We start from the raw sequence: 69,365 nt of genomic DNA on the forward strand, positions 1-69,365 counted from the left end.
TCAGGTTCCATGGTGCTGCAGGGTGTCAGTGGCCCTAGGTGGTCTTAATCAGGTTCCATGGTGCTGCAGGGTGTCAGCGGCCCTAGATGGTCTTAATCAGGTTCCATGGTGCTGCAAGGTTTTAGCGGCTCTAGATGGTCTTAATCAGGTTCCATGGTACTGCAGGGTGTCAGCGGCCCTAGATGTCTTAATCAGGTTCCATGGTGCTGCAGGGTGTCAGTGGCCCAAGATGGTCCTTATCAGGTTCCATGCTGTTGCAGGGTGTCAGCGGCCCTAGATATCTTAATCAGGTTCCATGGTGCTGCAGGGTGTCAGCGGCCCTAGAGGGTCTTAATCAGGTTCTATGGTGCTGCAGGGTGTCAGCGGTCCTAGATGGTCTTAATCAGGTTCCATGGTGCAGCAGGGTGTCAGTGGCCCTAGATGGTCTTAATCAGGTTCCAGGGTGTTGCAGGGTGTCAGCGGCCCTGGATGGTCTTAATCAGGTTCCATGGTGCTGCACGGTGTCAGCGGCCCTAGAGGGTCTTAATTAGGTTCCATGGTGTTGCAGGGTGTCAGCGGCCCTGGATGGTCTTAATCAGGTTCCATGGTGCTGCAGGGTGTCAGCGGCCCTAGATGGTCTTAATCAGGTTCCATGGTGTTGCAGGGTGTCAGCGGCCTGAGATGGTCTTAATCAGGTTCCATGGTTCTGCAGGGTGTCAGTGGCCCTAGATGGTCTTAATCAGGTTCCATGGTGCTGCAGGGTGTCAGCGGCCCTAGATGGTCTTAATCAGGTTCCAGGGTGTTGCAGGGTGTCAGCGGCCCTGGATGGTCTTAATCAGGTTCCATGGTGCTGCAGGGTGTCAGCGGCCCTAGAGGGTCTTAATCAGGCTCCATGGTGTTGCAGGGTGTCAGCGGCCCTATATGGTCTTAATCAGGTTCCATGGTGCTGCAGGGTGTCAGCGGCCCTGGATGGTCTTAATCAGGTTCCATGGTGTTGCAGGGTGTCAGCGGCCTGAGATGGTCTTAATCAGGTTCCATGGTTCTGCAGGGTGTCAGTGGCCCTAGATGGTCTTAATCAGGTTCCATGGTGCTGCAGGGTGTCAGCGGCCCTAGATGGTCTTAATCAGGTTCCATGGTGCTGCAGGGTGTCAGCGTCCCTAGATGGTCTTAATAAGGTTCCATGGTGCTGCAGGGTGTCAGTGGCCCCAGATGGTCTTAATAAGGTTCCATGGTGCTGCAGGGTGTCAGCGATCAGGTTCCATGATGCTGCAGGGTTTCAGCGGCCCTAGATGGTCTTGATCAGGTTCCATGCTACTGCAGGGTTTTAGCGGTCCCAGATGGTCTTAAGCAGGTTCCATGGTGCTGCAGGGTGTCAGCGGCCCTAGATGGTCTTAATCAGGTTCCATGGTGCTGCAGGGTGTCAGCGGCCCTAGATGGTCTTAATCAGGTTCCATGGTGCTGCAGGGTTTCAGCGGCCCTAGATGGTCTTAATCAGGTTCCATGGTGCTGCAGGGTGTCAGCGGCTCTCGATGGTCTTAATCAGGTTCCATGGTGCTGCAGAGTGTCAGCGGTCCTGGATGGTCTTAATCAGGTTCCATGGTGCTGTAGGGTGTCAGCGGCCCTAGATGGTCTTAATCAGGTTCCATGGTGCTGCAGGGTGTCAGCGGCCCTAGATGGTCTTAATCAGGTTCCATGGTGCTGCAGGGTGTCAGCGTCCCTAGATGGTCTTAATAAGGTTCCATGGTGCTGCAGGGTGTCAGTGGCCCCAGATGGTCTTAATAAGGTTCCATGGTGCTGCAGGGTGTCAGCGGCCCTAGATGGTCTTAATCAGGTTCCATGGTGCTGCAGGGTTTCAGCGGCCCTAGATGGTCTTAATCAGGTTCCATGGTGCTGCAGGGTGTCAGCGGCTCTCGATTTTCTTAATCAGGTTCCATGGTGTTGCAGGATTTTAGCGGCCCCTGATGGTCTTAATCAGGTTCCATGGTGCTGCAGGGTGTCAGCGACCCTAGATGGTCTTAATCAGGTTCCATGGTGCTGCAGAGTGTCAGCGGCCCTAGATGGTCTTAATCAGGTTCCAGGGTGTTGCAGGGTGTCAGCGGCCCTGGATGGTCTTAATCAGGTTCCATGGTGCTGCAGGGTGTCAGCGGCCCTAGAGGGTCTTAATCAGGCTCCATGGTGTTTCAGGGTGTCAGCGGCCCTATATGGTCTTAATCAGGTTCCATGGTGCTGCAGGGTGTCAGCGGCCCTGGATGGTCTTAATCAGGTTCCATGGTGTTGCAGGGTGTCAGCGGCCTGAGATGGTCTTAATCAGGTTCCATGGTACTGCAGGGTGTCAGTGGCCCTAGATGGTCTTAATCAGGTTCCATGGTGCTGCAGGGTGTCAGCGGCCCTAGATGGTCTTAATCAGGTTCCATGGTGCTGCAGGGTGTCAGCGTCCCTAGATGGTCTTAATAAGGTTCCATGGTGCTGCAGGGTGTCAGTGGCCCCAGATGGTCTTAATAAGGTTCCATGGTGCTGCAGGGTGTCAGCGATCAGGTTCCATGATGCTGCAGGGTTTCAGCGGCCCTAGATGGTCCTGATCAGGTTCCATGCTACTGCAGGGTTTTAGCGGTCCCTGATGGTCTTAAGCAGGTTCCATGGTGCTGCAGGGTGTCAGCGGCCCTAGATGGTCTTAATCAGGTTCCATGGTGCTGCAGGGTTTCAGCGGCCCTAGATGGTCTTAATCAGGTTCCATGGTGCTGCAGGGTGTCAGCGGCTCTCGATGGTCTTAATCAGGTTCCATGGTGCTGCAGAGTGTCAGCGGTCCTGGATGGTCTTAATCAGGTTCTATGGTGCTGCAGGGTGTCAGCAATCAGGTTCCATGATGCTGCAGGGTTTCAGCGGCCCTAGATGGTCTTGATCAGGTTCCATGCTACTGCAGGGTTTTAGCGGTCCCAGATGGTCTTAAGCAGGTTCCATGGTGCTGCAGGGTGTCAGCGGCCCTAGATGGTCTTAATCAGTTCCATGGTGCTGCAGGGTGTCAGCGGCCCTAGATGGTCTTAATCAGGTTCCATGGTGCTGCAGGGTTTCAGCGGCCCTAGATGGTCTTAATCAGGTTCCATGGTGCTGCAGGGTGTCAGCGGCTCTCGATTTTCTTAATCAGGTTCCATGGTGTTGCAGGATTTTAGCGGCCCCTGATGGTCTTAATCAGGTTCCATGGTGCTGCAGGGTGTCAGCGACCCTAGATGGTCTTAATCAGGTTCCATGGTGCTGCAGAGTGTCAGCGGTCCTGGATGGTCTTAATCAGGTTCCATGGTGCTGCAGGGTGTCAGCGGCCCTAGATGGTCTTAATCAGGTTCCATGGTTCTGCAGGGTGTCAGTGGCCCTTGATGGTCTTAATCAGGTTCCATGGTGCTGCAGGGTGTCAGTGGCCCTAGGTGGTCTTAATCAGGTTCCATGGTGCTGCAGGGTGTCAGCGGCCCTAGATGGTCTTAATCAAGTTCCATGGTGCTGCAAGGTTTTAGCGGCTCTAGATGGTCTTAATCAGGTTCCATGGTGCTGCAGGGTGTCAGCGGCCCTAGATGTCTTAATCAGGTTCCATGGTGCTGCAGGGTGTCAGTGGCCCAAGATGGTCCTTATCAGGTTCCATGCTGTTGCAGGGTGTCAGCGTGTCATGTTCTGTTTGGCAGATCCGTTTCCCGGGAGGCACTTCAACATGGCCGCCGTATCTAGCGATTATAGCACACGCAACAGTCTAGATGTTCTTTCCCAGAACACATTGCAGCGCTCTGATGTCACATCCTCCCAAGCAGCTTATCAACCGGATCCTCCAGGAGTCCAGTGCGTTGCTACTCTCTTAGGAGTATACAAGCGCTTTGTGAGTCAGTTTGTTAGTTTACCTCTGTGTTTCCTTATTTCTTATTCCTGACTTCAGCTGACACTCTCTCATCTCGTTACTTTTCCCTTTTTACTCTTGACCAGCAGACCGCTACAAAAGCACGGGAAAATACTTGTCAGACTTTGGACGACTTAAACCACGCCCCTTTGGAGCGCGGTTCCAGCTCAGTTTCTTTTCTGTTCAGGAATACAGATCCTCGCCCTCCACGAGGTATTCCATACATCTTATATTCTTTCTTATTTCATTAGCAGTCTAAGGAATTTAGTAATCGGTTTTTCCCTCTTCACGTTGTCATTTAAGCACGGATACCTACCTCAACATCCCAGGTCCACTGCCGAACCTCTTTGAGCAGTCTTCAGGAGACTACCTTTGTTTACAAACTGGTAGGCTTTATATTTGGTGGTTGTTTCTACTATTGGTAGTGATCATTAGCTATTTCTCTCTCTCTACCCGTCCTTTTCTATTCTGCTATTTTCCTTAGCCCAGCAATTCAGTACTTCTGGGAACTCCAGGCTACCTCGCCCTTCCTCCACATTGATTTCTCCCTTTCTACTAATTGGGGGTAAGAATTAGAACTAAAAGTTACTAAGGGGGTCTGACCTCTGATAGACAAAGCAAATTATATTCTAATCTACTTTGTATTCCTCATTAGAACTTAATATCAATCGCTAAGGAGCTCCCAAACTCTGAATGTGAATTTTCAGCCCGCGTTGGAACATCTCGGGGATACAACGCCCTCAAGCAGCTCTCCACAGGGTTTTTTCCCCCGTGAGGGTTTCCCTGGGAACCTCCCGGGGATCAAGCCTTTGAGCCGGACTCCGGAGGGGTTTTCAGGGGAATTCCTAATATCTTCAGGGAGAGTCAGCGAGATCCATTCCAGGTACCCACCGGGCCATAGGACATTTCTCTTCGTCCATTCAGCCCAGGTAGGTGATTTTCTGTTTTCCTTCTCTATTTACCTGGAGCAATTGATATGTATATATAACATTGTATATTTGCTGACAGTTAGCAACGCCAGAAAAGAAAGTAGTCAGAATCACTGACTAGCTCCAAGTGATTAGAGTCGGTTTCAGAGAACCCCCTTAAAATGGATCCTCAACAGCAGCAGATCCAGCAGCTTATTGCTGCGGTACAGTCTTTAACGACTGAGGTGCAACAACTTAAGCAGGAGAATAATACCCTCCGACAGCACCAACAACAGGCAGCTCAGCAGGTAGCTCAACAGGCTTTAGCCTCTCGTGTACCTCATTGTTCAGAGGTTCCGCCTGGACCTTTACCAGGCGGTCAGTTCGATGGGAACCCTCATAAGGTCAAAGAATTCCTAGATTCTTGTTCCGTACAATTTACGTTCAAGGGGGCATTTTTTCATACCGATCGAGACCGTGTGGGTTACATGGTCTCACAAATGACAGGACCAGCCTTAGCCTGGGCAACCCCTTTGATTACTAGTAATAATCCCATTCTGGACTCTCATACTGCCTTTTGTAACAGTATTCGCACCATGTTCGGCCGACAAGAAATCCGGGTGGCCTCCCAAGAACATCTCCTTGATTTCAAACAAGGAAATCTTGATATACTAACCTATATTACTAAATTTAAGCAGATGGCAAGTGAGACCACCTGGTCAGACGATGCCCAGGTTACGATCTTTAGGAGAGGGTTATCGGAAGAACTTAAGGACGAAGTGTCCAGAGTACCACGGCCCACCAATCTAACAGAATTCATCGCTCTAGTTCTACAGCTAGATTACCGTATGAAGGAGAGACTGTTAGAAAGGAGAAAAGGCCGGATTCCTCAATTCACATCTAACTTTCCCCATTCGCCCCGGACTCAGGTTACAGAAGAACCTATGCAGTTAGGATCAACAGCAAGAGGGCCTCTAACGCCAGAAGAACGGAATCGCAGAAAGACCTTAGGCTTGTGTATGTATTGTGGCGCCAATACTCATACTGTACAAGACTGCCCGATTACACCACCTAGGCGCTCGGGAAACGCCAGCGCCCGGTCGTAAGAGGAACCACGATCCGGGATCCCACTCTTCAGCCAGGTTCCTCACAGTCTTTTCATTCTTCTATGTGTACTAGCCATCCTGATACCAACATGGTAGTGTTAAGGATTTCATTTTCCTTTGGAGATAGTATTTTACGGGATATCCCAGCACTCATCGATAGCGGAGCTGCAGGGAACTTCATTGATGACCACTGGGCTGCTTCACATGGCATTCCACGCTCCTCAAAGGCAGAATCAATACCAGTGGAAAGCGTTGACGGAAGTCCACTGATTTCAGGACCTATCAAAGACCAGACCAGCCCTCTGTTGATGTCCATTGCATCTCATCGGGAGAACCTTACCTTGGATATCATCCGAGCAGCTCATCATCCCATCATCTTGGGTATACCCTGGCTCAAAAAGCATAATCCATTCATAAACTGGACCGCAGGCTCTTTTTTCTTAGGGTCTGAATATTGTCTGGCACACTGCATAGAGGATCAACAAAAGGTACTGGTAGACTCAATGTCCACTCTCCAGGATTCACCAAGGGTTACGACTCTAAACCAGATCGCCGGTCTTCCAGAAGCATACCAACAATACCGAGAGGTATTTGCTGCTACTGAATACAATCAATTACCTCCTCACAGAAGAGATGATTGTACTATTGAGCTGATTCCAAATCAACCTTTACCTTTTGGTCGGATGTACATCCTCTCTAATAATGAAAAAGAGGTTTTACGAGACTACCTTAGAACCAATTTAATGAATGGATTGATCACAGAGTCAACCTCACCAGCAGCCGCTTCCCTGTTCTTTGTTGCAAAGAAAAACACTACTGAACTCCGTCCTTGCATAGACTTTCGGGGACTGAATAAGATCACAGTTCCCGATAAGTACCCTATGCCCTTAATTCCTGACATCTTAGAGGCTGTTAAAGGGGCCACCATCTATTCTAAATTAGACTTAAAGGGAGCTTACCACCTTATCCGAATAAAATCAGGGGACGAATGGAAAACGGCTTTTCGAACCCCTTTTGGCCACTTCCAATATAGAGTGATGCCTTTTGGCCTTTCTAATGCTCCTGCTATCTTCCAACGATTTATGGACCATCTGTTCGCCGATCTCCTCCTTCACAATGTCATTGTTTATTTAGATGACATTCTAGTCTACTCCAACACAGTACAGGAACATGAGAAACATGTAGAAGAGGTTCTACGGCGACTCCAGCTGAATCATTTATACTGTAAGCTGGAAAAGTGCTCCTTCCATCAGCCCCAGGTTTCTTATTTGGGGTATGTTCTATCCGCCAAAGGAATAGCTATGGACCCAGAGAAGGTGTCTGCTGTTCAGGACTGGCCTACACCTGCCTCCTGCAAAGACATTCAACGTTTTGTGGGGTTTTCGAATTTCTACCGACGATTTATACCTGAATTCTCCAGACTTACACAGCCTTTGACAAATCTTCTGAAGAAAGGGGTCCCTTTTCTTTGGACAGAAACAACAGATAAAGCCTTTAAGAGGCTTAAGGAACTTTTTACCTCAGCTCCAGTGTTGCTAACCCCTGATCAGAACCGTCGGTTCATTGTGGAAACCGACGCCTCTCAATACGCTCTAGGGGCGGTCTTGCTTCAAATAGATAACTCAGATCTTGAACGACCTGTAGCGTATCTGTCTAAAACCCTTGCTCCGGCGGAGCTAAACTATACGGTACTGGAGAAAGAGTTATTGGCTATCAAACGAGCATTCGAAGAATGGCGTCATCTACTATTGGGAGCCAAATTTCCAGTAGAAGTCCGGACAGATCATCATAACCTCCGGATCCTACAATATGCCCAAACATGTAACAGCCGTCAAGCCAGATGGGCTCATTTCTTTTCTCCATTTCGAATCATGTTCACATTTATCCCAGGAAAGGAAAATCTAAAGGCCGATGCTCTATCCCGTAAGGAACAGCTCCCGAACAACCCTTTTAGGTCTGAACCCATCTTCCCTTGTATGGCTCTGGAACTGCATACTGTGCCTGATTTCCTCTCACGTCTGAAATCACAATCCTGTCCTATTGCCAAAAAAGAACTACCACGGTCTACACAACTGGCGTTAACTTTGGAAGACGGTTGCTATTTCTTTGGGCACAGGGCGTATATTCCGACACGAACACTTCAGGAAGAAGTTCTCAATATGTGCCACAGTTCTAAATCAGCTGGTCATAGGGGCTTTATCTCCACCCAAGAATTGGTTTCTCGTTTCTTTTGGTGGCCATCATTAAGAAAGGACATAAAAGAATATGTTAAATCATGTCCCATATGTCTCCAAACTAAAACGTCTCGACAAGCTCCTCTAGGACTCTTGGTCAAGATGCCCTTGCCTTCACGACCGTGGCAAATAATTTCCACAGATTTCATAGTGGATCTACCACCATCACGAGGATGCTCAGCCATAATGGTTACTATAGATACTTTTACTAAGTTGGCACATTTCATTCCACTTGCCGGAGTGCCGTCTGCTGCCTTGATGGCTCGCCTCTTCATCAACCATATTTTACTCTTACATGGCTTGCCAGAGACAATCATTTCGGACAGAGGTTCACAATATACCTCCCAGTATTGGAAACTTGTCTGCCGTCATCTTGGAATCTCACGGGCTCTCAGTTCAGGCTATCACCCCCAATCCAACGGCCAGACAGAAAGACTCAACCAAACCTTGGAAGGATACCTCAGGAGCTATGTCTCCGCGGCTCAGGATGATTGGAAGGATCTACTACCTTTAGCGGAGTTCGCTTATAACAATTCTTTTCACTCTGCAATCGGTACTTCTCCTTTCCATTGTTCCTATGGGTTCAACCCATCATCATTTCCTACCTTGAAGAAGTCTGAGTCCAAATTTCCTGATGTAGATTTCCTGATGGATCAAATCCGGCAGGGTCATCGCACAGCTATCACTGCGCTTTGACAGTCCCAGGAAAGAACAAAGCATTTTGCGGACCGTCACCGGTCCCCAGCCCCGATAATCAAACCAGGAGACTGGGTTTGGCTGTCATCACGGTTTCTCCCTCGGCATCTAGTCCCGTCCAAACTTTCTCCCCGATATTTTGGACCATTCCAGGTGATCGCCACAATAGGATCAGTTTCCTTCAAACTCTGTCTACCGAGCACATGGGCTCGCATCCATCCGGTGTTTCATGTTTCACAATTAAAACCAGACAATCGGAGTTCCTTTCACCCTAAAACCTCTACCCGTCCTCCACCAGTTATGGCCGCTTCCAGACCTGAATTCGAGGTCAAAGAGATATGTGATTCACGGTATCACCGGGGCCACTTACAATATCTAATTGACTGGAAAGGCTACACACCTGCGGATAGGAGTTGGGAACCTAAATCAGCTGTACACGCGCCCAAACTAGTAAAAAAGTTTCATCTATTGCATCCTGACAAACCAGGAGGGAGCGGTCCTAAGAAGGGGCATACTGTCATGTTCTGTTTGGCAGATCCGTTTCCCGGGAGGCACTTCAACATGGCCGCCGTATCTGGCGATTATAGCACACGCAACAGTCTAGATGTTCTTTCCCAGAACACATTGCAGCGCTCTGATGTCACATCCTCCCAAGCAGCTTATCAACCGGATCCTCCAGGAGTCCAGTGCGTTGCTACTCTCTTAGGAGTATACAAGCGCTTTGTGAGTCAGTTTGTTAGTTTACCTCTGTGTTTCCTTATTTCTTATTCCTGACTTCAGCTGACACTCTCTCATCTCGTTACTTTTCCCTTTTTACTCTTGACCAGCAGACCGCTACAAAAGCACGGGAAAATACTTGTCAGACTTTGGACGACTTAAACCACGCCCCTTTGGAGCGCGGTTCCAGCTCAGTTTCTTTTCTGTTCAGGAATACAGATCCTCGCCCTCCACGAGGTATTCCATACATCTTATATTCTTTCTTATTTCATTAGCAGTCTAAGGAATTTAGTAATCGGTTTTTCCCTCTTCACGTTGTCATTTAAGCACGGATACCTACCTCAACATCCCAGGTCCACTGCCGAACCTCTTTGAGCAGTCTTCAGGAGACTACCTTTGTTTACAAACTGGTAGGCTTTATATTTGGTGGTTGTTTCTACTATTGGTAGTGATCATTAGCTATTTCTCTCTCTCTACCCGTCCTTTTCTATTCTGCTATTTTCCTTAGCCCAGCAATTCAGTACTTCTGGGAACTCCAGGCTACCTCGCCCTTCCTCCACATTGATTTCTCCCTTTCTACTAATTGGGGGTAAGAATTAGAACTAAAAGTTACTAAGGGGGTCTGACCTCTGATAGACAAAGCAAATTATATTCTAATCTACTTTGTATTCCTCATTAGAACTTAATATCAATCGCTAAGGAGCTCCCAAACTCTGAAGGTGAATTTTCAGCCCGCGTTGGAACATCTCGGGGATACAACGCCCTCAAGCAGCTCTCCACAGGGTTTTTTCCCCCGTGAGGGTTTCCCTGGGAACCTCCCGGGGATCAAGCCTTTGAGCCGGACTCCGGAGGGGTTTTCAGGGGAATTCCTAATATATTCAGGGAGAGTCAGCGAGATCCATTCCAGGTACCCACCGGGCCATAGGACATTTCTCTTCGTCCATTCAGCCCAGGTAGGTGATTTTCTGTTTTCCTTCTCTATTTACCTGGAGCAATTGATATGTATATATAACATTGTATATTTGCTGACACAGCGGCCCTAGATGGTCTTAATCAGGTTCCATGGTGCTGCAGGGTGTCAGCGGCCCTAGAGGGTCTTAATCAGGTTCTATGGTGCTGCAGGGTGTCAGCGGTCCTAGATGGTCTTAATCAGGTTCCATGGTGCAGCAGGGTGTCAGTGGCCCTAGATGGTCTTAATCAGGTTCCAGGGTGTTGCAGGGTGTCAGCGGCCCTGGATGGTCTTAATCAGGTTCCATGGTGCTGCAGGGTGTCAGCGGCCCTAGAGGGTCTTAATTAGGTTCCATGGTGTTGCAGGGTGTCAGCGGCCCTGGATGGTCTTAATCAGGTTCCATGGTGCTGCAGGGTGTCAGCGGCCCTAGATGGTCTTAATCAGGTTCCATGGTGCTGCAGGGTGTCAGCAGCCCTAGATGGTCTTAATCAGGTTCCATGGTGTTGCAGGGTGTCAGCGGCTCTAGATGGTCTTAATCAGGTTCCATGGTGTTGCAGGGTGCCAGCGGCTCTAGATGGTCTTAATCAGGTTCCATGGTGCTGCAGGGTGTCAATGGCCCTAGATGGTCTTAATCAGGTTCCATGGTGCCGCAGGGTTTCAGCGGCCCTAGATGGTCTTAATCAGGTTCCACAGTGCTGCAGGGTGTCAGTGGCCCGAGATGGTCTTAATCGGGTTTCATGGTGCTGCAGGGTGTCAGCGGCCCTCGATGGTCTTAATCGGGTTCCATCGTGCTGCAGGGTGTCTGCGGCTCTCAATGGTCTTAATCAGGTTCCATGGTGCTGCAGGGTGTCAGCGGCCCTAGATGGTCTTAATCAGGTTCCACTGTGCTGCAGGGTGTCAGCGGACCTGGATGGTCTTAATCAGGTTCCATGGTGCTGCAGGGTGTCAGCGGCCCTAGATGGTCTTAATCAGGTTCCATGGTGCTGCAGGGTGTCAGTGGCCCTTAGATGGTCTTAATCAGGTTCCATGGTGCTGCCGGGTGTCAGCGGCCCAATTGGTCTTAATCTGGTTCCATGGTGCTGCAGGGTGTCTGCAGCCCAAGATGGTCTTAATCAGGTTCCATGGTGCTGCAGGGTGTCAGCGGCTCTCGATGGTCTTAATCAGGTTCCATGGTGCTGCAGGGTGTCAGCGGCCCGAGATGGTCTTAATCAGGTTCCATGGTGCTGCAGGGTGTCAGCGGCCCTATATGGTCTTAATCAGGTTCCATGGTGCTGCAGGGTGTCAGCGGCCCTGGATGGTCTTAATCAGGTTCCATGGTGTTGCAGGGTGTCAGCGGCCTGAGATGGTCTTAATCAGGTTCCATGGTTCTGCAGGGTGTCAGTGGCCCTAGATGGTCTTAATCAGGTTCCATGGTGCTGCAGGGTGTCAGCGGCCCTAGAGGGTCTTAATCAGGTTCTATGGTGCTGCAGGGTGTCAGCGGTCCTAGATGGTCTTAATCAGGTTCCATGGTGCAGCAGGGTGTCAGTGGCCCTAGATGGTCTTAATCAGGTTCCAGGGTGTTGCAGGGTGTCAGCGGCCCTGGATGGTCTTAATCAGGTTCCATGGTGCTGCACGGTGTCAGCGGCCCTAGAGGGTCTTAATTAGGTTCCATGGTGTTGCAGGGTGTCAGCGGCCCTGGATGGTCTTAATCAGGTTCCATGGTGCTGCAGGGTGTCAGCGGCCCTAGATGGTCTTAATCAGGTTCCATGGTGCTGCAGGGTGTCAGCAGCCCTAGATGGTCTTAATCAGGTTCCATGGTGTTGCAGGGTGTCAGCGGCTCTAGATGGTCTTAATCAGGTTCCATGGTGTTGCAGGGTGCCAGCGGCTCTAGATGGTCTTAATCAGGTTCCATGGTGCTGCAGGGTGTCAATGGCCCTAGATGGTCTTAATCAGGTTCCATGGTGCCGCAGGGTTTCAGCGGCCCTAGATGGTCTTAATCAGGTTCCACAGTGCTGCAGGGTGTCAGTGGCCCGAGATGGTCTTAATCGGGTTTCATGGTGCTGCAGGGTGTCAGCGGCCCTCGATGGTCTTAATCGGGTTCCATCGTGCTGCAGGGTGTCTGCGGCTCTCAATGGTCTTAATCAGGTTCCATGGTGCTGCAGGGTGTCAGCGGCCCTAGATGGTCTTAATCAGGTTCCACTGTGCTGCAGGGTGTCAGCGGACCTGGATGGTCTTAATCAGGTTCCATGGTGCTGCAGGGTGTCAGCGGCCCTAGATGGTCTTAATCAGGTTCCATGGTGTTGCAGGGTGTCAGCGGCCTGAGATGGTCTTAATCAGGTTCCATGGTTCTGCAGGGTGTCAGTGGCCCTAGATGGTCTTAATCAGGTTCCATGGTGCTGCAGGGTGTCAGCGGCCCTAGATGGTCTTAATAAGGTTCCATGGTGCTGCAGGGTGTCAGTGGCCCCAGATGGTCTTAATAAGGTTCCATGGTGCTGCAGGGTGTCAGCGATCAGGTTCCATGATGATGCAGGGTTTCAGCGGCCCTAGATGGTCTTGATCAGGTTCCATTCTACTGCAGGGTTTTAGCGGTCCCAGATGGTCTTAAGCAGGTTCCATGGTGCTGCAGGGTGTCAGCGGCCCTAAATGGTCTTAATCAGGTTCCATGGTGCTGCAGGGTGTCAGCGGCCCTAGATGGTCTTAATCAGGTTCCATGGTGCTGCAGGGTGTCAGCGGCTCTCAATTTTCTTAATCAGGTTCCATGGTGTTGCAGGATTTTAGCGGCCCCTGATTGTCTTAATCAGGTTCCATGGTGCTGCAGGGTGTCAGCGACCCTAGATGGTCTTAATCAGGTTCCATGGTGCTGCAGAGTGTCAGCGGTCCTAGATGGTCTTAATCAGGTTCCATGGTGCTGCAGGGTGTCAGCGGCCCTAGATGGTCTTAATCAGGTTCCATGGTGCTGCAGGGTTTCAGCGGCCCTAGATGATCTTAATCAGGTTCCATGGTGCTGCAGGGTGTCAGCGGCTCTCAATTTTCTTAATCAGGTTCCATGGTGTTGCAGGATTTTAGCGGCCCCTGATTGTCTTCATCAGGTTCCATGGTGCTGCAGGGTGTCAGCGACCCTAGATGGTCTTAATCAGGTTCCATGGTGCTGCAGAGTGTCAGCGGTCCTGGATGGTCTTAATCAGGTTCCATGGTGCTGTAGGGTGTCAGCGGCCCTAGATGGTCTTAATCAGGTTCCATGGTGCTGCAGGGTGTCAGCGGCCCTAGATGGTCTTAATCAGGTTCCATGGTGCTGCAGGGTGTCAGTGGCCCCAGATGGTCTTAATAAGGTTCTATGGTGCTGCAGGGTGTCAGCAATCAGGTTCCATGATGCTGCAGGGTTTCAGCGGCCCTAGATGGTCTTGATCAGGTTCCATGCTACTGCAGGGTTTTAGCGGTCCCAGATGGTCTTAAGCAGGTTCCATGGTGCTGCAGGGTGTCAGCGGCCCTAGATGGTCTTAATCAGGTTCCATGGTGCTGCAGGGTGTCAGCGGCCCTAGATGGTCTTAATCAGGTTCCATGGTGCTGCAGGGTGTCAGCGGCTCTCGATTTTCTTAATCAGGTTCCATGGTGTTGCAGGATTTTAGCGGCCCCTGATGGTCTTAATCAGGTTTCATGGTGCTGCAGGGTGTCAGCGACCCTAGATGGTCTTAATCAGGTTCCATGGTGCTGCAGAGTGTCAGCGGTCCTGGATGGTCTTAATCAGGTTCCATGGTGCTGCAGGGTGTCAGCGGCCCTAGATGGTCTTAATCAGGTTCCATGGTTCTGCAGGGTGTCAGTGGCCCTAGATGGTCTTAATCAGGTTCCATGGTGCTGCAGGGTGTCAGTGGCCCTAGGTAGTCTTAATCAGGTTCCATGGTGCTGCAGGGTGTCAGCGGCCCTAGATAGTCTTAATCAGGTTCCATGGTGCTGCAAGGTTTTAGCGGCTCTAGATGGTCTTAAGCAGGTTCCATGGTGCTGCAGGGTGTCAGCGGCCCTAGATGTCTTAATCAGGTTCCATGGTGCTGCAGGGTGTCAGTGGCCCAAGATGGTCCTTATCAGGTTCCATGCTGTTGCAGGGTGTCAGCGGCCCTAGATGGTCTTAATCAGGTTCCATGGTGCTGCAGGGTGTCAGCGGCCCTAGAGGGTCTTAATCAGGTTCTATGGTGCTGCAGGGTGTCAGCGGTCCTAGATGGTCTTAATCAGGTTCCATGGTGCAGCAGGGTGTCAGTGGCCCTAGATGGTCTTAATCAGGTTCCAGGGTGTTGCAGGGTGTCAGCGGCCCTGGATGGTTTTAATCAGGTTCCATGGTGCTGCACGGTGTCAGCGGCCCTAGAGGGTCTTAATTAGGTTCCATGGTGTTGCAGGGTGTCAGCGGCCCTGGATGGTCTTAATCAGGTTCCATGGTGCTGCAGGGTGTCAGCGGCCCTAGATGGTCTTAATCTGGTTCCATGGTGTTGCAGGGTGTCAGCGGCCTGAGATGGTCTTAATCAGGTTCCATGGTTCTGCAGGGTGTCAGTGGCCCTAGATGGTCTTAATCAGGTTCCATGGTGCTGCAGGGTGTCAGCGGCCCTAGATGGTCTTAATCAGGTTCCAGGGTGTTGCAGGGTGTCAGCGGCCCTGGATGGTCTTAATCAGGTTCCATGGTGCTGCAGGGTGTCAGCGGCCCTAGAGGGTCTTAATCAGGCTCCATGGTGTTGCAGGGTGTCAGCGGCCCTATATGGTCTTAATCAGGTTCCATGGTCCTGCAGGGTGTCAGCGGCCCTGGATGGTCTTAATCAGGTTCCATGGTGTTGCAGGGTGTCAGCGGCCTGAGATGGTCTTAATCAGGTTCCATGGTTCTGCAGGGTGTCAGTGGCCCTAGATGGTCTTAATCAGGTTCCATGGTGCTGCAGGGTGTCAGCGGCCCTAGATGGTCTTAATCAGGTTCCATGGTGCTGCAGGGTGTCAGCGTCCCTAGATGGTCTTAATAAGGTTCCATGGTGCTGCAGGGTGTCAGTGGCCCCAGATGGTCTTAATAAGGTTCCATGGTGCTGCAGGGTGTCAGCGATCAGGTTCCATGATGCTGCAGGGTTTCAGCGGCCCTAGATGGTCTTGATCAGGTTCCATGCTACTGCAGGGTTTTAGCGGTCCCAGATGGTCTTAAGCAGGTTCCATGGTGCTGCAGGGTATCAGCGGCCCTAGATGGTCTTAATCAGGTTCCATGGTGCTGCAGGGTGTCAGCGGCCCTAGATGGTCTTAATCAGGTTCCATGGTGCTGCAGGGTTTCAGCGGCCCTAGATGGTCTTAATCAGGTTCCATGGTGCTGCAGGGTGTCAGCGGCTCTCAATGGTCTTAATCAGGTTCCATGGTGCTGCAGAGTGTCAGCGGTCCTGGATGGTCTTAATCAGGTTCCATGGTGCTGTAGGGTGTCAGCGGCCCTAGATGGTCTTAATCAGGTTCCATGGTGCTGCAGGGTGTCAGCGGCCCTAGATGGTCTTAATCAGGTTCCATGGTGCTGCAGGGTGTCAGCGTCCCTAGATGGTCTTAATAAGGTTCCATGGTGCTGCAGGGTGTCAGTGGCCCCAGATGGTCTTAATAAGGTTCCATGGTGCTGCAGGGTGTCAGCGATCAGGTTCCATGATGCTGCAGGTTTTCAGCGGCCCTAGATGGTCTTGATCAGGTTCCATGCTACTGCAGGGTTTTAGCGGTCCCAGATGTTCTTAAGCAGGTTCCATGGTGCTGCAGGGTGTCATCGGCCCTAGATGGTCTTAATCAGGTTCCATGGTGCTGCAGGGTGTCAGCGGCCCTAGATGGTCTTAATCAGGTTCCATGGTGCTGCAGGGTTTCAGCGGCCCTAGATGGTCTTAATCAGGTTCCATGGTGCTGCAGGGTGTCAGCGGCTCTCGATTTTCTTAATCAGGTTTCATGGTGTTGCAGGATTTTGGCGGCCCCTGATGGTCTTAATCAGGTTCCATGGTGCTGCAGGGTGTCAGCGACCCTAGATGGTCTTAATCAGGTTCCATGGTGCTGCAGAGTGTCAGCGGCCCTAGATGGTCTTAATCAGGTTCCAGGGTGTTGCAGGGTGTCAGCGGCCCTGGATGGTCTTAATCAGGTTCCATGGTGCTGCAGGGTGTCAGCGGCCCTGGATGGTCTTAATCAGGTTCCATGGTGTTGCAGGGTGTCAGCGGCCTGAGATGGTCTTAATCAGGTTCCATGGTACTGCAGGGTGTCAGTGGCCCTAGATGGCCTTAATCAGGTTCCATGGTGCTGCAGGGTGTCAGCGGCCCTAGATGGTCTTAATCAGGTTCCATGGTGCTGCAGGGTGTCAGCGTCCCTAGATGGTCTTAATAAGGTTCCATGGTGCTGCAGGGTGTCAGTGGCCCCAGATGGTCTTAATAAGGTTCCATGGTGCTGCAGGGTGTCAGCGATCAGGTTCCATGATGCTGCAGGGTTTCAGCGGCCCTAGATGGTCCTGATCAGGTTCCATGCTACTGCAGGGTTTTAGCGGTCCCAGATGGTCTTAATCAGGTTCCATGGTGCTGCAGGGTTTCAGCGGCCCTAGATGGTCTTTATCAGGTTCCATGGTGCTGCAGGGTGTCAGCGGCTCTCGATGGTCTTAATCAGGTTCCATGGTGCTGCAGAGTGTCAGCGGTCCTGGATGGTCTTAATCAGGTTCCATGGTGCTGTAGGGTGTCAGCGGCCCTAGATGGTCTTAATCAGGTTCCATGGTGCTGCAGGGTGTCAGCGTCCCTAGATGGTCTTAATAAGGTTCCATGGTGCTGCAGGGTGTCAGTGGCCCCAGATGGTCTTAATAAGGTTCCATGGTGCTGCAGGGTGTCAGCGATCAGGTTCCATGATGCTGCAGGGTTTCAGCGGCCCTAGATGGTCTTGATCAGGTTCAATGCTACTGCAGGGTTTTAGCGGTCCCAGATGTTCTTAAGCAGGTTCCATGGTGCTGCAGGGTGTCATCGGCCCTAGATGGTCTTAATCAGGTTCCATGGTGCTGCAGGGTGTCAGCGGCCCCAGATGGTCTTAATCAGGTTCCATGGTGCTGCAGGGTTTCAGCGGCCCTAGATGGTCTTAATCAGGTTCCATGGTGCTGCAGGGTGTCAGCGGCTCTCGATTTTCTTAATCAGGTTCCATGGTGTTGCAGGATTTTAGCGGCCCCTGATGGTCTTAATCAGGTTCCATGGTGCTGCAGGATGTCAGCTACCCTAGATTGTCTTAATCAGGTTCCATGGTGCTGCAGAGTGTCAGTGGCCCTAGAGGGTCTTAATCAGGTTCCATGGTGCTTCAGGGTGTCAGCGGCCCTAGATGGTCTTAATCAGGTTCCACGGTGCTGCAGGGTGTCAGCGGCCTTTGATGGTCTTAATCAGGTTCCACGCTGTTGCAGGGTGTCAGCGGCCCTAGATGGTCTTAATCAGGTTCCACGGTGCTGCAGGGTGTCAGCGGCCCTAGATGGTCTTAATCAGGTTCGATGGTGCTGCAGGGTGTCAGCGGCCCTAGATGGTCTTAATCAGGATCCATGGTGCTGCAGGGTGTCAGCAGCCCTAGATGGTCTTAATCAGGTTCCATGGTGTTGCAGGGTGTCAGCGGCTCTAGATGGTCTTAATCAGGTTCCATGGTGTTGCAGGGTGCCAGCGGCTCTAGATGGTCTTAATCATGTTCCACGGTGCTGCAGGGTGTCAATGGCCCTAGATGGTCTTAATCAGGTTCCATGGTGCCGCAGGGTTTCAGCGGCCCTAGATGGTCTTAATCAGGTTCCACAGTGCTGCAGGGTGTCAGTGGCCCGAGATGGTCTTAATCGGGTTTCATGGTGCTGCAGGGTGTCAGCGGCCCTCGATGGTCTTAATCGGGTTCCATCGTGCTGTGGGGTGTCTGCGGCTCTCAATGGTCTTAATCAGGTTCCATGGTGCTGCAGGGTGTCAGCGGCCCTAGATGGTCTTAATCAGGTTCCACTGTGCTGCAGGGTGTCAGCGGACCTGGATGATCTTAATCAGGTTCCATGGTGCTGCAGGGTGTCAGCGGCCCTAGATGGTCTTAATCAGGTTCCATGGTGCTGCAGGGTGTCAGTGGCCCTTAAATGGTCTTAATCAGGTTCCATGGTGCTGCCGGGTGTCAGCGGCCCAATTGGTCTTAATCTGGTTCCATGGTGCTGCAGGGTGTCTGCAGCCCAAGATGGTCTTAATCAGGTTCCATGGTGCTGCAGGGTGTCAGCGGCTCTCGATGGTCTTAATCAGGTTCCATGGTGCTGCAGGGTGTCAGCGGCCCGAGATGGTCTTAATCAGGTTCCATGGTGCTGCAGGGTGTAGGCGGCCCTATATGGTCTTAATCAGGTTCCATGGTGCTGCAGGGTGTCAGCGGCCCTGGATGGTCTTAATCAGGTTCCATGGTGTTGCAGGGTGTCAGCGGCCTGAGATGGTCTTAATCAGGTTCCATGGTTCTGCAGGGTGTCAGTGGCCCTAGATGGTCTTAATCAGGTTCCATGGTGCTGCAGGGTGTCAGCGGCCCTAGATGGTCTTAATAAGGTTCCATGGTGCTGCAGGGTGTCAGTGGCCCCAGATGGTCTTAATAAGGTTCCATGGTGCTGCAGGGTGTCAGCGATCAGGTTCCATGATGATGCAGGGTTTCAGCGGCCCTAGATGGTCTTGATCAGGTTCCATTCTACTGCAGGGTTTTAGCGGTCCCAGATGGTCTTAAGCAGGTTCCATGGTGCTGCAGGGTGTCAGCGGCCCTAGATGGTCTTAATCAGGTTCCATAGTGCTGCAGGGTGTCAGCGGCCCTAGATGGTCTTAATCAGGTTCCATGGTGCTGCAGGGTTTCAGCGGCCCTAGATGATCTTAATCAGGTTCCATGGTGCTGCAGGGTGTCAGCGGCTCTCAATTTTCTTAATCAGGTTCCATGGTGTTGCAGGATTTTAGCGGCCCCTGATTGTCTTAATCAGGTTCCATGGTGCTGCAGGGTGTCAGCGACCCTAGATGGTCTTAATCAGTTTCCATGGTGCTGCAGAGTGTCAGCGGTCCTGGATGGTCTTAATCAGGTTCCATGGTGCTGTAGGGTGTCAGCGGCCCTAGATGGTCTTAATCAGGTTCCATGGTGCTGCAGGGTGTCAGCGGCCCTAGATGGTCTTAATCAGGTCCCATGGTGCTGCAGGGTGTCAGCGTCCCTAGATGTTCTTAATAAGGTTCCATGGTGCTGCAGGGTGTCAGTGGCCCCAGATGGTCTTAATAAGGTTCTATGGTGCTGCAGGGTGTCAGCAATCAGGTTCCATGATGCTGCAGGGTTTCAGCGGCCCTAGATGGTCTTGATCAGGTTCCATGCTACTGCAGGGTTTTAGCGGTCCCAGATGGTCTTAAGCAGGTTCCATGGTGCTGCAGGGTGTCAGCGGCCCTAGATGGTCTTAATCAGGTTCCATGGTGCTGCAGGGTGTCAGCGGCCCTAGATGGTCTTAATCAGGTTCCATGGTGCTGCAGGGTTTCAGCGGCCCTAGATGGTCTTAATCAGGTTCCATGGTGCTGCAGGGTGTCAGCGGCTCTCGATTTTCTTAATCAGGTTCCATGGTGTTGCAGGATTTTAGTGGCCCCTGATGGTCTTAATCAGGTTCCATGGTGCTGCAGGATGTCAGCTACCCTAGATGGTCTTAATCAGGTTCCATGGTGCTGCAGAGTGTCAGCGGTCCTGGATGGTCTTAATCAGGTTCCATGGTGCTGTAGGGTGTCAGCGGCCCTAGATGGTCTTAATCAGGTTCCATGGTGCTGCAAGGTGTCAGCGGCCCTAGATGGTCTTAATCAGGTTCCATGGTGCTGCAGGGTGTCAGCGGCCCTAGATGGTCTTAATCAGGTTCCATGGTGCTGCTAGGTTTTAGCGGCTCTAGATGGTCTTAATCAGGTTCCATGGTGCTGCAGGGTGTCAGCGGCCCTAGATAGTCTTAATCAGGTTCCATGGTGCTGCAGGGTGTCAGCGGCCCTAGGTGGTCCTAATCAGGTTCCATGGTGCTGCAGAGTGTCAACTGCCCAATATGGTCTTAATCAGGTTCCATAGTGCTGCAGGGTGTCAGCGGCCCTAGATGGTCTTAATAAGGTTCCATGGTGCTACAGGGTGTCAGCGATCAGGTTCCATGATGCTGCAGGGTTTCAGCGGCCCTAGATGGTCTTGATCAGGTTCAATGCTACTGCAGGGTTTTAGCGGTCCCAGATGGTCTTAATCAGGTTCAATGGTGCTGCAGGGTTTCAGCGGCCCTAGATGGTCTTAATCAGGTTCCATGGTGCTGCAGGGTGTCAGCGGCTCTCGATTTTCTTAATCAGGTTCCATGGTGTTGCAGGATTTTAGCGGCCCCTGATGGTCTTAATCAGGTTCCATGGTGCTGCAGGATGTCAGCTACCCTAGATGGTCTTAATCAGGTTCCATGGTGCTGCAGAGTGTCAGCGGTCCTGTATGGTCTTAATCAGGTTCCATGGTGCTGTAGGGTGTCAGCGGCCCTAGATGGTCTTAATCAGGTTCCATGGTGCTGCAAGGTGTCAGCGGCCCTAGATGGTCTTAATCAGGTTCCATGGTGCTGCAGGGTGTCAGCGGCCCTAGATGGTCTTAATCAGGTTCCATGGTGCTGCTAGGTTTTAGCGGCTCTAGATCGTCTTAATCAGGTTCCATGGTGCTGCAGGGTGTCAGCGGCCCTAGATAGTCTTAATCAGGTTCCATGGTGCTGCAGGGTGTCAGCGGCCCTAGGTGGTCCTAATCAGGTTCCATGGTGCTGTAGAGTGTCAACTGCCCAATATGGTCTTAATCAGGTTCCATAGTGCTGCAGGGTGTCAGCGGCCCTAGATGGTCTTAATCAGGTTCCATGGTGCTGCAGGGTGTCAGTGGCCCTAGAGGGTCTTAATCAGGTTCCATGGTGCTTCAGGGTGTCAGCGGCCCTAGATGGTCTTAATCAGGTTCCACGGTGCTGCAGGGTGTCAGCGGCCTTTGATGGTCTTAATCAGGTTCCACGCTGTTGCAGGGTGTCAGCGGCCCTAGATGGTCTTAATCAGGTTCCACGGTGCTGCAGGGTGTCAGCGGCCCTAGATGGTCTTAATCAGGTTCGATGGTGCTGCAGGGTGTCAGCGGCCCTAGATGGTCTTAATCAGGTTCCATGGTGCTGCAGGGTGTCAACAGCCCTAGATGGTCTTAATCAGGTTCCATGGTGTTGCAGGGTGTCAGCGGCTCTAGATGGTCTTAATCAGGTTCCATGGTGTTGCAGGGTGCCAGCGGCTCTAGATGGTCTTAATCAGGTTCCATGGTGCTGCAGGGTGTCAATGGCCCTAGATGGTCTTAATCAGGTTCCATGGTGCCGCAGGGTTTCAGCGGCCCTAGATGGTCTTAATCAGGTTCCACAGTGCTGCAGGGTGTCAGTGGCCCGAGATGGTCTTAATCGGGTTTCATGGTGCTGCAGGGTGTCAGCGGCCCTCGATGGTCTTAATCGGGTTCCATCGTGCTGCAGGGTGTCTGCGGCTCTCGATGGTCTTAATCAGGTTCCATGGTGCTGCAGGGTGTCAGCGGCCCTAGATGGTCTTAATCAGGTTCCACTGTGCTGCAGGGTGTCAGCGGACCTGGATGGTCTTAATCAGGTTCCATGGTGCTGCAGGGTGTCAGCGGCCCTAGATGGTCTTAATCAGGTTCCATGGTGCTGCAGGGTGTCAGTGGCCCTTAGATGGTCTTAATCAGGTTCCATGGTGCTGCCGGGTGTCAGCGGCCCAATTGGTCTTAATCTGGTTCCATGGTGCTGCAGGGTGTCTGCAGCCCAAGATGGTCTTAATCAGGTTCCATGGTGCTGCAGGGTGTCAGCGGCTCTCGATGGTCTTAATCAGGTTCCATGGTGCTGCAGGGTGTCAGCGGCCCGAGATGGTCTTAATCAGGTTCCATGGTGCTGCAGGGTGTAGGCGGCCCTATATGGTCTTAATCAGGTTCCATGGTGCTGCAGGGTGTCAGCGGCCCTGGATGGTCTTAATCAGGTTCCATGGTGTTGCAGGGTGTCAGCGGCCTGAGATGGTCTTAATCAGGTTCCATGGTTCTGCAGGGTGTCAGTGGCCCTAGATGGTCTTAATCAGGTTCCATGGTGCTGCAGGGTGTCAGCGGCCCTAGATGGTCTTAATAAGGTTCCATGGTGCTGCAGGGTGTCAGTGGCCCCAGATGGTCTTAATAAGGTTCCATGGTGCTGCAGGGTGTCAGCGATCAGGTTCCATGATGATGCAGGGTTTCAGCGTCCCTAGATGGTCTTAATAAGGTTCCATTCTACTGCAGGGTTTTAGCGGTCCCAGATGGTCTTAAGCAGGTTCCATGGTGCTGCAGGGTGTCAGCGGCCCTAGATGGTCTTAATCAGGTTCCATGGTGCTGCAGGGTGTCAGCGGCCCTAGATGGTCTTAATCAGGTTCCATGGAGCTGCAGGGTTTCAGCGGCCCTAGATGATCTTAATCAGGTTCCATGTTGCTGCAGGGTGTCAGCGGCTCTCAATTTTCTTAATCAGGTTCCATGGTGTTGCAGGATTTTAGCGGCCCCTGATTGTCTTAATCAGGTTCCATGGTGCTGCAGGGTGTCAGCGACCCTAGATGGTCTTAATCAGGTTCCATGGTGCTGCAGAGTGTCAGCGGTCCTGGATGGTCTTAATCAGGTTCCATGGTGCTGTAGGGTGTCAGCGGCCCTAGATGGTCTTAATCAGGTCCCATGGTGCTGCAGGGTGTCAGCGTCCCTAGATGTTCTTAATTAGGTTCCATGGTGCTGCAGCTTGTCAGCAATCAGGTTCCATGATGCTGCAGGGTTTCAGCGGCCCTAGATGGTCTTGATCAGGTTCCATGCTACTGCAGGGTTTTAGCGGTCCCAGATGGTCTTAAGCAGCTTCCATGGTGCTGCAGGGTGTCAGCGGCCCTAGATGGTCTTAATCAGGTTCCATGATGCTGCAGGGTGTCTGCAGCCCAAGATGGTCTTAATCAGGTTCCATGGTGCTGCAGGGTGTCAGCGGCTCTCGATCGTCTTAATCAGGTTCCATGGTGCTGCAGGGTGTCAGCGGCCCGAGATGGTCTTAATCAGGTTCCATGGTGCTGCAGGGTGTAGGCGGCCCTATATGGTCTTAATCAGGTTCCATGGTGCTGCAGGGTGTCAGCGGCCCTGGATGGTCTTAATCAGGTTCCATGGTGTTGCAGGGTGTCAGCGGCCTGAGATGGTCTTAATCAGGTTCCATGGTTCTGCAGGGTGTCAGTGGCCCTAGATGGTCTTAATCAGGTTCCATGGTGCTGCAGGGTGTCAGCGGCCCTAGATGGTCTTAATAAGGTTCCATGGTGCTGCAGGGTGTCAGTGGCCCCAGATGGTCTTAATAAGGTTCCATGGTGCTGCAGGGTGTCAGCGATCAGGTTCCATGATGATGCAGGGTTTCAGCTGCCCTAGATGGTCTTGATCAGGTTCCATTCTACTGCAGGGTTTTAGCGGTCCCAGATGGTCTTAAGCAGGTTCCATGGTGCTGCAGGGTGTCAGCGGCCCTAGATGGTCTTAATCAGGTTCCATGGTGCTGCAGGGTGTCAGCGGCCCTAGATGGTCTTAATCAGGTTCCATGGTGCTGCAGGGTTTCAGCGGCCCTAGATGATCTTAAACAGGTTCCATGGTGCTGCAGGGTGTCAGCGGCTCTCAATTTTCTTAATCAGGTTCCATGGTGTTGCAGGATTTTAGCGGCCCCTGATTGTCTTAATCAGGTTCCATGGTGCTGCAGGGTGTCAGCGACCCTAGATGGTCTTAATCAGGTTCCATGGTGCTGCAGAGTGTCAGCGGTCCTGGATGGTCTTAATCAGGTTCCATGGTGCTGTAGGGTGTCAGCGGCCCTAGATGGTCTTAATCAGGTTCCATGGTGCTGCAGGGTGTCAGCGGCCCTAGATGGTCTTAATCAGGTCCCATGGTGCTGCAGGGTGTCAGCGTCCCTAGATGTTCTTAATAAGGTTCCATGGTGCTGCAGGGTGTCAGTGGCCCCAGATGGTCTTAATAAGGTTCTATGGTGCTGCAGGGTGTCAGCAATCAGGTTCCATGATGCTGCAGGGTTTCAGCGGCCCTAGATGGTCTTGATCAGGTTCCATGCTACTGCAGGGTTTTAGCGGTCCCAGATGGTCTTAAGCAGGTTCCATGGTGCTGCAGGGTGTCAGCGGCCCTAGATGGTCTTAATCAGGTTCCATGGTGCTGCAGGGTGTCAGCGGCCCTAGATGGTCTTAATCAGGTTCCATGGTGCTGCAGGGTTTCAGCGGCCCTAGATGGTCTTAATCAGGTTCCATGGTGCTGCAGGGTGTCAGCGGCTCTCGATTTTCTTAATCAGGTTCCATGGTGTTGCAGGATTTTAGCGGCCCCTGATGGTCTTAATCAGGTTCCATGGTGCTGCAGGATGTCAGCTACCCTAGATGGTCTTAATCAGGGTCCATGGTGCTGCAGAGTGTCAGCGGTCCTGGATGGTCTTAATCAGGTTCCATGGTGCTGTAGGGTGTCAGCGGCCCTAGATGGTCTTAATCAGGTTCCATGGTGCTGCAAGGTGTCAGCGGCCCTAGATGGTCTTAATCAGGTTCCATGGTGCTGCAGGGTGTCAGCGGCCCTAGATGGTCTTAATCAGGTTCCATGGTGCTGCTAGGTTTTAGCGGCTCTAGATGGTCTTAATCAGGTTCCATGGTGCTGCAGGGTGTCAGCGGCCCTAGATAGTCTTAATCAGGTTCCATGGTGCTGCAGGGTGTCAGCGGCCCTAGGTGGTCCTAATCAGGTTCCATGGTGCTGCAGAGTGTCAACTGCCCAATATGGTCTTAATCAGGTTCCATAGTGCTGCAGGGTGTCAGCGGCCCTAGATGGTCTTAATAAGGTTCCATGGTGCTGCAGGGTGTCAGCGATCAGGTTCCATGATGCTGCAGGGTTTCAGCGGCCCTAGCTGGTCTTGATCAGTTTCAATGCTACTGCAGGGTTTTAGCGGTCCCAGATGTTCTTAAGCAGGTTCCATGGTGCTGCAGGGTGTCATCGGCCCTAGATGGTCTTAATCAGGTTCCATGGTGCTGCAGGGTGTCAGCGGCCCCAGATGGTCTTAATCAGGTTCCATGGTGCTGCAGGGTTTCAGCGGCCCTAGATGCTCTTAATCAGGTTCCATGGTGCTGCAGGGTGTCAGCGGCTCTCGATTTTCTTAATCAGGTTCCATGGTGTTGCAGGATTTTAGCGGCCCCTGATGGTCTTAATCAGGTTCCATGGTGCTGCAGGATGTCAGCTACCCTAGATGGTCTTAATCAGGTTCCATGGTGCTGCAGAGTGTCAGCGGTCCTGGATGGTCTTAATCAGGTTCCATGGTGCTGTAGGGTGTCAGCGGCCCTAGATGGTCTTAATCAGGTTCCATGGTGCTGCAAGGTGTCAGCGGCCCTAGATGGTCTTAATCAGGTTCCATGGTGCTGCAGGGTGTCAGCGGCCCTAGATGGTCTTAATCAGGTTCCATGGTGCTGCTAGGTTTTAGCGGCTCTAGATGGTCTTAATCAGGTTCCATGGTGCTGCAGGGTGTCAGCGGCCCTAGATAGTCTTAATCAGGTTCCATGGTGCTGCAGGGTGTCAGCGGCCCTAGGTGGTCCTAATCAGGTTCCATGGTGCTCCAGAGTGTCAACTGCCCAATATGGTCTTAATCAGGTTCCATAGTGCTGCAGGGTGTCAGCGGCCCTAGATGGTCTTAATCAGGTTCCATGGTGCTGCAGGGTGTCAGTGGCCCTAGAGGGTCTTAATCAGGTTCCATGGTGCTTCAGGGTGTCAGCGGCCCTAGATGGTCTTAATCAGGTTCCACGGTGCTGCAGGGTGTCAGCGGCCTTTGATGGTCTTAATCAGGTTCCACGCTGTTGCAGGGTGTCAGCGGCCCTAGATGGTCTTAATCAGGTTCCACGGTGCTGCAGGGTGTCAGCGGCCCTAGATGGTCTTAATCAGGTTCGATGGTGCTGCAGGGTGTCAGCGGCCCTAGATGGTCTTAATCAGGTTCCATGGTGCTGCAGGGTGTCAGCAGCCCTAGATGGTCTTAATTAGGTTCCATGGTGTTGCAGGGTGTCAGCGGCTCTAGATGCTCTTAATCAGGTTCCATGGTGTTGCAGGGTGCCAGCGGCTCTAGATGGTATTAATCAGGTTCCATGTTGCTGCAGGGTGTCAATGGCCCTAGATGGTCTTAATCAGGTTCCATGGTGCCGCAGGGTTTCAGCGGCCCTAGATGGTCTTAATCAGGTTCCACAGTGCTGCAGGGTGTCAGTGGCCCGAGATGGTCTTAATCGGGTTTCATGGTGCTGCAGGGTGTCAGCGGCCCTCGATGGTCTTAATCGGGTTCCATCGTGCTGCAGGGTGTCTGCAGCTCTCGATGGTCTTAATCAGGTTCCATGGTGCTGCAGGGTGTCAGCGGCCCTAGATGGTCTTAATCAGGTTCCACTGTGCTGCAGGGTGTCAGCGGACCTGGATGGTCTTAATCAGGTTCCATGGTGCTTCAGGGTGTCTGCGGCCCTAGATGGTCTTAATCAGGTTCCATGGTGCTTCAGGGTGTCAGTGGCCCTTAGATGGTCTTAATCAGGTTCCATGGTGCTGCCGGGTGTCAGCAGCCCAATTGGTCTTAATCTGGTTCCATGGTGCTGCAGGGTGTCTGCAGCCCAAGATGGTCTTAATCAGGTTCCATGGTGCTGCAGGGTGTCAGCGGCTCTCGATGGTCTTAATCAGGTTCCATGGTGCTGCAGGGTGTCAGCGGCCCGAGATGGTCTTAATCAGGTTCCATGGTGCTGCAGGGTGTAGGCGGCCCTATATGGTCTTAATCAGGTTCCATGGTGCTGCAGGGTGTCAGCGGCCCTGGATGGTCTTAATCAGGTTCCATGGTGTTGCAGGGTGTCAGCGGCCTGAGATGGTCTTAATCAGGTTCCATGGTTCTGCAGGGTGTCAGTGGCCCTAGATGGTCTTAATCAGGTTCCATGGTGCTGCAGGGTGTCAGCGGCCCTAGATGGTCTTAATAAGGTTCCATGGTGCTGCAGGGTGTCAGTGGCCCCAGATGGTCTTAATAAGGTTCCATGGTGCTGCAGGGTGTCAGCGATCAGGTTCCATGATGATGCAGGGTTTCAGCGTCCCTAGATGGTCTTAATAAGGTTCCATTCTACTGCAGGGTTTTAGCGGTCCCAGATGGTCTTAAGCAGGTTCCATGGTGCTGCAGGGTGTCAGCGGCCCTAGATGGTCTTAATCAGGTTCCATGGTGCTGCAGGGTGTCAGCGGCCCTAGATGGTCTTAATCAGGTTCCATGGTGCTGCAGGGTTTCAGCGGCCCTAGATGATCTTAATCAGGTTCCATGGTGCTGCAGGGTGTCAGCGGCTCTCAATTTTCTTAATCAGGTTCCATGGTGTTGCAGGATTTTAGCGGCCCCTGATTGTCTTAATCAGGTTCCATGGTGCTGCAGGGTGTCAGCGACCCTAGATGGTCTTAATCAGGTTCCATGGTGCTGCAGAGTGTCAGCGGTCCTGGATGGTCTTAATCAGGTTCCATGGTGCTGCAGGGTGTCAGCGGCCCTGGATGGTCTTAATCAGGTCCCATGGTGCTGCAGGGTGTCAGCGGCCCTAGATGGTCTTAATCAGGTTCCATGGTGCTGCTAGGTTTTAGCGGCTCTAGATGGTCTTAATCAGGTTCCATGGTGCTGTAGGGTGTCAGCGGCCCTAGATAGTCTTAATCAGGTTCCATGGTGCTGCAGGGTGTCAGCGGCCCTAGGTGGTCCTAATCAGGTTCCATGGTGCTGCAGAGTGTCAACTGCCCAATATGGTCTTAATCAGGTTCCATAGTGCTGCAGGGTGTCAGCAGCCCTAGATGGTCTTAATAAGGTTCCATGGTGCTGCAGGGTGTCAGCGATCAGGTTCCATGATGCTGCAGGGTTTCAGCGGCCCTAGATGGTCTTGATCAGGTTCAATGCTACTGCAGGGTTTTAGCGGTCCCAGATGTTCTTAAGTAGGTTCCATGGTGCTGCAGGGTGTCATCGGCCCTAGATGGTCTTAATCAGGTTCCATGGTGCTGCAGGGTGTCAGCGTCCCCAGATGGTCTTAATCAGGTTCCATGGTGCTGCAGGGTTTCAGCGGCCCTAGATGGTCTTAATCAGGTTCCATGGTGCTGCAGGGTGTCAGCGGCTCTTGATTTTCTTAATCAGGTTCCATGGTGTTGCAGGATTTTAGCGGCCCCTGATGGTCTTAATCAGGTTCCATGGTGCTGCAGGATGTCAGCTACCCTAGATGGTCTTAATCAGGTTCCATGGTGCTGCAGAGTGTCAGCGGTCCTGGATGGTCTTAATCAGGTTCCATGGTGCTGTAGGGTGTCAGCGGCCCTAGATGGTCTTAATCAGGTTCCATGGTGCTGCAAGGTGTCAGCGGCCCTAGATGGTCTTAATCAGGTTCCATGGTGCTGCAGGGTGTCAGCGGCCCTAGATGGTCTTAATCAGGTTCCATGGTGCTGCTAGGTTTTAGCGGCTCTAGATGGTCTTAATCAGTTTCCATGGTGCTGCAGGGTGTCAGCGGCCCTAGATAGTCTTAATCAGGTTCCATGGTGCTGCAGGGTGTCAGCGGCCCTAGGTGGTCCTAATCAGGTTCCATGGTGCTGCAGAGTGTCAACTGCCCAATATGGTCTTAATCAGGTTCCATAGTACTGCAGGGTGTCAGCGGCCCTAGATGGTCTTAATCAGGTTCCATGGTGCTGCAGGGTGTCAGTGGCCCTAGAGGGTCTTAATCAGGTTCCATGGTGCTTCAGGGTGTCAGCGGCCCTAGATGGTCTTAATCAGGTTCCACGGTGCTGCAGGGTGTCAGCGGCCTTTGATGGTCTTAATCAGGTTCCACGCTGTTGCAGGGTGTCAGCGGCCCTATATGGTCTTAATCAGGTTCCACGGTGCTGCAGGGTGTCAGCGGCCCTAGATGGTCTTAATCAGGTTCGATGGTGCTGCAGGGTGTCAGCAGCCCTAGATGGTCTTAATCAGGTTCCATGGTGCTGCAGGGTGTCAGCAGCCCTAGATGGTCTTAATCAGGTTCCATGGTGTTGCAGGGTGTCAGCGGCTCTAGATGGTCTTAATCAGGTTCCATGGTGTTGCAGGGTGCCAGCGGCTCTAGATGGTCTTAATCAGGTTCCATGGTGCTGCAGGGTGTCAATGGCCCTAGATGGTCTTAATCAGGTTCCATGGTGCCGCAGGGTTTCAGCGGCCCTAGATGGTCTTAATCAGGTTCCACAGTGCTGCAGGGTGTCAGTGGCCCGAGATGGTCTTAATCGGGTTTCATGGTGCTGCAGGGTGTCAGCGGCCCTCGATGGTCTTAATCGGGTTCCATCGTGCTGCAGGGTGTCTGCGGCTCTCGATGGTCTTAATCAGGTTCCATGGTGCTGCAGGGTGTCAGCGGCCCTAGATGGTCTTAATCAGGTTCCACTGTGCTGCAGGGTGTCAGCGGACCTGGATGGTCTTAATCAGGTTCCATGGTGCTGCAGGGTGTCAGCGGCCCTAGATGGTCTTAATCAGGTTCCATGGTGCTGCAGGGTGTCAGTGGCCCTTAGATGTTCTTAATCAGGTTCCATGGTGCTGCCGGGTGTCAGCGGCCCAATTGGTCTTAATCTGGTTCCATGGTGCTGCAGGGTGTCTGCAGCCCAAGATGGTCTTAATCAGGTTCCATGGTGCTGCAGGGTGTCAGCGGCTCTCGATGGTCTTAATCAGGTTCCATGGTGCTGCAGGGTGTCAGCGGCCCGAGATGGTCTTAATCAGGTTCCATGGTGCTGCAGGGTGTAGGCGGCCCTATATGGTCTTAATCAGGTTCCATGGTGCTGCAGGGTGTCAGCGGCCCTGGATGGTCTTAATCAGGTTCCATGGTGTTGCAGGGTGTCAGCGGCCTGAGATGGTCTTAATCAGGTTCCATGGTTCTGCAGGGTGTCAGTGGCCCTAGATGGTCTTAATCAGGTTCCATGGTGCTGCAGGGTGTCAGCGGCCCTAGATGGTCTTAATAAGGTTCCATGGTGCTGCAGGGTGTCAGTGGCCCCAGATGGTCTTAATAAGGTTCCATGGTGCTGCAGGGTGTCAGCGATCAGGTTCCATGATGATGCAGGGTTTCAGCGTCCCTAGATGGTCTTAATAAGGTTCCATTCTACTGCAGGGTTTTAGCGGTCCCAGATGGTCTTAAGCAGGTTCCATGGTGCTGCAGGGTGTCAGCGGCCCTAGATGGTCTTAATCAGGTTCCATGGTGCTGCAGGGTGTCAGCGGCCCTAGATGGTCTTAATCAGGTTCCATGGTGCTGCAGGGTTTCAGCGGCCCTAGATGATCTTAATCAGGTTCCATGGTGCTGCAGGGTGTCAGCGGCTCTCAATTTTCTTAATCAGGTTCCATGGTGTTGCAGGATTTTAGCGGCCCCTGATTGTCTTAATCAGGTTCCATGGTGCTGCAGGGTGTCAGCGACCCTAGATGGTCTTAATCAGGTTCCATGGTGCTGCAGAGTGTCAGCGGTCCTGGATGGTCTTAATCAGGTTCCATGGTGCTGTAGGGTGTCAGCGGCCCTAGATGGTCTTAATCAGGTTCCATGGTGCTGCAGGGTGTCAGCGGCCCTAGATGGTCTTAATCAGGTTCCATGGTGCTGCAGAGTGTCAGCGGTCCTGGATGGTCTTAATCAGGTTCCATGGTGCTGTAGGGTGTCAGCGGCCCTAGATGGTCTTAATCAGGTTCCATGGTGCTGCAAGGTGTCAGCGGCCCTAGATGGTCTTAATCAGGTTCCATGGTGCTGCAGGGTGTCAGCGGCCCTAGATGGTCTTAATCAGGTTCCATGGTGCTGCTAGGTTTTAGCGGCTCTAGATGGTCTTAATCAGGTTCCATGGTGCTGCAGGGTGTCAGCGGCCCTAGATAGTCTTAATCAGGTTCCATGGTGCTGCAGGGTGTCAGCGGCCCTAGGTGGTCCTAATCAGGTTCCATGGTGCTCCAGAGTGTCAACTGCCCAATATGGTCTTAATCAGGTTCCATAGTGCTGCAGGGTGTCAGCGGCCCTAGATGGTCTTAATCAGGTTCCATGGTGCTGCAGGGTGTCAGTGGCCCTAGAGGGTCTTAATCAGGTTCCATGGTGCTTCAGGGTGTCAGCGGCCCTAGATGGTCTTAATCAGGTTCCACGGTGCTGCAGGGTGTCAGCGGCCTTTGATGGTCTTAATCAGGTTCCACGCTGTTGCAGGGTGTCAGCGGCCCTAGATGGTCTTAATCAGGTTCCACGGTGCTGCAGGGTGTCAGCGGCCCTAGATGGTCTTAATCAGGTTCGATGGTGCTGCAGGGTGTCAGCGGCCCTAGATGGTCTTAATCAGGTTCCATGGTGCTGCAGGGTGTCAGCAGCCCTAGATGGTCTTAATTAGGTTCCATGGTGTTGCAGGGTGTCAGCGGCTCTAGATGCTCTTAATCAGGTTCCATGGTGTTGCAGGGTGCCAGCGGCTCTAGATGGTATTAATCAGGTTCCATGTTGCTGCAGGGTGTCAATGGCCCTAGATGGTCTTAATCAGGTTCCATGGTGCCGCAGGGTTTCAGCGGCCCTAGATGGTCTTAATCAGGTTCCACAGTGCTGCAGGGTGTCAGTGGCCCGAGATGGTCTTAATCGGGTTTCATGGTGCTGCAGGGTGTCAGCGGCCCTCGATGGTCTTAATCGGGTTCCATCGTGCTGCAGGGTGTCTGCAGCTCTCGATGGTCTTAATCAGGTTCCATGGTGCTGCAGGGTGTCAGCGGCCCTAGATGGTCTTAATCAGGTTCCACTGTGCTGCAGGGTGTCAGCGGACCTGGATGGTCTTAATCAGGTTCCATGGTGCTTCAGGGTGTCTGCGGCCCTAGATGGTCTTAATCAGGTTCCATGGTGCTTCAGGGTGTCAGTGGCCCTTAGATGGTCTTAATCAGGTTCCATGGTGCTGCCGGGTGTCAGCAGCCCAATTGGTCTTAATCTGGTTCCATGGTGCTGCAGGGTGTCTGCAGCCCAAGATGGTCTTAATCAGGTTCCATGGTGCTGCAGGGTGTCAGCGGCTCTCGATGGTCTTAATCAGGTTCCATGGTGCTGCAGGGTGTCAGCGGCCCGAGATGGTCTTAATCAGGTTCCATGGTGCTGCAGGGTGTAGGCGGCCCTATATGGTCTTAATCAGGTTCCATGGTGCTGCAGGGTGTCAGCGGCCCTGGATGGTCTTAATCAGGTTCCATGGTGTTGCAGGGTGTCAGCGGCCTGAGATGGTCTTAATCAGGTTCCATGGTTCTGCAGGGTGTCAGTGGCCCTAGATGGTCTTAATCAGGTTCCATGGTGCTGCAGGGTGTCAGCGGCCCTAGATGGTCTTAATAAGGTTCCATGGTGCTGCAGGGTGTCAGTGGCCCCAGATGGTCTTAATAAGGTTCCATGGTGCTGCAGGGTGTCAGCGATCAGGTTCCATGATGATGCAGGGTTTCAGCGTCCCTAGATGGTCTTAATAAGGTTCCATTCTACTGCAGGGTTTTAGCGGTCCCAGATGGTCTTAAGCAGGTTCCATGGTGCTGCAGGGTGTCAGCGGCCCTAGATGGTCTTAATCAGGTTCCATGGTGCTGCAGGGTGTCAGCGGCCCTAGATGGTCTTAATCAGGTTCCATGGTGCTGCAGGGTTTCAGCGGCCCTAGATGATCTTAATCAGGTTCCATGGTGCTGCAGGGTGTCAGCGGCTCTCAATTTTCTTAATCAGGTTCCATGGTGTTGCAGGATTTTAGCGGCCCCTGATTGTCTTAATCAGGTTCCATGGTGCTGCAGGGTGTCAGCGACCCTAGATGGTCTTAATCAGGTTCCATGGTGCTGCAGAGTGTCAGCGGTCCTGGATGGTCTTAATCAGGTTCCATGGTGCTGCAGGGTGTCAGCGGCCCTGGATGGTCTTAATCAGGTCCCATGGTGCTGCAGGGTGTCAGCGGCCCTAGATGGTCTTAATCAGGTTCCATGGTGCTGCTAGGTTTTAGCGGCTCTAGATGGTCTTAATCAGGTTCCATGGTGCTGTAGGGTGTCAGCGGCCCTAGATAGTCTTAATCAGGTTCCATGGTGCTGCAGGGTGTCAGCGGCCCTAGGTGGTCCTAATCAGGTTCCATGGTGCTGCAGAGTGTCAACTGCCCAATATGGTCTTAATCAGGTTCCATAGTGCTGCAGGGTGTCAGCAGCCCTAGATGGTCTTAATAAGGTTCCATGGTGCTGCAGGGTGTCAGCGATCAGGTTCCATGATGCTGCAGGGTTTCAGCGGCCCTAGATGGTCTTGATCAGGTTCAATGCTACTGCAGGGTTTTAGCGGTCCCAGATGTTCTTAAGTAGGTTCCATGGTGCTGCAGGGTGTCATCGGCCCTAGATGGTCTTAATCAGGTTCCATGGTGCTGCAGGGTGTCAGCGTCCCCAGATGGTCTTAATCAGGTTCCATGGTGCTGCAGGGTTTCAGCGGCCCTAGATGGTCTTAATCAGGTTCCATGGTGCTGCAGGGTGTCAGCGGCTCTTGATTTTCTTAATCAGGTTCCATGGTGTTGCAGGATTTTAGCGGCCCCTGATGGTCTTAATCAGGTTCCATGGTGCTGCAGGATGTCAGCTACCCTAGATGGTCTTAATCAGGTTCCATGGTGCTGCAGAGTGTCAGCGGTCCTGGATGGTCTTAATCAGGTTCCATGGTGCTGTAGGGTGTCAGCGGCCCTAGATGGTCTTAATCAGGTTCCATGGTGCTGCAAGGTGTCAGCGGCCCTAGATGGTCTTAATCAGGTTCCATGGTGCTGCAGGGTGTCAGCGGCCCTAGATGGTCTTAATCAGGTTCCATGGTGCTGCTAGGTTTTAGCGGCTCTAGATGGTCTTAATCAGTTTCCATGGTGCTGCAGGGTGTCAGCGGCCCTAGATAGTCTTAATCAGGTTCCATGGTGCTGCAGGGTGTCAGCGGCCCTAGGTGGTCCTAATCAGGTTCCATGGTGCTGCAGAGTGTCAACTGCCCAATATGGTCTTAATCAGGTTCCATAGTACTGCAGGGTGTCAGCGGCCCTAGATGGTCTTAATCAGGTTCCATGGTGCTGCAGGGTGTCAGTGGCCCTAGAGGGTCTTAATCAGGTTCCATGGTGCTTCAGGGTGTCAGCGGCCCTAGATGGTCTTAATCAGGTTCCACGGTGCTGCAGGGTGTCAGCGGCCTTTGATGGTCTTAATCAGGTTCCACGCTGTTGCAGGGTGTCAGCGGCCCTATATGGTCTTAATCAGGTTCCACGGTGCTGCAGGGTGTCAGCGGCCCTAGATGGTCTTAATCAGGTTCGATGGTGCTGCAGGGTGTCAGCAGCCCTAGATGGTCTTAATCAGGTTCCATGGTGCTGCAGGGTGTCAGCAGCCCTAGATGGTCTTAATCAGGTTCCATGGTGTTGCAGGGTGTCAGCGGCTCTAGATGGTCTTAATCAGGTTCCATGGTGTTGCAGGGTGCCAGCGGCTCTAGATGGTCTTAATCAGGTTCCATGGTGCTGCAGGGTGTCAATGGCCCTAGATGGTCTTAATCAGGTTCCATGGTGCCGCAGGGTTTCAGCGGCCCTAGATGGTCTTAATCAGGTTCCACAGTGCTGCAGGGTGTCAGTGGCCCGAGATGGTCTTAATCGGGTTTCATGGTGCTGCAGGGTGTCAGCGGCCCTCGATGGTCTTAATCGGGTTCCATCGTGCTGCAGGGTGTCTGCGGCTCTCGATGGTCTTAATCAGGTTCCATGGTGCTGCAGGGTGTCAGCGGCCCTAGATGGTCTTAATCAGGTTCCACTGTGCTGCAGGGTGTCAGCGGACCTGGATGGTCTTAATCAGGTTCCATGGTGCTGCAGGGTGTCAGCGGCCCTAGATGGTCTTAATCAGGTTCCATGGTGCTGCAGGGTGTCAGTGGCCCTTAGATGTTCTTAATCAGGTTCCATGGTGCTGCCGGGTGTCAGCGGCCCAATTGGTCTTAATCTGGTTCCATGGTGCTGCAGGGTGTCTGCAGCCCAAGATGGTCTTAATCAGGTTCCATGGTGCTGCAGGGTGTCAGCGGCTCTCGATGGTCTTAATCAGGTTCCATGGTGCTGCAGGGTGTCAGCGGCCCGAGATGGTCTTAATCAGGTTCCATGGTGCTGCAGGGTGTAGGCGGCCCTATATGGTCTTAATCAGGTTCCATGGTGCTGCAGGGTGTCAGCGGCCCTGGATGGTCTTAATCAGGTTCCATGGTGTTGCAGGGTGTCAGCGGCCTGAGATGGTCTTAATCAGGTTCCATGGTTCTGCAGGGTGTCAGTGGCCCTAGATGGTCTTAATCAGGTTCCATGGTGCTGCAGGGTGTCAGCGGCCCTAGATGGTCTTAATAAGGTTCCATGGTGCTGCAGGGTGTCAGTGGCCCCAGATGGTCTTAATAAGGTTCCATGGTGCTGCAGGGTGTCAGCGATCAGGTTCCATGATGATGCAGGGTTTCAGCGTCCCTAGATGGTCTTAATAAGGTTCCATTCTACTGCAGGGTTTTAGCGGTCCCAGATGGTCTTAAGCAGGTTCCATGGTGCTGCAGGGTGTCAGCGGCCCTAGATGGTCTTAATCAGGTTCCATGGTGCTGCAGGGTGTCAGCGGCCCTAGATGGTCTTAATCAGGTTCCATGGTGCTGCAGGGTTTCAGCGGCCCTAGATGATCTTAATCAGGTTCCATGGTGCTGCAGGGTGTCAGCGGCTCTCAATTTTCTTAATCAGGTTCCATGGTGTTGCAGGATTTTAGCGGCCCCTGATTGTCTTAATCAGGTTCCATGGTGCTGCAGGGTGTCAGCGACCCTAGATGGTCTTAATCAGGTTCCATGGTGCTGCAGAGTGTCAGCGGTCCTGGATGGTCTTAATCAGGTTCCATGGTGCTGTAGGGTGTCAGCGGCCCTAGATGGTCTTAATCAGGTTCCATGGTGCTGCAGGGTGTCAGCGGCCCTAGATGGTCTTAATCAGGTCCCATGGTGCTGCAGGGTGTCAGCGTCCCTAGATGTTCTTAATAAGGTTCCATGGTGCTGCAGGGTGTCAGTGGCCCCAGATGGTCTTAATAAGGTTCTATGGTGCTGCAGGGTGTCAGCAATCAGGTTCCATGATGCTGCAGGGTTTCAGCGGCCCTAGATGGTCTTGATCAGGTTCCATGCTACTGCAGGGTTTTAGCGGTCCCAGATGGTTTTAAGCAGGTTCCATGGTGCTGCAGGGTGTCAGCGGCCCTAGATGGTCTTAATCAGGTTCCATGGTGCTGCAGGGTGTCAGCGGCCCTAGATGGTCTTAATCAGGTTCCATGGTGCTGCAGGGTTTCAGCGGCCCTAGATGGTCTTAATCAGGTTCCATGGTGCTGCAGGGTGTCAGCGGCTCTCGATTTTCTTAATCAGGTTCCATGGTGTTGCAGGATTTTAGCGGCCCTGATGGTCTTAATCAGGTTCCATGGTGCTGCAGGGTATCAGCGACCCTAGATGGTCTTAATCAGGTTCCATGGTGCTGCAGAGTGTCAGCGGTCCTGGATGGTCTTAATCATGTTCCATGGTGCTGCAAGGTGTCAGCAGCCCTAGATGGTCTTAATCAGGTTCCATGGTGCTGCAGGGTTTCAGCAGCCCTAGATGTTCTTAATAAGGTTCCATGGTGCTGCAGGGTGTCAGCGGCCCTATCTGGTCTTAATCAGATTCCATGGTGCTGCAGGGTGTCAGCGGCCCTAGATAGTATTAATCAGGTTCCATGGTGCTGCAGGGTGTCAGCGGCCCTAGATGGTCTTAATCAGGTTCCATGGTGTTGCAGGGTGTCAGCGGCCCTATTTGGTCTTTATCAGGTTTCATGGTGCTGCAGGGTGTCAGCGTCCCTAGATGGTCTTAATAAGGTTCCATGGTGCTGCAGGGTGTCAGTGGCCCCAGATGGTCCTAATAAGGTTCCATGGTGCTGCAGGGTGTCAGCAATCAGGTTCCATGATGCTGCAGGGTTTCAGCGGCCCTAGATGGTCTTGATCAGGTTCCATGCTACTGCAGGGTTTTAGCGGTCCCAGATGGTCTTAAGCAGGTTCCATGGTGCTGCAGGGTGTCAGCGGCCCTAGATGGTCCTAATAAGGTTCCATGGTGCTGCAGGGTGTCAGCGGCCCTAGATGGTCTTAATCAGGTTCCATGGTGCTGCAGGGTTTCAGCGGCCCTAGATGGTCTTAATCAGGTTCCATGGTGCTGCAGGGTGTCAGCGGCTCTCGATTTTCTTAATCAGGTTCCATGGTGTTGCAGGATTTTAGCGGCCCATGATGGTCTTAATCAGGTTCCATGGTGCTGCAGGGTGTCAGCGACCCTAGATGGTCTTAATCAGGTTCCATGGTGCTGCAGATTGTCAGCGGTCCTGGATGGTCTTAATCAGGTTCCATGGTGCTGTAGGGTGTCAGCGGCCCTAGATGGTCTTAATCAGGTTCCATGGTGCTGCAAGGTGTCAGCAGCCCTAGATGGTCTTAATCAGGTTCCATGGTGCTGCAGGGTTTCAGCGGCCCTAGATGTTCTTAATCAGGTTCCATGGTGCTGCAGGGTGTCAGCGGCCCTGGATGGTCTTAATCAGGTTCCATGGTGCTGCAGGGTGTCATCGGCCCTAGATCGTCTTAATCAGGTTCCATGGTGTTGCAGGATTTTAGTGATCCTAGATGGTCTTAATCAGTTTCCATGGTGCTGCAAGGTGTCAGCGGCCCTAGATGGTCTTAATCAGGTTCCATGGTGCTGCAGGGTGTCAGTGGTCCTAGATGGTCCTAATCATGTTCCATGGTGCTGCAGGGTGTCAGCGGCTCTCGATGGTCTTAATCAGGTTCCATGGTGCTGCAGGGTGTCAGTGGCCCTAGGTGGTCTTAATCAGGTTCCATGGTGCTGCAGGGTGTCAGCGGCCCCAGATGGTCTTAATCAGGTTCCATGGTGCTGCAAGGTTTTAGCGGCTCTAGATGGTCTTAATCAGGTTCCATGGTGCTGCAGGGTGTCAGCGGCCCTAGATGTCTTAATCAGGTTCCATGGTGCTGCAGGGTGTCAGTGGCCCAAGATGGTCCTTATCAGGTTCCATGCTGTTGCAGGGTGTCAGCGGCCCTAGATGGTCTTAATCAGGTTCCATGGTGCTGCAGGGTGTCAGCGGCCCTAGAGGGTCTTAATCAGGTTCTATGGTGCTGCAGGGTGTCAGCGGTCCTAGATGGTCTTAATCAGGTTCCATGGTGCAGCAGGGTGTCAGTGGCCCTAGATGGTCTTAATCAGGTTCCAGGGTGTTGCAGGGTGTCAGCGGCCCTGGATGGTCTTAATCAGGTTCCATGGTGCTGCAGGGTGTCAGCGGCCCTAGAGGGTCTTAATTAGGTTCCATGGTGTTGCAGGGTGTCAGCGGCCCTGGATGGTCTTAATCAGGTTCCATGGTGCTGCAGGGTGTCAGCGGCCCTAGATGGTCTTAATCAGGTTCCATGGTGTTGCAGGGTGTCAGCAGCCTGAGATGGTCTTAATCAGGTTCCATGGTTCTGCAGGGTGTCAGTGGCCCTAGATGGTCTTAATCAGGTTCCATGGTGCTGCAGGGTTTCAGCGGCCCCAGATGGTCTTAATCAGGTTCCATGGTGCTGCAGGGTGTCAGCGGCTCTCAATTTTCTTAATCAGGTTCCATGGTGCTGCAGAGTGTCAGCGGTCCTGGATGGTCTTAATCAGGTTCCATGGTGCTGTAGGGTGTCAGCGGCCGTAGATGGTCTTAATCAGGTTCCATGGTGCTGCATGGTGTCAGCGGCCCTAGATGGTCTTAATCAGGTTCCATGGTGCTGCAGGGTGTCAGCGTGCCTAGATGGTCTTAATAAGGTTCCATGGTGCTGCAGGGTGTCAGTGGCCTCAGATGGTCTTAATCAGGTTCCATGGTGCTGCAGGGTGTCAGCGACCCTACATGGTCTTAATCAGGTTCCATGGTGCTGCAGAGTGTCAGCGGTCCTGGATGGTCTTAATCAGGTTCCATGGTGCTGTAGGGTGTCAGCGGCCGTAGATGGTCTTAATCAGGTTCCATGGTGCTGCAAGGTGTCAGCAGCCCTAGATGGTCTTAATCAGGTTCCATGGTGCTGCAGGGTTTCAGCGGCCCTAGATGTTCTTAATCAGGTTCCATGGTGCTGCAGGGTGTCAGCGGCCCTGGATGGTCTTAATCAGGTTCCATGGTGCTGCAGGGTGTCATCGGCCCTAGATCGTCTTAATCAGGTTCCATGGTGCTCCAGGGTTTCAGCGACCCTAGATGGTCTTAATCAGGTTCCATGGTGCAGGGTGTCAGCGGCTCTCGATGGTCTTAATCAGGTTCCATGGTGTTGCAGGATTTTAGTGGCCCTAGATGGTCTTAATCAGTTTCCATGGTGCTGCAAGGTGTCAGCGGCCCTAGATGGTCTTAATCAGGTTCCATGGTGCTGCAGGGTGTCAGTGGTCCTAGATGGTCCTAATCATGTTCCATGGTGCTGCAGGGTGTCAGCGGCTCTCGATGGTCTTAATCAGGTTCCATGGTGCTGCAGGGTGTCAGTGGCCCTAGGTGGTCTTAATCAGGTTCCATGGTGCTGCAGGGTGTCAGCGGCCCTAGATGGTCTTAATCAGGTTCCATGGTGCTGCAAGGTTTTAGCGGCTCTAGATGGTCTTAATCAGGTTCCATGGTGCTGCAGGGTGTCAGCGGCCCTAGATGTCTTAATCAGGTTCCATGGTGCTGCAGGGTGTCAGTGGCTCAAGATGGTCCTTATCAGGTTCCATGCTGTTGCAGGGTGTCAGCGGCCCTAGATGGTCTTAATCAGGTTCCATGGTGCTGCAGGGTGTCAGCGGCCCTAGAGGGTCTTAATCAGGTTCTATGGTGCTGCAGGGTGTCAGCGGTCCTAGATGGTCTTAATCAGGTTCCAGGGTGTTGCAGGGTGTCAGCGGCCCTGGATGGTCTTAATCAGGTTCCATGGTGCTGCAGGGTGTCAGCGGCCCTAGAGGGTCTTAATTAGGTTCCATGGTGTTGCAGGGTGTCAGCGGCCCTGGATGGTCTTAATCAGGTTCCATGGTGCTGCAGGGTGTCAGCGGCCCTAGATGGTCTTAATCAGGTTCCATGGTGTTGCAGGGTGTCAGCAGCCTGAGATGGTCTTAATCAGGTTCCATGGTTCTGCAGGGTGTCAGTGGCCCTAGATGGTCTTAATCAGGTTCCATGGTTCTGCAGGGTGTCAGTGGCCCTAGATGGTCTTAATCAGGTTCCATGGTGCTGCAGGGTGTCAGCGGCCCTAGATGGTCTTAATCAGGTTCCAGGGTGTTGCAGGGTGTCAGCGGCCCTATATGGTCTTAATCAGGTTCCATGGTGCTGCAGGGTGTCAGCGGCCCTGGATGGTCTTAATCAGGTTCCATGGTGTTGCAGGGTGTCAGCGGCCTGAGATGGTCTTAATCAGGTTCCATGGTTCTGCAGGGTGTCAGTGGCCCTAGATGGTCTTAATCAGGTTCCTTGGTTCTACAGGGTGTCAGCGGCCCTAGATGGTCTTAATCAGGTTCCATGGTGCTGCAGGGTGTCAGCGTCCCTAGATGGTCTTAATAAGGTTCCATGGTGCTGCAGGGTGTCAGTGGCCCCAGATGGTCTTAATAAGGTTCCATGGTGCTGCAGGGTGTCAGCGATCAGGTTCCATGATGCTGCAGGGTTTCAGCGGCCCTAGATGGTCTTGATCAGGTTCCATGCTACTGCAGGGTTTTAGCGGTCCCAGATGGTCTTAAGCAGGTTCCATGGTGTTGCAGGGTGTCAGCGGCCCTAGATGGTCTTAATCAGGTTCCATGGTGCTGCAGGGTGTCAGCGGCCCTAGAGGGTCTTAATCAGGTTCTATGGTGCTGCAGGGTGTCAGCGGTCCTAGATGGTCTTAATCAGGTTCCATGGTGCAGCAGGGTGTCAGTGGCCCTAGATGGTCTTAATCAGGTTCCAGGGTGTTGCAGGGTGTCAGCGGCCCTGGATGGTCTTAATCAGGTTCCATGGTGCTGCAGGGTGTCAGCGGCCCTAGAGGGTCTTAATTAGGTTCCATGGTGTTGCAGGGTGTCAGCGGCCCTGGATGGTCTTAATCAGGTTCCATGGTGCTGCAGGGTGTCAGCGGCCCTAGATGGTCTTAATCAGGTTCCATGGTGTTGCAGGGTGTCAGCGGCCTGAGATGGTCTTAATCAGGTTCCATGGTTCTGCAGGGTGTCAGTGGCCCTAGATGGTCTTAATCAGGTTCCATGGTGCTGCAGGGTTTCAGCGGCCCCAGATGGTCTTAATCAGGTTCCATGGTGCTGCAGGGTGTCAGCGGCCCTGGATGGTCTTAATCAGGTTCCATGGTGCTGCAGGGTGTCATCGGCCCTAGATCGTCTTAATCAGGTTCCATGGTGCTGCAGGGTTTCAGCGGCCCCAGATGGTCTTAATCAGGTTCCATGGTGCTGCAGGGTGTCAGCGGCCCTGGATGGTCTTAATCAGGTTCCATGGTGCTGCAGGGTGTCATCGGCCCTAGATCGTCTTAATCAGGTTCCATGGTGCTCCAGGGTGTCAGTGGCCCTAGATGGTCTTAATCAGGTTCCATGGTGCTGCAGGGTTTCAGCGGCCCTAGATGGTCTTAATCAGGTTCCATGGTGCTGCAGAGTGTCAGCGGCCCTAGATGGTCTTAATCAGGTTCCAGGGTGTCAGCTGCCCTGGATGGTCTTAATCAGGTTCCATGGTGCTGTAGGGTGTCAGCGGCCCTAGAGGGTCTTAATCAGGCTCCATGGTGTTGCAGGGTGTCAGCGGCCCTATATGGTCTTAATCAGGTTCCATGGTGCTGCAGGGTGTCAGCGGCCCTGGATGGTCTTAATCAGGTTCCATGGTGTTGCAGGGTGTCAGCGGCCTGAGATGGTCTTAATCAGGTTCCATGGTTCTGCAGGGTGTCAGTGGCCCTAGATGGTCTTAATCAGGATCCATGGTGCTGCAGGGTGTCAGCGGCCCTAGATGGTCTTAATCAGGTTCCATGGTGCTGCAGGGTGTCAGCGTCCCTAGATGGTCTAAATAAGGTTCCATGGTGCTGCAGGGTGTCAGTGGCCCCAGATGGTCTTAATAAGGTTCCATGGTGCTGCAGGGTGTCAGCGATCAGGTTCCATGATGCTGCAGGGTTTCAGCGGCCCTAGATGGTCCTGATCAGGTTCCATGCTACTGCAGGGTTTTAGCGGTCCCAGATGGTCTTAAGCAGGTTCCATGGTGCTGCAGGGTGTCAGCGGCCCTAGATGGTCTTAATCAGGTTCCATGGTGCTGCAGGGTGTCAGCGGCCCTAGATGGTCTTAATCAGGTTCCATGGTGCTGCAGGGTTTCAGCGGCCCTAGATGGTCTTAATCAGGTTCCATGGTGCTGCAGGGTGTCAGCGGCTCTCGATGGTCTTAATCAGGTTCCATGGTGCTGCAGAGTGTCAGCGGTCCTGGATGGTCTTAATCAGGTTCCATGGTGCTGTAGGGTGTCAGCGGCCCTAGATGGTCTTAATCAGGTTCCATGGTGCTGCAGGGTGTCAGCGGCCCTAGAGGGTCTTAATCAGGTTCTATGGTGCTGCAGGGTGTCAGCGGTCCTAGATGGTCTTAATCAGGTTCCATGGTGCAGCAGGGTGTCAGTGGCCCTAGATGGTCTTAATCAGGTTCCAGGGTGTTGCAGGGTGTCAGCGGCCCTGGATGGTCTTAATCAGGTTCCATGGTGCTGCAGGGTGTCAGCGGCCCTAGAGGGTCTTAATTAGGTTCCATGGTGTTGCAGGGTGTCAGCGGCCCTGGATGGTCTTAATCAGGTTCCATGGTGCTGCAGGGTGTCAGCGGCCCTAGATGGTCTTAATCAGGTTCCATGGTGTTGCAGGGTGTCAGCGGCCTGAGATGGTCTTAATCAGGTTCCATGGTTCTGCAGGGTGTCAGTGGCCCTAGATGGTCTTAATCAGGTTCCATGGTGCTGCAGGGTTTCAGCGGCCCCAGATGGTCTTAATCAGGTTCCATGGTGCTGCAGGGTGTCAGCGGCTCTCAATTTTCTTAATCAGGTTCCATGGTGCTGCAGAGTGTCAGCGGTCCTGGATGGTCTTAATCAGGTTCCATGGTGCTGTAGGGTGTCAGCGGCCGTAGATGGTCTTAATCAGGTTCCATGGTGCTGCATGGTGTCAGCGGCCCTAGATGGTCTTAATCAGGTTCCATGGTGCTGCAGGGTGTCAGCGTCCCTAGATGGTCTTAATAAGGTTCCATGGTGCTGCAGGGTGTCAGTGGCCTCAGATGGTCTTAATCAGGTTCCATGGTGCTGCAGGGTGTCAGCGACCCTAGATGGTCTTAATCAGGTTCCATGGTGCTGCAGAGTGTCAGCGGTCCTGGATGGTCTTAATCAGGTTCCATGGTGCTGTAGGGTGTCAGCGGCCGTAGATGGTCTTAATCAGGTTCCATGGTGCTGCAAGGTGTCAGCAGCCCTAGATGGTCTTAATCAGGTTCCATGGTGCTGCAGGGTTTCAGCGGCCCTAGATGTTCTTAATCAGGTTCCATGGTGCTGCAGGGTGTCAGCGGCCCTGGATGGTCTTAATCAGGTTCCATGGTGCTGCAGGGTGTCATCGGCCCTAGATCGTCTTAATCAGGTTCCATGGTGCTCCAGGGTTTCATCGGCCCTAGATCGTCTTAATCAGGTTCCATGGTGTTGCAGGATTTTAGTGGCCCTAGATGGTCTTAATCAGTTTCCATGGTGCTGCAAGGTGTCAGCGGCCCTAGATGGTCTTAATCAGGTTCCATGGTGCTGCAGGGTGTCAGTGGTCCTAGATGGTCCTAATCATGTTCCATGGTGCTGCAGGGTGTCAGCGGCTCTCGATGGTCTTAATCAGGTTCCATGGTGCTGCAGGGTGTCAGTGGCCCTAGGTGGTCTTAATCAGGTTCCATGGTGCTGCAGGGTGTCAGCGGCCCTAGATGGTCTTAATCAGGTTCCATGGTGCTGCAAGGTTTTAGCGGCTCTAGATGGTCTTAATCAGGTTCCATGGTGCTGCAGGGTGTCAGCGGCCCTAGATGTCTTAATCAGGTTCCATGGTGCTGCAGGGTGTCAGTGGCCCAAGATGGTCCTTATCAGGTTCCATGCTGTTGCAGGGTGTCAGCGGCCCTAGATGGTCTTAATCAGGTTCCATGGTGCTGCAGGGTGTCAGCGGCCCTAGAGGGTCTTAATCAGGTTCTATGGTGCTGCAGGGTGTCAGCGGTCCTAGATGGTCTTAATCAGGTTCCAGGGTGTTGCAGGGTGTCAGCGGCCCTGGATGGTCTTAATCAGGTTCCATGGTGCTGCAGGGTGTCAGCGGCCCTAGAGGGTCTTAATTAGGTTCCATGGTGTTGCAGGGTGTCAGCGGCCCTGGATGGTCTTAATCAGGTTCCATGGTGCTGCAGGGTGTCAGCGGCCCTAGATGGTCTTAATCAGGTTCCATGGTGTTGCAGGGTGTCAGCAGCCTGAGATGGTCTTAATCAGGTTCCATGGTTCTGCAGGGTGTCAGTGGCCCTAGATGGTCTTAATCAGGTTCCATGGTTCTGCAGGGTGTCAGTGGCCCTAGATGGTCTTAATCAGGTTCCATGGTGCTGCAGGGTGTCAGCGGCCCTAGATGGTCTTAATCAGGTTCCAGGGTGTTGCAGGGTGTCAGCGGCCCTATATGGTCTTAATCAGGTTCCATGGTGCTGCAGGGTGTCAGCGGCCCTGGATGGTCTTAATCAGGTTCCATGGTGTTGCAGGGTGTCAGCGGCCTGAGATGGTCTTAATCAGGTTCCATGGTTCTGCAGGGTGTCAGTGGCCCTAGATGGTCTTAATCAGGTTCCTTGGTTCTGCAGGGTGTCAGCGGCCCTAGATGGTCTTAATCAGGTTCCATGGTGCTGCAGGGTGTCAGCGTCCCTAGATGGTCTTAATAAGGTTCCATGGTGCTGCAGGGTGTCAGTGGCCCCAGATGGTCTTAATAAGGTTCCATGGTGCTGCAGGGTGTCAGCGATCAGGTTCCATGATGCTGCAGGGTTTCAGCGGCCCTAGATGGTCTTGATCAGGTTCCATGCTACTGCAGGGTTTTAGCGGTCCCAGATGGTCTTAAGCAGGTTCCATGGTGTTGCAGGGTGTCAGCGGCCCTAGATGGTCTTAATCAGGTTCCATGGTGCTGCAGGGTGTCAGCGGCCCTAGAGGGTCTTAATCAGGTTCTATGGTGCTGCAGGGTGTCAGCGGTCCTAGATGGTCTTAATCAGGTTCCATGGTGCAGCAGGGTGTCAGTGGCCCTAGATGGTCTTAATCAGGTTCCAGGGTGTTGCAGGGTGTCAGCGGCCCTGGATGGTCTTAATCAGGTTCCATGGTGCTGCAGGGTGTCAGCGGCCCTAGAGGGTCTTAATTAGGTTCCATGGTGTTGCAGGGTGTCAGCGGCCCTGGATGGTCTTAATCAGGTTCCATGGTGCTGCAGGGTGTCAGCGGCCCTAGATGGTCTTAATCAGGTTCCATGGTGTTGCAGGGTGTCAGCGGCCTGAGATGGTCTTAATCGGGTTCCATGGTTCTGCAGGGTGTCAGTGGCCCTAGATGGTCTTAATCAGGTTCCATGGTGCTGCAGGGTTTCAGCGGCCCCAGATGGTCTTAATCAGGTTCCATGGTGCTGCAGGGTGTCAGCGGCCCTGGATGGTCTTAATCAGGTTCCATGGTGCTGCAGGGTGTCATCGGCCCTAGATCGTCTTAATCAGGTTCCATGGTGCTGCAGGGTTTCAGCGGCCCCAGATGGTCTTAATCAGGTTCCATGGTGCTGCAGGGTGTCAGCGGCCCTGGATGGTCTTAATCAGGTTCCATGGTGCTGCAGGGTGTCATCGGCCCTAGATCGTCTTAATCAGGTTCCATGGTGCTCCAGGGTGTCAGTGGCCCTAGATGGTCTTAATCAGGTTCCATGGTGCTGCAGGGTTTCAGCGGCCCTAGATGGTCTTAATCAGGTTCCATGGTGCTGCAGAGTGTCAGCGGCCCTAGATGGTCTTAATCAGGTTCCAGGGTGTCAGCTGCCCTGGATGGTCTTAATCAGGTTCCATGGTGCTGTAGGGTGTCAGCGGCCCTAGAGGGTCTTAATCAGGCTCCATGGTGTTGCAGGGTGTCAGCGGCCCTATATGGTCTTAATCAGGTTCCATGGTGCTGCAGGGTGTCAGCGGCCCTGGATGGTCTTAATCAGGTTCCATGGTGTTGCAGGGTGTCAGCGGCCTGAGATGGTCTTAATCAGGTTCCATGGTTCTGCAGGGTGTCAGTGGCCCTAGATGGTCTTAATCAGGTTCCATGGTGCTGGAGGGTGTCAGCGGCCCTAGATGGTCTTAATCAGGTTCCATGGTGCTGCAGGGTGTCAGCGTCCCTAGATGGTCTAAATAAGGTTCCATGGTGCTGCAGGGTGTCAGTGGCCCCAGATGGTCTTAATAAGGTTCCATGGTGCTGCAGGGTGTCAGCGATCAGGTTCCATGATGCTGCAGGGTTTCAGCGGCCCTAGATGGTCCTGATCAGGTTCCATGCTACTGCAGGGTTTTAGCGGTCCCAGATGGTCTTAAGCAGGTTCCATGGTGCTGCAGGGTGTCAGCGGCCCTAGATGGTCTTAATCAGGTTCCATGGTGCTGCAGGGTGTCAGCGGCCCTAGATGGTCTTAATCAGGTTCCATGGTGCTGCAGGGTTTCAGCGGCCCTAGATGGTCTTAATCAGGTTCCATGGTGCTGCAGGGTGTCAGCGGCTCTCGATGGTCTTAATCAGGTTCCATGGTGCTGCAGAGTGTCAGCGGTCCTGGATGGTCTTAATCAGGTTCCATGGTGCTGTAGGGTGTCAGCTGCCCTAGATGGTCTTAATCAGGTTCCATGGTGCTGCAGGGTGTCAGCGGCCCTAGATGGTCTTAATCAGGTTCCATGGTGCTGCAGGGTGTCAGCGTCCCTAGATGGTCTTAATAAGATTCCATGGTGCTGCAGGGTGTCATCGGCCCTAGATGGTCTTAATCAGGTTCCATGGTGCTGCAGGGTGTCAGCGGCCCTAGATGGTCTTAATCAGGTTCCATGGTGATGCAGGGTTTCAGCGGCCCTAGATGGTCTTAATCAGGTTCCATGGTGCTGCAGGGTGTCAGCGGCTCTCGATTTTCTTAATCAGGTTCCATGGTGTTGCAGGATTTTAGTGGCCCCTGATGGTCTTAATCAGGTTCCATGGTGCTGCAGGGTGTCAGCGACCCTAGATGGTCTTAATCAGGTTCCATGGTGCTGCAGAGTGTCAGCGGCCCTAGATGGTCTTAATCAGGTTCCAGGGTGTTGCAGGGTGTCAGCTGCCCTGGATTGTCTTAATCAGGTTCCATGGTGCTGTAGGGTGTCAGCGGCCCTAGAGGGTCTTAATCAGGCTCCATGGTGTTGCAGGGTGTCAGCGGCCCTATATGGTCTTAATCAGGTTCCATGGTGCTGCAGGGTGTCAGCGGCCCTGGATGGTCTTAATCAGGTTCCATGGTGTTGCAGGGTGTCAGTGGCCCTAGATGGTCTTAATCAGGTTCCATGGTGCTGCAGGGTGTCAGCGGCCCTAGATGGTCTTAATCAGGTTCCATGGTGCTGCAGGGTGTCAGCGTCCCTAGATGGTCTTAATAAGGTTCCATGGTGCTGCAGGGTGTCAGTGGCCCCAGATGGTCTTAATAAGGTTCCATGGTGCTGCAGGGTGTCAGCGATCAGGTTCGATGATGCTGCAGGGTTTCAGCGGCCCTAGATGGTCCTGATCAGGCTCCATGCTACTGCAGGGTTTTAGCGGTCCCAGATGGTCTTAAGCAGGTTCCATGGTGCTGCAGGGTGTCAGCGGCCCTAGATGGTCTTAATCAGGTTCCATGGTGCTGCAGGGTGTCAGCGGCCCTAGATGGTCTTAATCAGGTTCCATGGTGCTGCAGGGTTTCAGCGGCCCTACATGGTCTTAATCAGGTTCCATTGTGCTGCAGGGTGTCAGCGGCTCTCGATGGTCTTAATCAGGTTCCATGGTGCTGCAGAGTGTCAGCGGTCCTGGATGGTCTTAATCAGGTTCCATGGTGCTGTAGGGTGTCAGCGGCCCTAGATGGTCTTAATCAGGTTCCATGGTGCTGCAGGGTGTCAGCGGCCCTAGATGGTCTTAATCAGGTTCCATGGTGCTGCAGGGTGTCAGCGTCCCTAGATGGTCTTAATAAGGTTCCATGGTGCTGCAGGGTGTCAGTGGCCCCAGATGGTCTTAATAAGGTTCCATGATGCTGCAGGGTGTCAGCGATCAGGTTCCATGATGGTGCAGGGTTTCAGCGGCCCTAGATGGTCTTGATCAGGTTCAATGCTACTGCAGGGTTTTAGCGGTCCCAGATGTTCTTAAGCAGGTTCCATGGTGCTGCAGGGTGTCATCGGCCCTAGATGGTCTTAATCAGGTTCCATGGTGCTGCAGGGTGTCAGCGGCCCCAGATGGTCTTAATCAGGTTCCATGGTGCTGCAGGGTTTCAGCGGCCCTAGATGGTCTTAATCAGGTTCCATGGTGCTGCAGGGTGTCAGCGGCTCTCGATTTTCTTAATCAGGTTCCATGGTGTTGCAGGATTTTAGCGGCCCCTGATGGTCTTAATCAGGTTCCATGGTGCTGCAGGGTGTCAGCTACCCTAGATGGTCTTAATCAGGTTCCATGGTGCTGCAGAGTGTCAGCGGTCCTGGATGGTCTTAATCAGGTTCCATGGTGCTGTAGGGTGTCAGCGGCCCTAGATGGTCTTAATCAGGTTCCATGGTGCTGCAAGGTGTCAGCGGCCCTAGATGGTCTTAATCAGGTTCCATGGTGCTGCAGGGTGTCAGCGGCCCTAGATGGTCTTAATCAGGTTCCATGGTGTTGCAGGGTTTTAGCGGCTCTAGATGGTCTTAATCAGGTTCCATGGTGCTGCAGGGTGTCAGCGGCCCTAGATAGTCTTAATCAGGTTCCATGGTGCTGCAGGGTGTCAGCGGCAGCTAGGTGGTCCTAATCAGGTTCCATGGTGCTGCAGAGTGTCAACTGCCCAATATGGTCTTAATCAGGTTCCATAGTGCTGCAGGGTGTCAGCGGCCCTAGATGGTCTTAATCAGGTTCCATGGTGCTGCAGGGTGTCAGTGGCCCTAGATGGTCTTAATCAGGTTCCATGGTGCTGCAAGGTTTTAGCGGCTGTAGATGGTCTTAATCAGGTTCCATGGTGCTGCAGGGTGTCAGCGGCTCTCGATGGTCTTAATCAGGTTCCATGGTGTTGCAGGATTTTAGCAGCCCCAGGTGGTCTTAATCAGGTTGCATGGTGCTGCAGGGTGTCAGCGGCTCTAGATGGTCTTAATCAGGTTCCATGGTGCTGCAGGGTGTCAGCGGCCCTAGATAGTCTTAATCAGGTTCCATGGTGCTGCAGGGTGTCAGCAGCCCTAGGTGGTCCTAATCAGGTTCCATGGTGCTGCAGAGTGTCAACTGCCCAATATGGTCTTAATCAGGTTCCATAGTGCTGCAGGGTGTCAGCGGCCCTAGATGGTCTTAATCAGGTTCCATGGTGCTGCAGGGTGTCAGCGGCCCTAGATGGTCTTAATCAGGTTCCATGGTGCTGCAGGGTGTCAGTGGCCCTAGATGGTCTTAATCAGGTTCCATGGTGCTGCAAGGTTTTAGCGGCTGTAGATGGTCTTAATCAGGTTCCATGGTGCTGCAGGGTGTCAGCGGCTCTCGATGGTCTTAATCAGGTTCCATGGTGTTGCAGGATTTTAGCAGCCCCAGGTGGTCTTAATCAGGTTGCATGGTGCTGCAGGGTGTCAGCGGCTCTAGATGGTCTTAATCAGGTTTCATGGTGTTGCAGGGTGTCAGCGGCCCTAGATGGTCTTAATCAGGTTCCATGGTGCTGCAGGGTGTTGGCGGCCCTAGATGGTCTTAATCAGGTTCCAGGGTGTTGCAGGGTGTCAGCGGCCCTGGATGGTCTTAATCAGGTTCCATGGTGCTGCAGGGTGTCAGCGGCCCTAGAGGGTCTTAATCAGGCTCCATGGTGTTGCAGGGTGTCAGCGGCCCTATATGGTCTTAATCAGGTTCCATGGTGCTGCAGGGTGTCAGCGGCCCTGGATGGTCTTAATCAGGTTCCATGGTGTTGCAGGGTGTCAGCGGCCTGAGATGGTCTTAATCAGGTTCCATGGTTCTGCAGGGTGTCAGTGGCCCTAGATGGTCTTAATCAGGTTCCATGGTGCTGCAGGGTGTCAGCGGCCCTAGATGGTCTTAATCAGGTTCCATGGTGCTGCAGGGTGTCAGCGTCCCTAGATGGTCTTAATAAGGTTCCATGGTGCTGCAGGGTGTCAGTGGCCCCAGATGGTCTTAATAAGGTTCCATGGTGCTGCAGGGTGTCAGCGATCAGGTTCCATGATGCTGCAGGGTTTCAGCGGCCCTAGATGGTCTTGATCAGGTTCCATGCTACTGCAAGGTTTTAGCGGTCCCAGATGGTCTTAAGCAGGTTCCATGGTGCTGCAGGGTGTCAGCGGACCTAGATGGTCTTAATCAGGTTCCATGGTGCTGCAGGGTGTCAGCGGCCCTAGATGGTCTTAATCAGGTTCCATGGTGCTGCAGGGTTTCAGCGGCCCTAGATGGTCTTTATCAGGTTCCATGGTGCTGCAGGGTGTCAGCGGCTCTCGATGGTCTTAATCAGGTTCCATGGTGCTGCAGAGTGTCAGCAGTCCTGGATGGTCTTAATCAGGTTCCATGGTGCTGTAGGGTGTCAGCGGCCCTAGATGGTCTTAATCAGGTTCCATGGTGCTGCAGGGTGTCAGCGGCCCTAGATGGTCTTAATCAGGTTCCATGGTGCTGCAGGGTGTCAGCGTCCCTAAATGGTCTTAATAAGGTTCCATGGTGCTGCAGGGTGTCAGTGGCCCCAGATGGTCTTAATAAGGTTCCATGGTGTTGCAGGGTGTCAGCGATCAGGTTCCATGATGCTGCAGGGTTTCAGCGGCCCTAGATGGTCTTGATCAGGTTCCATGCTACTGCAGGGTTTTAGCGGTCCCAGATGTTCTTAAGCAGGTTCCATGGTGCTGCAGGGTGTCATCGGCCCTAGATGGTCTTAATCAGGTTCCATGGTGCTGCAGGGTGTCAGCGGCCGTAGATGGTCTTAATCAGGTTCCATGGTGCTGCAGGGTTTCAGCGGCCCTAGATGGTCTTAATCAGGTTCCATGGTGCTGCAGGGTGTCAGCGGCTCTCGATTTTCTTAATCAGGTTCCATGGTGTTGCAGGATTTTAGCGGCCCCTGATGGTCTTAATCAGGTTCCATGGTGCTGCAGGGTGTCAGCGACCCTAGATGGTCTTAATCAGGTGCCATGGTGCTGCAGAGTGTCAGCGGCCCTAGATGGTCTTAATCAGGTTCCAGGGTGTTGCAGGGTGTCAGCGGCCATGGATGGTCTTAACCAGGTTCCATGGTGCTGCAGGGTGTCAGCGGCCCTAGAGGGTCTTAATCAGGCTCCATGGTGTTGCAGGGTGTCAGCGGCCCTATATGGTCTTAATCAGGTTCCATGGTGCTGCAGGGTGTCAGCGGCCCTGGATGGTCTTAATCAGGTTCCATGGTGTTGCAGGGTTTCAGCGGCCTGGGATGGTCTTAATCAGGTTCCATGGTTCTGCAGGGTGTCAGTGGCCCTAGATGGTCTTAATCAGGTTCCATGGTGCTGCAGGGTGTCAGCGGCCCTAGATGGTCTTAATCAGGTTCCATGGTGCTGCAGGGTGTCAGCGTCCCTAGATGGTCTTAATAAGGTTCCATGGTGCTGCAGGGTGTCAGTGGCCCCAGATGGTCTTAATAAGGTTCCATGGTGCTGCAGGGTGTCAGCGATCAGGTTCCATGATGCTGCAGGGTTTCAGCGGCCCTGGATGGTCCTGATCAGTTTCCATGCTACTGCAGGGTTTTAGCGGTCCCAGATGGTCTTAAGCAGGTTCCATGGTGCTGCAGGGTGTCAGCGGCCCTAGATGGTCTTAATCAGGTTCCATGGTGCTGCAGGGTGTCAGCGGCCCTAGATGGTCTTAATCAGGTTCCATGGTGCTGCAGGGTTTCAGCGGCCCTAGATGGTCTTAATCAGGTTCCATGGTGCTGCAGGGTGTCAGCGGCTCTCGATGGTCTTAATCAGGTTAAATGGTGCTGCAGAGTGTCAGCGGTCCTGGATGGTCTTAATCAGGTTCCATGGTGCTGTAGGGTGTCAGCGGCCCTAGATGGTCTTAATCAGGTTCCATGGTGCTGCAGGGTGTCAGCGGCCCTAGATGGTCTTAATCAGGTTCCATGGTGCTGCAGGGTGTCAGCGTCCCTATATGGTCTTAATAAGTTTCCATGGTGCTGCAGGGTGTCAGTGGCCCCAGATGGTCTTAATAAGGTTCCATGGTGCTGCAGGGTGTCAGCGATCAGGTTCCATGATGCTGCAGGGTTTCAGCGGCCCTAGATGGTCTTGATCAGGTTCAATGCTACTGCAGGGTTTTAGCGGTCCCAGATGTTCTTAAGCAGGTTCCATGGTGCTGCAGGGTGTCATCGGCCCTAGATGGTCTTAATCAGGTTCCATGGTGCTGCAGGGTGTCAGCGGCCCCAGATGGTCTTAATCAGGTTCCATGGTGCTGCAGGGTTTCAGCGGCCCAAGATGGTCTTAATCAGGTTCCATGGTGCTGCAGGGTGTCAGCGGCTCTCGATTTTCTTAATCAGGTTCCATGGTGTTGCAGGATTTTAGCGGCCCCTGATGGTCTTAATCAGGTTCCATGGTGCTGCAGGGTGTCAACGACCCTAGATGGTCTTAATCAGGTTCCATGGTGCTGCAGAGTGTCAGCGGTCCTGGATGGTCTTAATCAGGTTCCATGGTGCTGTAGGGTGTCAGCGGCCCTAGATGGTCTTAATCAGGTTCCATGGTGCTGCAAGGTGTCAGCGGCCCTAGATGGTCTTAATCAGGTTCCATGGTGCTGCAGGGTGTCAGCGGCCCTAGATGGTCTTAATCAGGTTCCATGGTGCTGCAGGGTTTTAGCGGCTCTAGATGGTCTTAATCAGGTTCCATGGTGCTGCAGGGTGTCAGCGGCCCTAGATAGTCTTAATCAGGTTCCATGGTGCTGCAGGGTGTCAGCGGCCCTAGGTGGTCCTAATCAGGTTCCATGGTGCTGCAGAGTGTCAACTGCCCAATATGGTCTTAATCAGGTTCCATAGTGCTGCAGGGTGTCAGCGGCCCTAGATGGTCTTAATCAGGTTCCATGGTGCTGCAGGGTGTCAGTGGCCCTAGATGGTTTTAATCAGGTTCCATGGTGCTGCAAGGTTTTAGCGGCTGTAGATGGTCTTAATCAGGTTCCATGGTGCTGCAGGGTGTCAGAGGCTCTCGATGGTCTTAATCAGGTTCCATGGTGTTGCAGGATTTTAGCAGCCCCAGGTGGTCTTAATCAGGTTGCATGGTGCTGCAGGGTGTCAGCGGCTCTAGATGGTCTTAATCAGGTTCCATGGTGCTGCAGGGTGTCAGCGGCCCTAGATAGTCTTAATCAGGTTCCATGGTGCTGCAGGGTGTCAGCGGCCCTAGGTGGTCCTAATCAGGTTCCATGGTGCTGCAGAGTGTCAACTGCCCAATATGGTCTTAATCAGGTTCCATAGTGCTGCAGGGTGTCAGCAGCCCTAGATGGTCTTAATCAGGTTCCATGGTGCTGCAGGGTGTCAGCAGCCCTAGATGGTCTTAATCAGGTTCCATGGTGCTGCAGGGTGTCAGTGGCCCTAGATGGTCTTAATCAGGTTCCATGGTGCTGCAAGGTTTTAGCGGCTGTAGATGGTCTTAATCAGGTTCCATGGTGCTGCAGGGTGTCAGCGGCTCTCGATGGTCTTAATCAGGTTCCATAGTGTTGCAGGATTTTAGCAGCCCCAGGTGGTCTTAATCAGGTTGCATGGTGCTGCAGGGTGTCAGCGGCTCTAGATGGTCTTAATCAGGTTTCATGGTGTTGCAGGGTGTCAGCGGCCCTATATGGTCTTTATCAGGTTCCATGGTGCTGCAGGGTGTCAGCGGCCCTAGATGGTCTTAATCAGGTTCCATGGTGCTGCAGGGTGTCAGCGGCCCTAGATGGTCTTTATCAGGTTCCATGGTGCTGCAGGGTGTCAGCGGCCCTAGAGGGTCTTAATCAGCTTCCATGGTGCTGCAAGGTGTCAGCGGCCCTAGATGTTTTTAATCAGGTTCCATGTTGTTGCAGGGTTTCAGCGGCCCTAGATGGTCTTAATCAGGTTCCACTGTGCTGCAGGGTGTCAGTGGCCTGAGATGTCTTAATCAGGTTTCATGGTGTTGCAGGGTGTCAGCGGTCCTAGATGGTCTTAATCAGGTTCCATGGTGCTGCAGGGTGTCAGCGGCTCTCGATGGTCTTAATCAGGTTCCATGGTGTTGCAGGATTTTAGCAGCCCCAGGTGGTCTTAATCAGGTTGCATGGTGCTGCAGGGTGTCAGCGGCTCTAGATGGTCTTAATCAGGTTCCATGGTGCTGCAGGGTGTCAGCGGCCCTAGATAGTCTTAATCAGGTTCCATGGTGCTGCAGGGTGTCAGCAGCCCTAGGTGGTCCTAATCAGGTTCCATGGTGCTGCAGAGTGTCAACTGCCCAATATGGTCTTAATCAGGTTCCATAGTGCTGCAGGGTGTCAGCGGCCCTAGATGGTCTTAATCAGGTTCCATGGTGCTGCAGGGTGTCAGCGGCCCTAGATGGTCTTAATCAGGTTCCATGGTGCTGCAGGGTGTCAGTGGCCCTAGATGGTCTTAATCAGGTTCCATGGTGCTGCAAGGTTTTAGCGGCTGTAGATGGTCTTAATCAGGTTCCATGGTGCTGCAGGGTGTCAGCGGCTCTCGATGGTCTTAATCAGGTTCCATGGTGTTGCAGGATTTTAGCAGCCCCAGGTGGTCTTAATCAGGTTGCATGGTGCTGCAGGGTGTCAGCGGCTCTAGATGGTCTTAATCAGGTTTCATGGTGTTGCAGGGTGTCAGCGGCCCTAGATGGTCTTAATCAGGTTCCATGGTGCTGCAGGGTGTTGGCGGCCCTAGATGGTCTTAATCAGGTTCCAGGGTGTTGCAGGGTGTCAGCGGCCCTGGATGGTCTTAATCAGGTTCCATGGTGCTGCAGGGTGTCAGCGGCCCTAGAGGGTCTTAATCAGGCTCCATGGTGTTGCAGGGTGTCAGCGGCCCTATATGGTCTTAATCAGGTTCCATGGTGCTGCAGGGTGTCAGCGGCCCTGGATGGTCTTAATCAGGTTCCATGGTGTTGCAGGGTGTCAGCGGCCTGAGATGGTCTTAATCAGGTTCCATGGTTCTGCAGGGTGTCAGTGGCCCTAGATGGTCTTAATCAGGTTCCATGGTGCTGCAGGGTGTCAGCGGCCCTAGATGGTCTTAATCAGGTTCCATGGTGCTGCAGGGTGTCAGCGTCCCTAGATGGTCTTAATAAGGTTCCATGGTGCTGCAGGGTGTCAGTGGCCCCAGATGGTCTTAATAAGGTTCCATGGTGCTGCAGGGTGTCAGCGATCAGGTTCCATGATGCTGCAGGGTTTCAGCGGCCCTAGATGGTCTTGATCAGGTTCCATGCTACTGCAAGGTTTTAGCGGTCCCAGATGGTCTTAAGCAGGTTCCATGGTGCTGCAGGGTGTCAGCGGCCCTAGATGGTCTTAATCAGGTTCCATGGTGCTGCAGGGTGTCAGCGGCCCTAGATGGTCTTAATCAGGTTCCATGGTGCTGCAGGGTTTCAGCGGCCCTAGATGGTCTTTATCAGGTTCCATGGTGCTGCAGGGTGTCAGCGGCTCTCGATGGTCTTAATCAGGTTCCATGGTGCTGCAGAGTGTCAGCAGTCCTGGATGGTCTTAATCAGGTTCCATGGTGCTGTAGGGTGTCAGCGGCCCTAGATGGTCTTAATCAGGTTCCATGGTGCTGCAGGGTGTCAGCGGCCCTAGATGGTCTTAATCAGGTTCCATGGTGCTGCAGGGTGTCAGCGTCCCTAAATGGTCTTAATAAGGTTCCATGGTGCTGCAGGGTGTCAGTGGCCCCAGATGGTCTTAATAAGGTTCCATGGTGTTGCAGGGTGTCAGCGATCAGGTTCCATGATGCTGCAGGGTTTCAGCGGCCCTAGATGGTCTTGATCAGGTTCCATGCTACTGCAGGGTTTTAGCGGTCCCAGATGTTCTTAAGCAGGTTCCATGGTGCTGCAGGGTGTCATCGGCCCTAGATGGTCTTAATCAGGTTCCATGGTGCTGCAGGGTGTCAGCGGCCGTAGATGGTCTTAATCAGGTTCCATGGTGCTGCAGGGTTTCAGCGGCCCTAGATGGTCTTAATCAGGTTCCATGGTGCTGCAGGGTGTCAGCGGCTCTCGATTTTCTTAATCAGGTTCCATGGTGTTGCAGGATTTTAGCGGCCCCTGATGGTCTTAATCAGGTTCCATGGTGCTGCAGGGTGTCAGCGACCCTAGATGGTCTTAATCAGGTTCCATGGTGCTGCAGAGTGTCAGCGGCCCTAGATGGTCTTAATCAGGTTCCAGGGTGTTGCAGGGTGTCAGCGGCCATGGATGGTCTTAACCAGGTTCCATGGTGCTGCAGGGTGTCAGCGGCCCTAGAGGGTCTTAATCAGGCTCCATGGTGTTGCAGGGTGTCAGCGGCCCTATATGGTCTTAATCAGGTTCCATGGTGCTGCAGGGTGTCAGCGGCCCTGGATGGTCTTAATCAGGTTCCATGGTGTTGCAGGGTTTCAGCGGCCTGGGATGGTCTTAATCAGGTTCCATGGTTCTGCAGGGTGTCAGTGGCCCTAGATGGTCTTAATCAGGTTCCATGGTGCTGCAGGGTGTCAGCGGCCCTAGATGGTCTTAATCAGGTTCCATGGTGCTGCAGGGTGTCAGCGTCCCTAGATGGTCTTAATAAGGTTCCATGGTGCTGCAGGGTGTCAGTGGCCCCAGATGGTCTTAATAAGGTTCCATGGTGCTGCAGGGTGTCAGCGATCAGGTTCCATGATGCTGCAGGGTTTCAGCGGCCCTGGATGGTCCTGATCAGTTTCCATGCTACTGCAGGGTTTTAGCGGTCCCAGATGGTCTTAAGCAGGTTCCATGGTGCTGCAGGGTGTCAGCGGCCCTAGATGGTCTTAATCAGGTTCCATGGTGCTGCAGGGTGTCAGCGGCCCTAGATGGTCTTAATCAGGTTCCATGGTGCTGCAGGGTTTCAGCGGCCCTAGATGGTCTTAATCAGGTTCCATGGTGCTGCAGGGTGTCAGCGGCTCTCGATGGTCTTAATCAGGTTAAATGGTGCTGCAGAGTGTCAGCGGTCCTGGATGGTCTTAATCAGGTTCCATGGTGCTGTAGGGTGTCAGCGGCCCTAGATGGTCTTAATCAGGTTCCATGGTGCTGCAGGGTGTCAGCGGCCCTAGATGGTCTTAATCAGGTTCCATGGTGCTGCAGGGTGTCAGCGTCCCTATATGGTCTTAATAAGGTTCCATGGTGCTGCAGGGTGTCAGTGGCCCCAGATGGTCTTAATAAGGTTCCATGGTGCTGCAGGGTGTCAGCGATCAGGTTCCATGATGCTGCAGGGTTTCAGCGGCCCTAGATGGTCTTGATCAGGTTCAATGCTACTGCAGGGTTTTAGCGGTCCCAGATGTTCTTAAGCAGGTTCCATGGTGCTGCAGGGTGTCATCGGCCCTAGATGGTCTTAATCAGGTTCCATGGTGCTGCAGGGTGTCAGCGGCCCCAGATGGTCTTAATCAGGTTCCATGGTGCTGCAGGGTTTCAGCGGCCCAAGATGGTCTTAATCAGGTTCCATGGTGCTGCAGGGTGTCAGCGGCTCTCGATTTTCTTAATCAGGTTCCATGGTGTTGCAGGATTTTAGCGGCCCCTGATGGTCTTAATCAGGTTCCATGGTGCTGCAGGGTGTCAACGACCCTAGATGGTCTTAATCAGGTTCCATGGTGCTGCAGAGTGTCAGCGGTCCTGGATGGTCTTAATCAGGTTCCATGGTGCTGTAGGGTGTCAGCGGCCCTAGATGGTCTTAATCAGGTTCCATGGTGCTGCAAGGTGTCAGCGGCCCTAGATGGTCTTAATCAGGTTCCATGGTGCTGCAGGGTGTCAGCGGCCCTAGATGGTCTTAATCAGGTTCCATGGTGCTGCAGGGTTTTAGCGGCTCTAGATGGTCTTAATCAGGTTCCATGGTGCTGCAGGGTGTCAGCGGCCCTAGATAGTCTTAATCAGGTTCCATGGTGCTGCAGGGTGTCAGCGGCCCTAGGTGGTCCTAATCAGGTTCCATGGTGCTGCAGAGTGTCAACTGCCCAATATGGTCTTAATCAGGTTCCATAGTGCTGCAGGGTGTCAGCGGCCCTAGATGGTCTTAATCAGGTTCCATGGTGCTGCAGGGTGTCAGTGGCCCTAGATGGTTTTAATCAGGTTCCATGGTGCTGCAGGGTGTCAGCGGCCCTAGATGGTCTTAATCAGGTTCCATGGTGCTGCAGGGTGTCAGTGGCCCTAGATGGTCTTAATCAGGTTCCATGGTGCTGCAGGGTGTCAGAGGCTCTCGATGGTCTTAATCAGGTTCCATGGTGTTGCAGGATTTTAGCAGCCCCAGGTGGTCTTAATCAGGTTGCATGGTGCTGCAGGGTGTCAGCGGCTCTAGATGGTCTTAATCAGGTTCCATGGTGCTGCAGGGTGTCAGCGGCCCTAGATAGTCTTAATCAGGTTCCATGGTGCTGCAGGGTGTCAGCGGCCCTAGGTGGTCCTAATCAGGTTCCATGGTGCTGCAGAGTGTCAACTGCCCAATATGGTCTTAATCAGGTTCCATAGTGCTGCAGGGTGTCAGCAGCCCTAGATGGTCTTAATCAGGTTCCATGGTGCTGCAGGGTGTCAGCGGCCCTAGATGGTCTTAATCAGGTTCCATGGTGCTGCAGGGTGTCAGTGGCCCTAGATGGTCTTAATCAGGTTCCATGGTGCTGCAAGGTTTTAGCGGCTGTAGATGGTCTTAATCAGGTTCCATGGTGCTGCAGGGTGTCAGCGGCTCTCGATGGTCTTAATCAGGTTCCATAGTGTTGCAGGATTTTAGCAGCCCCAGGTGGTCTTAATCAGGTTGCATGGTGCTGCAGGGTGTCAGCGGCTCTAGATGGTCTTAATCAGGTTTCATGGTGTTGCAGGGTGTCAGCGGCCCTATATGGTCTTTATCAGGTTCCATGGTGCTGCAGGGTGTCAGCGGCCCTAGATGGTCTTAATCAGGTTCCATGGTGCTGCAGGGTGTCAGCGGCCCTAGATGGTCTTTATCAGGTTCCATGGTGCTGCAGGGTGTCAGCGGCCCTAGAGGGTCTTAATCAGCTTCCATGGTGCTGCAAGGTGTCAGCGGCCCTAGATGTTTTTAATCAGGTTCCATGTTGTTGCAGGGTTTCAGCGGCCCTAGATGGTCTTAATCAGGTTCCACTGTGCTGCAGGGTGTCAGTGGCCTGAGATGTCTTAATCAGGTTTCATGGTGTTGCAGGGTGTCAGCGGTCCTAGATGGTCTTAATCAGGTTCCATGGTGCTGCAGGGTGTCAGCGGCTCTCGATGGTCTTAATCAGGTTCCATGGTGCTGCAGGGTGTCAGCGGCCCTAGATGGTCTTAATCAGGTTCCATGGTGCTGCAGGGTGTCAGCGGCCCTAGATAGTCTTAATCAGGTTCCATGGTGCTCCAGGGTTTCAGCGGCCCTAGATGGTCTTAATCAGGTTCCATGGTGCAGGGTGTCAGCGGCTCTCGATGGTCTTAATCAGGTTCCATGGTGTTGCAGGATTTTAGTGGCCCTAGATGGTCTTAATCAGTTTCCATGGTGCTGCAAGGTGTCAGCTGCCCTAGATGGTCTTAATCAGGTTCCATGGTGCTGCAGGGTGTCAGTGGTCCTAGATGGTCCTTATCATGTTCCATGGTGCTGCAGGGTGTCAGCGGCTCTCGATGGTCTTAATCAGGTTCCATGGTGCTGCAGGGTGTCAGTGGCCCTAGGTGGTCTTAATCAGGTTCCATGGTGCTGCAGGGTGTCAGCGGCCCTAGATGGTCTTAATCAGGTTCCATGGTGCTGCAAGGTTTTAGCGGCTCTAGATGGTCTTAATCAGGTTCCATGGTGCTGCAGGGTGTCAGCGGCCCTAGATGTCTTAATCAGGTTCCATGGTGCTGCAGGGTGTCAGCGGCCCAAGATGGTACTTATCAGGTTCCATGCTGTTGCAGGGTGTCAGCGGCCCTAGATGGTCTTAATCAGGTTCCATGGTGCTGCAGGGTGTCAGCGGCCCTAGAGGGTCTTAATCAGGTTCTATGGTGCTGCAGGGTGTCAGCGGTCCTAGATGGTCTTAATCAGGTTCCATGGTGCAGCAGGGTGTCAGTGGCCCTAGATGGTCTTAATCAGGTTCCAGGGTGTTGCAGGGTGTCAGCGGCCCTGGATGGTCTTAATCAGGTTCCATGGTGCTGCAGGGTGTCAGCGGCCCTAGAGGGTCTTAAACAGGTTCCATGGTGTTGCAGGGTGTCAGCGGCCCTGGATGGTCTTAATCAGGTTCCATGGTGCTGCAGGGTGTCAGCGGCCCTAGATGGTCTTAATCAGGTTCCATGGTGTAGCAGGTTGTCAGCGGCCCTAGATGGTCTTAATCAGGTTCCATGGTGTTGCAGGGTGTCAGCGGCCCTAGATGGTCTTAATCAGGTTGCATGGTGCAGCAGGTTGTCAGCTGCCCTAGATGGTCTTAATTGGGTTCCATGGTGTTGCAGGGTGTCAGCGTCCCTAGATGGTCTTAATCAGGTTCCATGGTGCAGCAGGTTGTCAGCGGCCCTAGATGGTCTTAATCAGGTTCCATGGTGTTGCAGGGTGTCAGCGGCCCTAGATGGTCTTAATCAGGTTCCATGGTGCAGCAGGTTGTCAGCGGCCCTAGATGGTCTTAATCGGGTTCCATGGTGTTGCAGGATGTCAGCGGCCCTAGATGGTCTTAATCAGGTTCCAGGGTGTTGCAGGGTGTCAGCGGCCCTAGATGGTCTTAATCAGGTTCCATGGTGCAGCAGGTTGTCAGCGGCCCTAGAGGGTCTTAATCAGGTTCCATGGTGTTTCAGGGTGTCAGCGGCCCTAGATGGTCTTAATCAGGTTCCACGGTGCTGCAGGGTGTCAGCGGCCTTTGATGGTCTTAATCAGGTTCCACGCTGTTGCAGGGTGTCAGCGGCCCTAGATGGTCTTAATCAGGTTCCATGGTGCTGCAGGGTTTTAGCGGCTCTAGATGGTCTTAATCAGGTTCCATGGTGCTGCAGGGTGTCAGCGGCCCTAGATAGTCTTAATCAGGTTCCATGGTGCTGCAGGGTGTCAGCGGCCCTAGGTGGTCCTAATCAGGTTCCATGGTGCTGCAGAGTGTCAACTGCCCAATATGGTCTTAATCAGGTTCCATAGTGCTGCAGGGTGTCAGCGGCCCTAGATGGTCTTAATCAGGTTCCATGGTGCTGCAGGGTGTCAGTGGCCCTAGATGGTCTTAATCAGGTTCCATGGTGCTGCAAGGTTTTAGCGGCTGTAGATGGTCTTAATCAGGTTCCATGGTGCTGCAGGGTGTCAGCGGCTCTCGATGGTCTTAATCAGGTTCCATGGTGTTGCAGGATTTTAGCAGCCCCAGGTGGTCTTAATCAGGTTGCATGGTGCTGCAGGGTGTCAGTGGCCCTAGAGGGTCTTAATCAGCTTCCATGGTGCTGCAAGGTGTCAGCGGCCCTAGATGTTTTTAATCAGGTTCCATGTTGTTGCAGGGTTTCAGCGGCCCTAGATGGTCTTAATCAGGTTCCACGGTGCTGCAGGGTGTCAGTGGCCTGAGATGTCTTAATCAGGTTTCATGGTGCTGCAGGGTGTCAGCGGTCCTAGATGGTCTTAATCAGGTTCCATGGTGCTGCAGGGTGTCAGCGGCTCTCGATGGTCTTAATCAGGTTCCATGGTGCTGCAGGGTGTCAGCGGCCCTAGATGGTCTTAATCAGGTTCCATGGTGCTGCAGGGTGTCAGCGGCCCTAGATAGTCTTAATCAGGTTCCATGGTGCTCCAGGGTTTCAGCGGCCCTAGATGGTCTTAATCAGGTTCCATGGAGCAGGGTGTCAGCGGCTCTCGATGGTCTTAATCAGGTTCCATGGTGTTGCAGGATTTTAGTGGCCCTAGATGGTCTTAATCAGTTTCCATGGTGCTGCAAGGTGTCAGCGGCCCTAGATGTTTTTAATCAGGTTCCATGTTGTTGCAGGGTTTCAGCGGCCCTAGATGGTCTTAATCAGGTTCCACGGTGCTGCAGGGTGTCAGTGGCCTGAGATGTCTTAATCAGGTTTCATGGTGCTGCAGGGTGTCAGCGGTCCTAGATGGTCTTAATCAGGTTCCATGGTGCTGCAGGGTGTCAGCGGCTCTCGATGGTCTTAATCAGGTTCCATGGTGCTGCAGGGTGTCAGCGGCCCTAGATGGTCTTAATCAGGTTCCATGGTGCTGCAGGGTGTCAGCGGCCCTAGATAGTCTTAATCAGGTTCCATGGTGCTCCAGGGTTTCAGCGGCCCTAGATGGTCTTAATCAGGTTCCATGGAGCAGGGTGTCAGCGGCTCTCGATGGTCTTAATCAGGTTCCATGGTGTTGCAGGATTTTAGTGGCCCTAGATGGTCTTAATCAGTTTCCATGGTGCTGCAAGGTTTTAGCGGCTCTAGATGGTCTTAATCAGGTTCCATGGTGCTGCAGGGTGTCAGCGGCCTTTGATGGTCTTAATCAGGTTCCATGGTGCAGCAGGTTGTCAGCGGCCCTAGAGGGTCTTAATCAGGTTCCATGGTGCTTCAGGGTGTCAGCGGCCCTAGATGGTCTTAATCAGGTTCCACGGTGCTGCAGGGTGTCAGTGGCCTGAGATGTCTTAATCAGGTTTCATGGTGCTGCAGGGTGTCAGCGGTCCTAGATGGTCTTAATCAGGTTCCATGGTGCTGCAGGGTGTCAGCGGCTCTCGATGGTCTTAATCAGGTTCCATGGTGCTGCAGGGTGTCAGCGGCCCTAGATGGTCTTAATCAGGTTCCATGGTGCTGCAGGGTGTCAGCGGCCCTAGATAGTCTTAATCAGGTTCCATGGTGCTCCAGGGTTTCAGCGGCCCTAGATGGTCTTAATCAGGTTCCATGGAGCAGGGTGTCAGCGGCTCTCGATGGTCTTAATCAGGTTCCATGGTGTTGCAGGATTTTAGTGGCCCTAGATGGTCTTAATCAGTTTCCATGGTGCTGCAAGGTGTCAGCGGCCCTAGATGGTCTTAATCAGGTTCCATGGTGCTGCAGGGTGTCAGTGGTCCTAGATGGTCCTTATCATGCTCCATGGTGCTGCAGGGTGTTAGCGGCTCTCGATGGTCTTAATCAGGTTCCATGGTGCTGCAGGGTGTCAGTGGCCCTAGGTGGTCTTAATCAGGTTCCATGGTGCTGCAGGGTGTCAGCGGCCCTAGATGGTCTTAATCAGGTTCCATGGTGCTGCAAGGTTTTAGCGGCTCTAGATGGTCTTAATCAGGTTCCATGGTGCTGCAGGGTGTCAGCGGCCTTTGATGGTCTTAATCAGGTTCCATGGTGCAGCAGGTTGTCAGCGGCCCTAGAGGGTCTTAATCAGGTTCCATGGTGCTTCAGGGTGTCAGCGGCCCTAGATGGTCTTAACCAGGTTCCACGGTGCTGCAGGGTGTCAGCGGCCTTTGATGGTCTTAATCAGGTTCCACGCTGTTGCAGGGTGTCAGCGGCCCTAGATGGTCTTAATCAGGTTCCACGGTGCTGCAGGGTGTCAGCGGCCTTTGATGGTCTTAATCAGGTTCCACGCTGTTGCAGGGTGTCAGCGGCCCTAGATGGTCTTAATCAGGTTCCATGGTGCTGCAGGGTGTCAGCGGCCCTAGATGGTCTTAGTCAGGTTCCATGGTGCTGCAGGGTGTTAGCGGCCCTAGATGGTCTTAATCAGGTTCCATGGTGCTGCAGGGTGTCAGCGGCTCTCGATTTTCTTAATCAGGTTCCATGGTGTTGCAGGGTGTCAGCGATCAGGTTCCATGATGCTGCAGGGTTTCAGTGGCCCTAGATGGTCTTGATCAGGTTCCATGCTACTGCAGGGTTTTAGCGGTCCCAGATGTTCTTAAGCAGGTTCCATGGTGCTGCAGGGTGTCATCGGCCCTAGATGGTCTTAATCAGGTTCCATGGTGCTGCAGGGTGTCAGCGGCCCTAGATGGTCTTAATCAGGTTCCATGGTGCTGCAGGGTTTCAGCGGCCCTAGATGGTCTTAATCAGGTTCCATGGTGCTGCAGGGTGTCAGCGGCTCTCGATTTTCTTAATCAGGTTCCATGGTGTTGCAGGATTTTAGCGGCCCCTGATGGTCTTAATCAGGTTCCATGGTGCTGCAGGGTGTCAGCGACCCTAGATGGTCTTAATCAGGTTCCATGGTGCTGCAGAGTGTCAGCGGCCCTAGATGGTCTTAATCAGGTTCCAGGGTGTTGCAGGGTGTCAGCGGCCCTGGATGGTCATAACCAGGTTCCATGGTGCTGCAGGGTGTCAGCGGCCCTAGAGGGTCTTAATCAGGCTCCATGGTGTTGCAGGGTGTCAGCGGCCCTATGTGGTCTTAATCAGGTTCCATGGTGCTGCAGGGTGTCAGCGGCCCTGGATGGTCTTAATCAGGTTCCATGGTGTTGCAGGGTGTCAGCGGCCTGAGATGGTCTTAATCAGGTTCCATGGTTCTGCAGGGTGTCAGTGGCCCTAGATGGTCTTAATCAGGTTCCATGGTGCTGCAGGGTGTCAGCGGCCCTAAATGGTCTTAATCAGGTTCAATGGTGCTGCAGGGTGTCAGCGTCCCTAGATGGTCTTAATAAGGTTCCGTGGTGCTGCAGGATGTCAGTGGCCCCAGATGGTCTTAATAAGGTTCCATGGTGCTGCAGGGTGTCAGCGATCAGGTTCCATGATGCTGCAGGGTTTCAGCGGCCCTAGATGGTCCTGATCAGGTTCCATGCTACTGCAGGGTTTTAGCGGTCCCAGATGGTCTTAAGCAGTTCCATGGTGCTGCAGGGTGTCAGCGGCCCTAGATGGTCTTAATCAGGTTCCATGGTGCTGCAGGGTGTCAGCGGCCCTAGATGGTCTTAATCAGGTTCCATGGTGCTGCAGGGTGTCAGCGGCCCTAGATGGTCTTAATCAGGTTCCATGGTGCTGCAGGGTGTCAGCGGCTCTCGATGGTCTTAATCAGGTTCCATGGTGCTGCAGAGTGTTAGCGGTCCTGGATGGTCTTAATCAGGTTCCATGGTGCTGTAGGGTGTCAGCGGCCCTAGATGGTCTTAATCAGGTTCCATGGTGCTGCAGGGTGTCAGCGGCCCTAGATGGTCTTAATCAGGTTCCATGGTGCTGCAGGGTGTCAGCGTCCCTATATGGTCTTAATAAGGTTCCATGGTGCTGCAGGGTGTCAGTGGCCCCAGATGGTCTTAATAAGGTTCCATGGTGCTGCAGGGTGTCAGCGATCAGGTTCCATGATGCTGCAGGGTTTCAGCGGCCCTAGATGGTCTTGATCAGGTTCAATGCTACTGCAGGGTTTTAGCGGTCCCAGATGTTCTTAAGCAGGTTCCATGGTGCTGCAGGGTGTCATCGGCCCTAGATGGTCTTAATCAGGTTCCATGGTGCTGCAGGGTGTCAGCGGCCCCAGATGGTCTTAATCAGGTTCCATGGTGCTGCAGGGTTTCAGCGGCCCTAGATGGTCTTAATCAGGTTCCATGGTGCTGCAGGGTGTCAGCGGCTCTCGATTTTCTTAATCAGGTTCCATGGTGTTGCAGGATTTTAGCGGCCCCTGATGGTCTTAATCAGGTTCCATGGTGCTGCAGGGTGTCAGATACCCTAGATGGTCTTAATCAGGTTCCATGGTGCTGCAGAGTGTCAGCGGTCCTGGATGGTCTTAATCAGGTTCCATAGTGCTGTAGGGTGTCAGCGGCCCTAGATGGTCTTAATCAGGTTCCATGGTGCTGCAAGGTGTCAGCGGCCCTAGATGGTCTTAATCAGGTTCCATGGTGCTGCAGGGTGTCAGCGGCCCTAGATGGTCTTAATCAGGTTCCATGGTGCTGCAGGGTTTTAGCGGCTCTAGATGGTCTTAATCAGGTTCCATGGTGCTGCAGGGTGTCAGCGGCCCTAGATAGTCTTAATCAGGTTCCATGGTGCTGCAGGGTGTCAGCGGCCCTAGGTGGTCCTAATCAGGTTCCATGGTGCTGCAGAGTGTCAACTGCCCAATATGGTCTTAATCAGGTTCCATAGTGCTGCAGGGTGTCAGCGGCCCTAGATGGTCTTAATCAGGTTCCATGGTGCTGCAGGGTGTCAGTGGCCCTAGATGGTTTTAATCAGGTTCCATGGTGCTGCAAGGTTTTAGCGGCTGTAGATGGTCTTAATCAGGTTCCATGGTGCTGCAGGGTGTCAGCGGCTCTCGATGGTCTTAATCAGGTTCCATGGTGTTGCAGGATTTTAGCAGCCCCAGGTGGTCTTAATCAGGTTGCATGGTGCTGCAGGGTGTCAGCGGCTCTAGATGGTCTTAATCAGGTTCCATGGTGCTGCAGGGTGTCAGCGGCCCTAGATAGTCTTAATCAGGTTCCATGGTGCTGCAGGGTGTCAGCGGCCCTAGGTGGTCCTAATCAGGTTCCATGGTGCTGCAGAGTGTCAACTGCCCAATATGGTCTTAATCAGGTTCCATAGTGCTGCAGCGTGTCAGTGGCCCTAGATGGTCTTAATCAGGTTCCATGGTGCTGCAGGGTGTCAGCGGCCCTAGATGGTCTTAATCAGGTTCCATGGTGCTGCAGGGTGTCAGTGGCCCTAGATGGTCTTAATCAGGTTCCTTGGTGCTGCAAGGTTTTAGCGGCTGTAGATGGTCTTAATCAGGTTCCATGGTGCTGCAGGGTGTCAGCGGCTCTCGATGGTCTTAATCAGGTTCCATGGTGTTGCAGGATTTTAGCAACCCCAGGTGGTCTTAATCAGGTTGCATGGTGCTGCAGGGTGTCAGCGGCTCTAGATGGTCTTAATCAGGTTTCATGGTGTTGCAGGGTGTCAGCGGCCCTATATGGTCTTTATCAGGTTCCATGGTGCTGCAGGGTGTCAGCGGCCCTAGATGGTCTTAATCAGGTTCCATGGTGCTGCAGGGTGTCAGCGGCCCTAGATGGTCTTAATCAGGTTCCATGGTGCTGCAGGGTGTCAGCGGCCCTAGAGGGTCTTAATCAGCTTCCATGGTGCTGCAAGGTGTCAGCGGCCCTAGATGTTTTTAATCAGGTTCCATGTTGTTGCAGGGTTTCAGCGGCCCTAGATGGTCTTAATCAGGTTCCACAGTGCTGCAGGGTGTCAGTGGCCTGAGATGTCTTAATCAGGTTTCATGGTGCTGCAGGGTGTCAGCGGTCCTAGATGGTCTTAATCAGGTTCCATGGTGCTGCAGGGTGTCAGCGGCTCTCGATGGTCTTAATCAGGTTCCATGGTGCTGCAGGGTGTCAGCGGCCCTAGATGGTCTTAATCAGGTTCCATGGTGCTGCAGGGTGTCAGCGGCCCTAGATAGTCTTAATCAGGTTCCATGGTGCTCCAGGGTTTCAGCGGCCCTAGATGGTCTTAATCAGGTTCCATGGTGCAGGGTGTCAGCGGCTCTCGATGGTCTTAATCAGGTTCCATGGTGTTGCAGGATTTTAGTGGCCCTAGATGGTCTTAATCAGTTTCCATGGTGCTGCAAGGTATCAGCGGCCCTAGATGGTCTTAATCAGGTTCCATGGTGCTGCAGGGTGTCAGTGGTCCTAGATGGTCCTTATCATGTTCCATGGTGCTGCAGGGTGTCAGCGGCTCTCGATGGTCTTAATCAGGTTCCATGGTGCTGCAGGGTGTCAGTGGCCCTAGGTGGTCTTAATCAGGTTCCATGGTGCTGCAGGGTGTCAGCGGCCCTAGATGGTCTTAATCAGGTTCCATGGTGCTGCAAGGTTTTAGCGGCTCTAGATGGTCTTAATCAGGTTCCATGGTGCTGCAGGGTGTCAGCGGCCCTAGATGTCTTAATCAGGTTCCATGGTGCTGCAGGGTGTCAGCGGCCCAAGATGGTACTTATCAGGTTCCATGCTGTTGCAGGGTGTCAGCGGCCCTAGATGGTCTTAATCAGGTTCCATGGTGCTGCAGGGTGTCAGCGGCCCTAGAGGGTCTTAATCAGGTTCTATGGTGCTGCAGGGTGTCAGCGGTCCTAGATGGTCTTAATCAGGTTCCATGGTGCAGCAGGGTGTCAGTGGCCCTAGATGGTCTTAATCAGGTTCCAGGGTGTTGCAGGGTGTCAGCGGCCCTGGATGGTCTTAATCAGGTTCCATGGTGCTGCAGGGTGTCAGCGGCCCTAGAGGGTCTTAAGCAGGTTCCATGGTGTTGCAGGGTGTCAGCGGCCCTGGATGGTCTTAATCAGGTTCCATGGTGCTGCAGGGTGTCAGCGGCCCTAGATGGTCTTAATCAGGTTCCATGGTGCAGCAGGTTGTCAGCGGCCCTAGATGGTCTTAATCAGGTTCCATGGTGTTGCAGGGTGTCAGCGGCCCTAGATGGTCTTAATCAGGTTCCATGGTGCAGCAGGTTGTCAGCGGCCCTAGATGGTCTTAATCGGGTTCCATGGTATTGCAGGGTGTCAGCGGCACTAGATGGTCTTAATCAGGTTCCATGGTGCAGCAGGTTGTCAGCGGCCCTAGATGGTCTTAATCGTGTTCCATGCTGTTGCAGGGTGTCAGCGGCCCTAGATGGTCTTAATCAGGTTCCAGGGTGTTGCAGGGTGTCAGCGGCCCTAGATGGTCTTAATCAGGTTCCATGGTGCAGCAGGTTGTCAGCGGCCCTAGAGGGTCTTAATCAGGTTCCATGGTGCTTCAGGGTGTCAGCGGCCCTAGATGGTCTTAATCAGGTTCCACGGTGCTGCAGGGTGTCAGCGGCCTTTGATGGTCTTAATCAGGTTCCACGCTGTTGCAGGGTGTCAGCGGCCCTAGATGGTCTTAATCAGGTTCCATGGTGCTGCAGGGTTTTAGCGGCTCTAGATGGTCTTAATCAGGTTCCATGGTGCTGCAGGGTGTCAGCGGCCCTAGATAGTCTTAATCAGGTTCCATGGTGCTGCAGGGTGTCAGCGGCCCTAGGTGGTCCTAAT

The sequence above is a fragment of the Ambystoma mexicanum genome, chromosome 5q, assembly GCF_040938575.1.
Source record: "Ambystoma mexicanum isolate Mex_15411 chromosome 5q, UKY_AmexF1_1, whole genome shotgun sequence".
Lineage (NCBI taxonomy): Eukaryota > Metazoa > Chordata > Amphibia > Caudata > Ambystomatidae > Ambystoma > Ambystoma mexicanum.